We start from the raw sequence: 72,089 nt of genomic DNA, 5'->3' as shown, positions 1-72,089 counted from the left end.
GGTCATAGCCTTGGTTTCACAACCGAGGAGAGTATGGCGTCTAGCAAGGGAAATTACCACCGTAGAGGTCCTTTGATGGTACGAATTTTGCTAGTCGGAAGCATAAGATGAAAATGCATATTCTTGGACATAACCCCGCCGTTTGGGCTATTGTGTGTATTGGCTTGCAAGGTGAATTCTTTGATGGGAGAGAACCAAACCGCGAAGCTACCGCAGAAGAGTTGAAGATGCTGAAATACAATGCTCAAGCTTGTGATATTCTCTTCAATTGATTGTGCCCCGAAGAATTCAACAAAATCAGCCGTCTTGAGAATGCAAAGGAAATTTGGGATACTTTGATTGATATGCATGAAGGTACCGACTCCGTCAAGGAATCCAAATTGGATGTGCTTCAAAGTCAACTTGACAAGTTCAAAATGAAGGATGGTGAAGGCGTTGCTGAAATGTACTCTAGGCTTGCTCTCATCACAAATGAGAATGCCGGCTTAGGAAGTGAAGAGATGACCGATAGATTCATCATCAAGAAGATCCTAAGAGCCTTGGATGGAAAATATGATACCGTGTGCACATTGATCCAAATGATGCCCAATTACAAAGATCTCAAGCCAACGGGAGTCATTGGAAGATTTTTTGCTCATGAGATGTCACTCAAGGATAAGGAAGAGCTCCACAACAAGTCAAGTGGTGCTTACAAAGCCTCATGTGAAGCTCCCACATCATCAAGTGAGAAGCAAACCTTCAATGAAGAATTGAGTCTAATGGTGAAGAACTTCAACAAATTCTACAAGAGAAGGAGCAAGGAAAGAAGCTCCAAGTCAAGATCCTACAATGACAAGAGATCTTCAAGTCGCGAAAGAAATTGCTACAATTGTGGAAGACCCAGACACTACTCCAATGAGTGTACGGCTCCCTACAAAAGAAGAGAAGATTCTCCCAAAAGAAGGACTAGAAGAGAAGAATCACCACCAAGAGAAAGAAGGAGTAGGGATGATCGTTATAAACGAAGACCCTCTCGGAGAAGCAAGGATTCGGAAAGGAAGGATAAGTCATCAAGGAGCTACACAAAAGGAAGACATCATGCTCATGTTGGTGAATGGGTATCCGGTTCCGACTCCGATAATCACTCCGAAAGAAGTTATCACTCCGACTCCGAATATACTCGAGATGAAGGTGTTGCCGGACTAGCACTTGTGACATCCAACTCCTACGACATATTTGACTCACCAAATGAAGGAATTGGAAGATGTTTCATGGCTAAAGGTCCAAAGGTAACACACCCTGAGTATGTTGATTTCAATAGTGATGAAGATGATTTGCTAGGAGATGATAATTTACTTGTTGACAACTCTAGTTATGAAAACTATGATGAACTTGCTATTAATCATGCTAATCAAGATAAAACGAATGACGATGATAAGAAGGAGATTGAGCGTCTAACTAAAGAACTAAACACTCTTAAGTTAGCTCATGAAACTACCTTGGAAGATCATCGAGAACTTTTAAAGACTCATGAGAAGCTACGCTTTGAAAAGCTTAACCTTGAGCAAGAGCATGAGTTTTTAAAGGCAATCAATGATGATCTTCGCAAGAAAAGTTCTTCTTACATTGCCAAGCATTTACTCTTGTCTACTTACATGCCACTAGTTAAATCTAGCAACAAGAACAAGAAAGATTCTTCATCTAGTAGTTACAACAATCATGCTAAAACCAATGTTGTTGCTTCTAGTAGCTCTCTAGATTCCACTAATGATTCTCTTAGCCAAGTTACACTTGAGCAAGAAAATAGCTTATTGAAGGGAATTATAGAGAAAGGTGTTTACAAGAGCCTTGCCGGAAGTAAGCAATTTGAGGAAATTGTACGCAAGCAAGGAAGGCACCGGAAGAATCAAGGTGTTGGTTTTGAACGAAATTTCAATGCCAATGGAGTTGAGTGAGAAGAAGATCAATACCCCAAGACGAAGTTTGTTCCTCAACAAGAGAAGTATGATCCTACTTCTTTCCAAGGAACACAAGCTCAAGATGATCTTCCACCACAAGACCACAAGCAAAAAGGCAAGGACAAGCTTCAAGAGGAGAATGATGCATTTGAAGAAGCACCTAAGGCCTTTGTCAAGTGGGTTCACATGTTTTGAAGAACCACCTATCGGAACCACGGATAAACGTGGATGTACGATAGCACCACCTATCGGAACCACGGATAAAAAATCTCCGTGTCAACATTGCGTTTGCTCTCTCAAACTCCTCCCTTTACCTTCGTATGCAATTGTTTTACTTTCCGCTGCTATACTCTTAGAATTGCATGTGTAGGTTGATTGCTTGACTTGTGCAAAGTTGCTAAAATCTGCCAAGACCTAAAATTGGGAAAAGGCTAGATTTTTATTTGATCAAGTAGTTTAATCACCCCCCCCCTCTAGACATACTTTCGATCCTACAACGACAGGCGATGCTAATTGGGTAGGTGGGGTGTTGGTGTTTATACCTTGCTGAGGCTGCGTGGTCATGGGTGCGCTCCCGGCGGCCTCCAGACAAAGCAGACTCTTTGGCCACAACAGGACCCAACTCTTGCAATCACCAAGCCGCCGCGGGGTCTCATCGTCATCTCCCCCTAGTGCTGCCAGAGGAGCCAAATTCTCGTGGACCGGTTTGACACTGGCGGCGGAAACCTTGAAGACGTCAGGGGGGATCGGCCTGCTATGGAACAATTGTTCCTTCGGCTTCACTATCGTCGCCTTTCCCACGTCCACCTTCTGGCCGCTGATGGTGTACAGTTGTAACATCCCGAAATTCTAAATTTTGGCATGTTATAATAAATAAATAGTTTTGATTGTTTGTTTGATTGTAGTGTGGTTGCTTGTGTGAAATTGAGTGACTTTTGAAAGTTAAATGAGAGGGAATAAAAGGACTTTTCCAAAATTTCATTTTGCATTTATGATCTCCATGAATTCAAATCTGTTTCATCACAAAACCCTAGAGAGAAGATGACATGACTTCTTCGATTTAATTAAATGAAATAGGGTTTTTGAAAATATTTGAATTTTCATTTGGAAAATATTTCCAATTCAGAAACTTTAGGCAACTCAATGATTTTCACAAGAGAAGATAAAATGACTTCTTCAAAACATGTGAAATATGAGTTGGAAGTTTCAAAGAATCAAATTTAAAGTCCCTTTGAAATTTATTTTCAATTTGGAGTTAGTTGGTTTTTATTCAAGTTATTTTCCTTCAAAACTAAAATATATGGAAAATAGGGTAAAATGATTCCCTACATCAGATACTTGGATAGAAATAATTTTGAAGTCATTTTAGTATTTTTAAAATGATTTTTACTAGGTTTTATTGCACCAGTAGCACTCTTTGATTTATTTAAAATTTTGTGTGTTTTATTTGACGTTAGTAAAATGTTCAAGTTGTAGAAAATATTTTTCTGAAAATCTTGATATATTATATGCCTATATAATTTTTTTTATTTGTTGTTTTATTTTTTAGTTGTCTGAAAACAAATTGTTTAAAAAAAACTCTTCCGCTGACTGGACCGGCCCAGCCCCAGCAGGCCGCGGCCCAGCTCCTCGCCCGCGTCGCCCCCAACCGCGAGGCGGTCTCCTGCCACCGCCACACCGTGTCTGACCAGCACCGCGCCACCCCGCCGCCTTGCCCCCTCCTCCAAGGCCACCGCACCTCCCCTGGCCCCCTTAAATATTGCGCCCGACCTCTCTCTCCACCTTCGCATCGCATCGCCACCGCCGCTGCTTCTCCGCCGCCACCGACGCCGACCGCCGCCGCGCCTGGATAAAATATTTCCCAAACTAGGAGAGGGAATAAAAGGACTTTCCCAAACTTTCATTTTGCATTTATGATCTCCATGAATTCAAATATGTTGATTTGAATTTTCATTTGGAAAATATTTCCAATTCAGAAACTTTAAGCAACTCAATGATTTTCACGAGAGAAGATAAAATGACTTCTTCAAAACATGTGAAATATGAGTTGGAAGTTTCAAAGAATAAAATTTAAAGTCCCTTTGAAATTTATTTTCAATTTGGAGTTAGTTGGTTTTTATTCAAATTATTTTTCTTCAAAAATAAAATATATGGAAAATAGGGTAAAATGATTCCCTACATCAGATACTTGGAGAGAAATAATTTTGAAGTCATTTTAGTATTTTTAAAATGATTTTTACTAGGTTTTATTGCACCATTAGCACTCTTTGATTTATTTAAAATTTTGTGTATTTTATTTGACGCTAGTAAAATGTTCAAGTTGTAGAAACTCTTTTTCTGAAAATTTTGATATATTATATGCCTATATGATTTTTTATTTGTTGTTTTCTTATTTAGTTGTCTGGAAAAAAATTGTTTAAAACAACTCTTCCGCCGACTGGGTCGGCCCAGCCCCAGCAGGCCGCGGCCCAGCTTCGCGCCCGGCCTCTCTCTCCCCTTCGCATCGCATCACCGCCGCCGCTGCTTCTCTGCCGCCGCCAACGCCGACCGCCGCCGTGCCTGGATCCGCCGTTCGTCGCTGCTGCTGCTGCCTCACCTAGTGTCACGCCGCCGCCTTGCCCCACATCGCTCGAAGCATCCCGCAGCCGCACGATAGAGCCGCCCCCGTCTGCCGACTCGCCGGAGTATCGGTAAACGACGTTTACGCGTTCGCTGTTTTCCTAACCTAACGAACGTTCGTTCGTTAGTTCTGTTTAGCGAACTATTTGTTCGTTAGGGTTCCGTAGCGAAGCGTTCGCTCGTTAGACTTTTCGTTTTTATTTTAGTTTTCGGCCAGGGACCCATCCATGAATATTTTATTTACAGATTAGTCCCTGATCTTCAAACCTTCATTACTTTTTACTCGCTTGTCCAAATCCAACGAAACCAACGCCCACTTCTTCGTTATGATCCCCTCTATCCAGTAAAGCAACTTAAAGATATTTTCGAAAGTTTTAAAATTTGATTTCAAACAGTTTTGAATTCAAACTTCTTTTGTTCATAACTCGAGTTTTATAACTCCGTTTGAGTTGATTCTTTTTGCAAATCGAAGCTCTTGACCTAAACTTTCTGATAAGGCCAAATTCACTTAATTTTGGTACTGTTAGAAATTGTTTTCTGTTGCAAGAGTAATTGGTTGTTTTTGAAGTTTTCCGAGATCTTTTCTTCGATTCTTTTGCATGATTGCTTATGTGTGGGTACTATTGCTTGCTTACGATAGATTGACCGGAGTGTGACGAGTAGAACTATCAGGAGTTATGAGTGTGAATCATCTTCATCAACAGTACAAGGCAAGTTCACACTTTGATCATATCCCTTTATTACCCAGTTTTTATGGATTAGTTTCCACCCCTCAAACATTGCATGGTTAGGATTTGATAACATGAGGGTAATGGGAAGTAGTTGATGAGGTAGGAACCTATTGTCTTGCATTCAAACCCAGGGTGTTACTACGTTATGCTTATACGGCAATGCTATGCTCGTAGAGGTGTTTTGGTTTTGAGAGAATTCATGAAAGATGTGAGAGTTATTATATTAACTAAGGGAAACTTAAGGTGGCTACTTTAATACACATCTGGGTGGATTGGTTGGGGCACCCTGGAGCACCCAGTGGTTTTCCCGGGCACCTGGAGAACCCAGTGCTTGCCCAAGGGAATCCCGGAGTACCCGTGTGATCACCCTATGGAATGCCTGAAGGAAATATGCCCTAGAGGCAATAATAAAGTTATTATTTATTTCCTTATATCATGATAAATGTTTATTATTCATGCTAGAATTGTATTAACTGGAAACATAATACTTGTGTGAATACATAGACAAACAGAGTGTCACTAGTATGCCTCTACTTGACTAGCTCGTTGATCAAAGATGGTTATGTTTCCTAGCCATAGACATGAGTTGTCATTTGACTAATGGGATCACATCATTAGGAGAATGATGTGATTGACTTGACCCATTCCGTTAGCTTAGCACTCGATCATTTAGTATGTTGCTATTGCTTTCTTCATAACTTATACATGTTCCTATGACTATGAGATTATGCAACTCCCGTTTACCGGAGGAACACTTTGTGTGCTACCAAACGTCACAATGTAACTGGGTGATTATAAAGGTGCTCTACAGGTGTCTCCAAAGGTACTTGTTGGGTTGGCGTATTTCGAGATTAGGATTTGTCACTCCGATTGTCGGAGAGGTATCTCTGGGCCCACTCAGTAATACACATCACTATAAGCCTTGCAAGCATTGTAACTAATGAGTTAGTTACGGGATGATGTATTACGGAACGAGTAAAGAGACTTGCCGGTAACGAGATTGAACTAGGTATCGAGATACCGACGATCGAATCTCGGGCAAGTAACATACCGATGACAAAGGGAACAACGTATGTTGTTATGCGGTCTGACCGATAAAGATCTTCATAGAATATGTGGGAGCCAATATGAGCATCCAGGTTCCGCTATTGGTTATTGACCGGAGAGGTGTCTCGGTCATGTCTACATAGTTCTCGAACCCGTAGGGTCCGCACGCTTAACGTTACGATGACAGTTATATTATGAGTTTATATGTTTTGATGTACCGAAGGTTGTTCGGAGTCCCGGATGTGATCACGGACATGACGAGGAGTCTCGAAATAGTCGAGACATAAAGATTGATATATTGGAAGCCTATGTTTGGATATCGGAAGTGTTCCGGGTGAAATCGGGATTTTTCCGGAGTACCGGGAGGTTACCGGAACCCCCCGGTAACTTAATGGGCCTTAGTGGGCCTAGGTGGAAGAGAGGAGAGGAGGCCAGGGCAGGGCAGCATGCCCCTCCCCCGAGTCCGAATAGGACAAGGAGAGGGGGGCGGCGCCCCCCCCCTTTCCTTCCTCCCCTCCACCTCTTCCCCCTCTCTCTCCTAGTCCAACATGGAAAAGGGGGGAGTCCTACTCCCGGTAGGAGTAGGACTCCTCCTGGCGCGCCTCTCCCCTTGGCCAGCCGAACCCCCCTTGCTCCTTTATATACGGGGGCAGGGGGGCACCTCTAGACACACAATTGATCATTGATCTCTTAGCCGTGTGCGGTGCCCCCCTCCACCATATTACACCTCGATAATATCGTAACAGTGCTTAGGTGAAGCCCTGCGTCGGTAGAACATCATCATTGTCACCACGCCGTCGTGCTGACGGAACTCTCCCTCAACACTCGGCTGGATCGGAGTTCGAGGGACGTCATCGAGCTGAACGTGTGCTGAACTCGGAGGTGCCGTGCGTTTGGTACTTGATCGGTCGGATCGTGAAGACGTACGACTACATCAACCACGTTGTGTTAACACTTCCGCTTTCGGTCTACGAGGGTACGTGGACAACACTCTCCCCTCTCGTTGCTATGCATCACCATGTTCTTGCGTGTGCGTAGGAAATTTTTTGAAATTACTACGTTCCCCAACAGTGGCATCCGAGCCTGGTTTTATGCGTTGATGTTATATGCACGAGTAGAACACAAGTGAGTTGTGGGCGATATAAGTCATACTGCTTACCAGCATGTCATATTTTGGTTCAGCGGTATTGTGAGATGAAGCGGCCCGGACCGACATTACGCGTATGCTTACGCGAGACTGGTTTCAGCGTTGCGAGCACTCGTTGCTTAAAGGTGACTGGCGGGTGTCTGTCTCTCTCACTTTAGTTGAACCGAGTGTGGCTACGCCCGGTCCTTGCGAAGGTTAAAACAGCACCAACTTGACAAACTATCGTTGTGGTTTTGATGCGTAGGTAAGAACGGTTCTTGCTAAGCCCGTAGCAGCCACGTAAAACTTGCAACAACAAAGTAGAGGACGTCTAACTTGTTTTTGCAGAGCATGTTGTGATGTGATATGGTCAAGACATGATGCTATATTTTATTGTATGAGATGATCATGTTTTCTAACCGAGTTATCGGCAACTGGCAGGAGCCATATGGTTGTCGCTTTATTGTATGCAATGCAATCGCCATGTAATTGTTTTACTTTATCACTAAGCGGTAGCGATAGTCGTAAAAGCAATAGTTGGCGAGACGACAACGATGCTACGATGGAGATCAAGGTGTCGCGCCGGTGACGATGGTGATCATAACGGTGCTTCGGAGATGGAGATCACAAGCACAAGATGATGATGGCCATATCATATCACTTATATTGATTGCATGTGATGTTTATCTTTTATGCATCTTATCTTGCTTTGATTGACGGTAGCATTATAAGATGATCTCTCACTAAAATTTCAAGATAAAAGTGTTCTCCCTGAGTATGCACCGTTGCCAAAGTTCGTCGTGCCCAGACACCACGTGATGATCGGGTGTGATAAGCTCTACGTCCATCTACAACGGGTGCAAGCCAGTTTTGCACACGTAGAATACTCAGGTTAAACTTGACGAGCCTAGCATATGCAGATATGGCCTCGGAACACTGAGACCGAAAGGTCGAGCGTGAATCATATAGTAGATATGATCAACATAGTGATGTTCACCATTGAAAACTACTCCATTTCACGTGATGATCGGTTATGGTTTAGTTGATTTGGATCACGTGATCACTTAGATGATTAGAGGGATGTCTGTCTAAGTGGGAGTTCTTAAGTAATATGATTAATAGAACTTAAATTTATCATGAACTTAGTACCTGATAGTATCTTGCTTGTCTATGTTAATTGTAGATAGATGGCCCGTGCTGTTGTTTCGTTGAATTTTAATGCGTTCCTTGAGAAAGCAAAGTTGAAAGATGATGGTAGCAATTACACGGACTGGGTCCGTAACTTGAGGATTATCCTCATTGCTGCACAGAAGAATTACGTCCTGGAAGCACAGCTGGGTGCCAGGCCTGCTGCAAGAGCAACACCAGAAGTTGTGAACGTCTGGCAGAGCAAAGCTGATGACTACTCGATAGTTCAGTGTGCCATGCTTTACGGCTTAGAACCGGGTCTTCAACGACGTTTTGAACGTCATGGAGCATATGAGATGTTCCAGGAGTTGAAGTTAATATTTCAAGCAAATGCCCGGATTGAGAGATATGAAGTCTCCAATAAGTTCTATAGCTACAAGATGGAAGAGAATAGTTCTATCAGTGAGCATATACTCAAAATGTCTGGGTATAACAATCACTTGATTCAACTGGGAGTTAATCTTCCGGATGATAGCGTCATTGACAGAATTCTTCAATCACTGCCACCAAGCTACAAGAGCTTCGTGATGAACTATAACATGAAAGGGATGAATAAGACAATTCCCGAGCTCTTCTCAATGCTAAAGGCAGCGGAGGTAGAAATCAAAAAGGAGCATCAAGTGTTGATGGTCAGTAAGACCACTAGTTTCAAGAAAAAGGGCAAAGGGAAGAAGAAGGGGAACTTCAAGAAGAACAGCAAGCAAGTTGCTGTTCAGGAGAAGAACCCAAATCTGGACCTAAGCCTGAGACTGAGTGCTTCTACTGCAAGCAAACTGGTCAATGGAAGCGGAACTGCCCCAAGTATTTGGCGGATAAGAAGGATGGCAAGGTGAACAAAGGTATATGTGATATACATGTTATTGATGTGTACCTTACCAGAGCTCGCAGTAGCACCTGGGTATTTGATACTGGTTCTGTTCCTAATATTTGCAACTCGAAACAGGGACTACGGATTAAGCGAACACTGGCCAAGGATGAGGTGACGATGCGCGTGGGAAACGGTTCCAAAGTCGATGTGATCGCCGTCGGCACGCTACCTCTACATCTACCTTCAGGATTAGTATTAGACCTAAATAATTGTTATTTGGTGCCAGCGTTGAGCATGAACATTATATCTGGATCTTGTTTAATGCGAGACGGTTATTCATTTAAATCAGAGAATAATGGTTGCTCTATTTATATGAGTAATATCTTTGATGGTCATGCACCCTTGAAGAGTGGTCTATTTTTTAATGAATCTCGGTAGTAGTGAGACACATATTCATAATGTCGAAGCCAAAAGATGCAGAGTTGATAATGATAGTGCAACTTATTTGTGGCACTGCCGTTTAGGTCATATCGGTGTAAAGCGCATGAAGAAACTCCATAATGATGGACTTTTGGAATCACTTGATTATGAATCACTTGGTACTTGCGAACCGTGTCTCATGGGCAAGATGACTAAAACACCGTTCTCCGGAACTATGGAGAGAGCAACTAATTTGTTGGAAACCATACATACAGATGTATGTGGTCCGATGAATATTGAGGCTCGTGGCGGATATCGTTATTTTCTCACCTTCACAGATGATTTGAGCAGATATGGGTATATCTACTTAATGAAACATAAGTCTGAAACATTTGAAAAGTTCAAAGAATTTCAGAGCGAAGTTGAAAATCATCGTAACAAGAAAATAAAGTTTCTACGATCAGATCGTGGAGGAGAATATTTGAGTTACGAGTTTGGCCTACATTTGAAACAATGCGGAATAGTTTCGCAACTCACGCCACCCGGGACACCACAACGTAATGGTGTGTCCGAACGTCGTAATCGTACTTTACTAGATATGGTGCGATCTATGCTGTCTCTTACTGATTTACCGCTATCGTTTTGGGGTTATGCTTTAGAGACGGCTGCATTCACTCTAAATAGGGCACCATCGAAATCCGTTGAGATGACACCATATGAACTATGGTTTGGCAAGAAACCAAAGTTGTCGTTTCTTAAAGTTTGGGGTTGCGATGCTTATGTGAAGAAACTTCAACCTGATAAGCTCGAACCGAAATTGGAGAAATGTGTCTTCATAGGATACCCAAAGGAAACTGTTGGGTACACCTTCTATCACAGATCTGAAGGCAAGGCATTCGTTGCTAAGAATGGATCCTTTCTAGAGAAGGAGTTTCTCTCGAAAGAAGTGAGTGGGAGGAAAGTAGAACTTGATGAGGTAACTGTACCTGCTCCCTTATTGGAAAGTAGATCATCACAGAAACCAGTTTCTGCGACACCTACACCAATTAGTAAGGAAGTTAATGATAATGATCATGAAACTTCAGATCAAGTTATTACTGAACCTCGTAGGTCAACCAGATTAAGATCCGCACCAGAGTGGTACGGTAATCCTGTTCTGGAGGTTATGTTACTAGACCATGACGAACCTACGAACTATGAAGAAGCGATGGTGAGCCCAGATTCCGCAAAATGGCTTGAGGCCATGAAATCCGAGATGGGATCCATGTATGAGAACAAAGTATGGACTTTGGTTGACTTGCCCGATGATCGGCAAGCAATTGAAAATAAATGGATCTTCAAGAAGAAGACTGACGCTGACGGTAATATTACTGTCTATAAAGCTCGACTTGTTGCGAAAGGTTTTCGACAAGTTCAAGGGATTGACTACGATGAGAACTTCTCACCCGTAGCGATGCTTAAGTCTGTCCGAATCATGTTAGCAATTGCCGCATTTCATGATTATGAAATTTGGCAAATGGATGTCAAAACTGCATTCCTCAATGGATTTCTGGAAGAAGAGTTGTATATGATGCAACCGGAAGGTTTTGTCGATCCAAAGGGAGCTAACAAAGTGTGCAAGCTCCAGCGATCCATTTATGGACTGGTGCAAGCCTCTCGGAGTTGGAATAAACGCTTTGATAGTGTGATCAAAGCATTTGGTTTTATACAGACTTTTGGAGAAGCCTGTATTTACAAGAAAGTGAGTGGGAGCTCAGTAGCATTTCTGATATTATATGTGGATGACATATTGCTAATTGGAAATGATATAGAATTTCTGGATAGCATAAAGGGATACTTGAATAAGAGTTTTGCAATGAAAGACCTCGGTGAAGCTACATATATATTGGGCATCAAGATCTATAGAGATAGATCAAGACGCTTAATTGGACTTTCACAAAGCACATACCTTGACAAAGTTTTGAAGAAGTTCAAAATGGATCAAGCAAAGAAAGGGTTCTTGCCTGTATTACAAGGGGTGAGATTGAGTAAGACTCAATGCCCGACCACTGCAGAAGATAGAGAGAAGATGAAAGATGTTCCCTATGCTTCAGCCATAGGCTCTATCATGTATGCAATGATGTGTACCAGACCTGATGTGTGCCTTGCTATAAGTTTAGCAGGGAGGTACCAAAGTAATCCAGGAGTGGATCACTGGACAGCGGTCAAGAACATCCTGAAATACCTGAAAAGGACTAAGGATATGTTTCTCATTTATGGAGGTGACAAAGAGCTCATCGTAAATGGTTACGTTGATGCAAGCTTTGACACTAATCCGGACGATTCTAAATCGCAAACCGGATACGTGTTTACATTGAACGGTGGAGCTGTCAGTTGGTGCAGTTCTAAGCAAAGTGTCGTGGCAGGATCTACGTGTGAAGCGAAGTACATAGCTGCTTCCGAAGCAGCAAATGAAGGAGTCTGGATGAAGGAGTTCATATCCGATCTAGGTGTCATACCTAGTGCATCGGGTCCAATGAAAATCTTTTGTGACAATACTGGTGCAATTGCCTTAGCAAAGGAATCCAGATTTCACAAAAGAACCAAGCACATCAAAAGACGCTTCAATTCCATCCGGGATTTAGTCCAGGTGGGAGACATAGAAATTTGCAAGATACATACGGATCTGAATGTTGCAGACCCGTTGACTAAGCCTCTTCCACGAGCAAAACATGATCAGCACCAAGACTCCATGGGTGTAAGAATCATTACTGTGTAGTCTAGATTATTGACTCTAGTGCAAGTGGGAGACTGAAGGAAATATGCCCTAGAGGCAATAATAAAGTTCTTATTTATTTCCTTATATCATGATAAATGTTTATTATTCATGCTAGAATTGTATTAACTGGAAACATAATACTTGTGTGAATACATAGACAAACAGAGTGTCACTAGTATGCCTCTACTTGACTAGCTCGTTGATCAAAGATGGTTATGTTTCCTAGCCATAGACATGAGTTGTCATTTGATTAATGGGATCACATCATTAGGAGAATGATGTGATTGACTTGACCCATTCCGTTAGCTTAGCACTCGATCATTTAGTATGTTGCTATTGCTTTCTTCATAACTTATACATGTTCCTATGACTATGAGATTATGCAACTCCCGTTTACCGGAGGAACACTTTGTGTGCTACCAAACATCACAACGTAACTGGGTGATTATAAAGGTGCTCTACAGGTGTCTCCAAAGGTACTTGTTGGGTTGGCGTATTTCGAGATTAGGATTTGTCACTCCGATTGTCGGAGAGGTATCTCTGGGCCCACTCAGTAATACACATCACTATAAGCCTTGCAAGCATTGTAACTAATGAGTTAGTTACGGGATGATGTATTACGGAACGAGTAAAGAGACTTGCCGGTAACGAGATTGAACTAGGTATCGAGATACCGACGATCGAATCTCGGGCAAGTAACATACCGATGACAAAGGGAACAACGTATGTTGTTATGCGGTCTGACCGATAAAGATCTTCATAGAATATGTGGGAGCCAATATGAGCATCCAGGCTCCACTATTGGTTATTGACCGGAGAGGTGTCTCGGTCATGTCTACATAGTTCTCGAACCCGTAGGGTCCGCACGCTTAACGTTACGATGACAGTTATATTATGAGTTTATATGTTTTGATGTACCGAAGGTTGTTCGGAGTCCCGGATGTGATCACGGAGATGACGAGGAGTCTCTAAATAGTCGAGACATAAAGATTGATATATTGGAAGCCTATGTTTGGATATCAGAAGTGTTCCGGGTGAAATCGGGATTTTTCCGGAGTACCGGGAGGTTACCGGAACCCCCCGGTAACTTAATGGGCCTTAGTGGGCCTAGGTGGAAGACAGGAGAGGAGGCCAGGGCAGGGCCGCACGCCCCTCCCCCCCAGTCCAAATAGGACAAGGAGAGGGGGCGGCGCCCCCCCCCCCTTTCCTTCCTCCCCTCCACCTCTTCCCCCTCTCTCTCCTAGTCCAACATGGAAAAGGGGGGAGTCCTACTCCCGGTAGGAGTATGACTCCTCCTGGCGCGCCTCTCCCCTTGGCCGGCCGAACCCCCCCCCCCCCTTGCTCCTTTATATACGGGGGCAGGGGGCACCTCTAGACACACAATTGATCATTGATCTCTTAGCCGTGTGCGGTGCCCCCCTCCACCATATTACACCTCGATAATATCGTAACAGTGCTTAGGCGAAGCCCTGCGTCGGTAGAACATCATCATTGTCACCACGCCGTCGTGCTGAAGAAACTCTCCCTCAACACTCGGCTGGATCGGAGTTCGAGGGATGTCATCGAGCTGAACGTGTGCTGAACTCAGAGGTGCCGTGCGTTCGGTACTTGATCCGTCGGATCGTGAAGACGTACGACTACATCAACCGCGTTGTGTTAACGCTTCCGCTTTAGGTCTACGAGGGTACGTGGACAACACTCTCCCCTCTCGTTGCTATGCATCACCATGTTCTTGCGTGTGCGTAGGAATTTTTTTGAAATTACTACGTTCCCCAACAATGCCACCGAGGCTCAAAGCGGTCATAAGATTATTCATGCTAAAAACTTCCGTGTGCGGCCACAAGCCATTATGGGCTTTGGCATAGTTGAGTAAGTTGTGGGAATCCTTTCCATGATGGGCTAGCAGATGTAGGGGGATTGTAGGTATACCGGCCTATCTATCGGTTAAGGGGACCTCTTCGGAAAGACTATGTCTCGGTCATCCGTTTCTCAAACATCCTGCAGTGCGAGAAATACAACGGAGGAGATCGAGTCTTGTGGGGAAAAGTGCGCAAACCTCTGCAGAGTGTACAAACTAATCATGATTAGCCATGTCCCCGGTTATGGACGTCTTGAGTATCTGGTTCTTGAATTATCATGTTGATCTCATCACGTTATTTAATTAATTTGTTGGGTTGATAATTATTATTTTGGAATTGAGTTGGAGGAACCTTCTCAATGATTTCAATCAACTTTGTAGTTAAGTAAAATATATTCCTTTGTAGTAGGGAAAAATTGGCTTTATGCAAAAATAAACTTAGAGATTTCCACCAGCCAAATATGCATGTAATGATAGCTATTATTCATCATTGCTCTATGGTGTGAATTTTCCAGTACATTCAATGTACTGACCTACATGGCTGCAACGTCTCATGTTGCAGGATTCTTACGACGAGTAAGTGATACGTTAGGGTTACGATTTCTACACTCAACTTTGCCGTTGGTGTTGATGGGAATCCACAACCTTGTTGTTACTTTCGCTATTTGGATTGAGGTAATAGTATTTACGTTACTTTATACATGTGATTTACCTCTGTTATAAATCCTCGAGTACTGCGTGTGTCAGCATACCGATCCAGGGATGACACTTAAGCACAGAGACTTCAATCCATTCGGGCCGGGTCGCTACATGATGGTATCAGAGCACATGTTGACTGTAGGACATGACCCCTAGAACCTGGCAAGCCCATAGGAAAGATTTTTCTCTACAACTTTCTTTTCAAAAGGATCTTTTTCCTCTCTTCTTTTCTGAGCTTTATCAAATATTCCCTTTTAGTTAGACTACACCCCTTTCCCCTTTTGACCACACGAAGATTCGACTGATGAGACCGCTCCAAGAAGTACAAGATATCGGACAACTAAGACCACTTTGCAACGAAGAGGATTTTACCGAGCATTATAATAATGGAAACTACAATAGTTGAAGACTCCGAAGACTAGGAGAATTGAAGGCTCTGAAGAATTCCCAGATTTGTATGACCTAGGAAGGCTACCCTTATGGAACTTGTCAGACTATTAAAGTTGTCAATACCCGAGATCAAGGTGTATCGGAGAAAGACCGGAACATGGAGCATTAGAACTCAAAGTTTTGTCAAGAAAACCCTAAGGCAGGAGATATCAACTATGGAATGATAGCTCATGGAAATGACAAGAGCAGAAACACGGCTATCCATGATGTTATCGCTCGCTTATGCTATTGTCACCGTGCTGAGTTAAGCATGCATTTCTTCGGAAGGATTGGATGACAAAAGGGCTAATGGGGCATCTGTCAGCAAAGGATGTAGTTTTAACCTTAGCTGGTGTATCGCCAGGATCTTGAGTATGACCTCAAGAATTTTAACATGGACTTCGAGAAAGCCGTATTTGACAAGGAAGTAGTTCATGAAGAACACGGGACCCAGAAGCTAAAAGTAGCCAAGCTGGAGGAGCAAAACCTCGAGATACCGGAGATTCGTCAGAAACTGAAGGACATTAGGACCATGGTTTATGCCAAGGATGTTGAAACTCAGAAGTTTGGAACGCAACTCCGGAAATATTAAAGGACATCACGAGAGACCTCGCATCAGCAAAGATGGTCTGGCAAAAGAACTTGAGAAGGACAAGCATGATCCGAAGAAGCCATCGGAGACATGAACAAGACTTGAAGAGTTTGATGACTTTGAAGATTTATTGACCTTTAGAAGACGAAACCCCTATTATATACCTACGTTAGATGCGACGATTGTGAGGTGTCATTTGTTTGATGTTTTTCGATAGCCACAAAATAAAATCTGTCTTTTCAAAACTATTGTTTGCATTGTGTGTATCCCTCTCTATCTCTATTATCTCACCCCAAAACCCATGGACCCAATAGAGGATGAATGAAGATAGACCCATATTTTCTGGACCGATGACTCAATTGGAGACGGACCGATGGATTCATATCATGGAAGATCATATGGAGAATAACACTATAGCCAGAAAGGATATGACCCAGCATGCTCTTCAGTGCTTTGAAAGAGGTGCTGCTACTTGGTGGAGGATGTACCAAACCATCAATGGATGGCAAGGAGTAACCACTTGGGAAGAATTTAAGTTGACTTTGTTAAAGTCTCGACTTGTGTCCCTGGAATTGAAGCCTTATGGAAATGATATGAAGAAGCCTTGTGCATGCAAGCTCTGTGGAGAAATAGGACACAACCATAGGAACACAAGGATGAATGCCCTTATTGTGAAGAAAGTCACCCAGAGGAAGAATGCTCCACTAGGCAGGTAACTTGTTTCATGTGTGAAGGGACTACCCACTACCCTGCTCAGTGTCACATTTACCCCATGGTACAAAGAACCATCCAGCAGAAGAAAGAAGTAATGAAAGGAGCCCTCATGGAAATTTTAGAAGAACCTGTGATGAAGGAAGAGGTGGAGGACACACCCAAATAAGAACCAATTAAACCCTGCACCAAGTCATGTTATGCATGTGGAGAAGAAGGACACATCTCCCAGAATTGTGTGAATGGGGATCTAGTAGAATTCCCGACAGAGGAAGTAGAGTATGACCCACAGGAAATAGAAGCGCTGATTGGAACAGAAAAGTCCAGGAAGAGAAGTAGATTGGATTCCAGGAAGGACCTGAGTCATATCACCTGTTTCAGGTGCAAGGAGTCAGGGCACTACTTCAGCGGTTGCCCAAAAAGGAAGCCGAGGACCCAAGGAGGCTATATAATCACAAGGAAACCTCGAGACTTGTCAGAAGTAGTATGTTTTCGTTGTAATGAAGTAGGGCACTTTGCCAGAGACTGTCCCAATGAGGATATTCGTGTTAAATAGTGGAGTCGGTGAAAAATATAGTAGAAGTGGAAAAAATTCTTTTATACTGAGGTGTTAAGTTGATGCATGTAATGGAAATGCAGGAGATTATAATGATTGGAGAATCAATAAAGTTAGCATCGTTGGTACTGATTTGGATTTTTATGAGTTGTTACTCTATGAAGAAAGATGTTGACCATTTTCGAGGATATGAGAAATATGGTCTATGGAAGACTTTGTGCATTTCAAGGGTGGTAGTACCCTGTGAGGACCCTTGACCCCTGGAAAAGATAATGATATTCCATGAAGTGTACTACGGACAAAAAAATAAGCATGAGTTTTATCTCGATATGTGGGATACCCCAAGAGTATGAAAGGATGAAATACTATTGGATATAAAGGAGGTATAACATTGGTAATAAGGAGCAATTGTAACTCTATGACGAGTCGGAGTAATCACGTTTTAGTTTGGTAGCAACAGAAGGAAGGGAGACAGTACAATTGGATGGATTTAAGACTGCTAGGAAGCTGGATGTTGGAATAATGATCCGTTGCCCCGATGATGAGTTTAAGGTTTACAAGTGATGAGATGGGCCATAACCCACAGGCTCCAGGACCTGCCAAGAAGCAAGCACACTCTTGCTGAAGGAAAAACCTTGGAAGAGGATATGCCTTTATCAACAGATGATCTTATAGGAGTTTACGCAAAACCCGAGAGTTGTGAAGAAATGATAGATGTTTGGCTTGCAGAACCTATGGATTTATCTGAACTTGGTTCGTCGACAAGAGAAATTATGCAATGCTTGTGAGGATGACTGAGTGTTAGAATACGAGATTTGCTAAACCATATACAAGGTAATGATTTGGGTGCGGGATGGATTGATCACCATACCGACTTACTCTTATTATTCGCCTCTGCTATATGGGATGGAAAATCTGACTGACTTACCTATAGTAGAGAGATAACGATCAAAACCTTGTTTGAGCCTTAGAATGGTATGACAATTTTTCCTCTGTACAAGGCAGTAGTTGCCAATCGTAGGTTATACGGTGAGATTGAAGCCCAGACCCATTTCCTGCAGGAGAAACCATAAACTGTTGACCACCATGAGATATCGATAGTTGTTTAGTATTAGTGCCAGACCTGTCAGCTAAGAAGAACAAGCCATGGAATAACCTTGCCAAGAAGAAAGGACACAAGGATCGAGGAAAAGGTTATGCCACTACCGGAAGAGCCCAGAGAAGGAATTTTCCCGAGAATTTGAGAAGACCGACACTGTCAACAATAAGGATGGAGTATATGAGTTTTGATGGAACCGTATCAATGCTTCTAAGGGTGGTAGAACCCGAGACCCCGGAGACGATCGATGGATTTTGAGAAGACCCCCAAACCTAACCTATTTCTTTCTAGCCTCTCCGAATCTCGAGGACGAGATTCATTTTAAGGGTGGTAGGTTTGTAACATCCCAAAATTCTAAATTTTGGAATGTTATAATAAATAAATAGTTTTGATTGTTTGTTTGATTGTGGTCTGGTTGATTGTGTGAAATTGAGTGACTTTTGAAACTTTTTTTGAAAGTTAAATGAGAGGGAATAAAAGGACTTTCCCAAACTTTCATTTTGCATTTATGATCTCCATGAATTCAAATCTGTTGTTTTGAATTTTCATTTGGAAAATATTTCCAATTCAGAAACTTTAAGCAACTCAATGATTTTCATGAGAGAAGATAAAATGACTTCTTCAAAACATGTGAAATATGAGTTGGAAGTTTCAAAGAATAAAATTTAGAGTCCCTTTGAAATTTATTTTCAATTTGGAGTTAGTTGGTTTTTATTCAAATTATTTTTCTCCAAAAATAAAATATATGGAAAATAGGGTAAAATGATTCCCTACATCACATACTTGGAGAGAAATAATTTTGAAGTCATTTTAGTATTTTTAAAATGATTTTTACTAGGTTTTATTGCACCAGTAGCACTCTTTGATTTATTTAAAATTTTGTGTATTTTATTTGACGTTAGTAAAATGTTCAAGTTGTAGAAAATCTTTTTTCTGAAAATTTTGATATATTATATGCCTATATAATTTTTTATTTGTTGTTTTCTTATTTAGTTGTCTGAAAAACAATTGTTTAAAAAAAATCTTCCGCCGACTGGGCCGGCCCAGCCCCAGCAGGCCGCGGCCCAGCTTCTCGCCCACGTCGCCCCCGACCGCGAAGCGGTCTCCCGCCGCCGCCGCCGCCGTGTCCGACCGGGACACGTGCCAGCCCGCCGCCTTGCCCCCTCCTCCAAGGCCGCCGCACCTTCCCTGGCCCCCTTAAATATCGCGCCCGGCCTCTCTCTCCCCTTCGCATCGCATCGCCGCCGTGCCTGGATCCGCCGTTTGCCGCTGCTGCTGCCTCGCCTAGTGCCGCGCCGCCTAGCCGCCGCCTTGCCCCGCGCCGCACGCCGCATGCCAGAGCCGCCCCCGTCTGCCGACTCGCCGGAGTATCGGTAAACCCTAGCCCCGATCCCTTCCGTCGGATCGAGATCCGACGACGTTTACGCGTTCGCTGTTTTCCTAATCTAACGAACGTTCGTTCGTTAGTTCTGTTTAGCGAACTGTTCATTCGTTAGGGTTCCGTAGCGAGCGGTCGCTCGTTAGACTTTTCGTTTTTATTTTAGTTTTTGGCCAGGGACCCATCCGTGAATATTTTATTTACAGATTAGTCCCTGATCTTCAAACCTTCATTACTTTTTACTCGCTTGTCCAAATCCAACGAAACCAATGCCCACTTCTTCGTTATAATCCCCTCTATCCAGTAAAGCAACTTAAACATATTTTCGGAAGTTTTAAAATTTGATTTCAAACAGTTTTGAATTCAAACTTCTTTTGTTCATAACTCGAGTTTTATAACTCCGTTTGAGTTGATTCTTTTTGCAAATCGAAGCTCTTGACCTAAACTTTCTGATAAGGACAAATTCACTTAATTTTGGTACTGTTAGAAGTTGTTTTCTATTTCAAGAGTTAATTGGTTGTTTTCGAAGTTTTCCGAGATCTTTTCTTCGATTCTTTTGCATGATTGCTTATGTGTGGGTACTATTGCTTGCTTACGATAGATTGATCGGAGTGTGACGAGTAGAACTATCAGGAGTTATGAGTGTGAATCATCTTCATCAACAGTACAAGGCAAGTTCACACTTTGATCATATCCCTTTATTACCCAGTTTTTATGGATTAGTTTCAACCCCTCAAACATTGCATGGTTAGGATTTGATAACATGAGGGTATTGGGAAGTAGTTGCTGAGGTAGGAACCTATTGTCTTGCATTCAAACCTAGGGTGTTACTACGTTATGCTTATACGGAAATGTTATGCTCGTAGACATGGTTTGGTTTTGAGAGAATTCATGAAAGATGTGAGAGTTATTATAATAACTAAGGGAAACTTAAGGTGGCTACTTTAATACACATCTGGGTGGATTGGTTGGGGCACGCTGGAGCACCCAGCGGTTTGCCCGGGCACCTGGAGAACCCAGTGCTTGCCCAAGGGAATCCCGGAGTACCCGTGTGATCACCCTATGGAATGCCACCTAGGCTCAAAGGGATCATAAGATTATTCATGCTAGAAACTTCCGTGTGCAGCCACAAGCCATTATGGGCTCTAGCATAGTTGAGTAAGTTGTGGGAATCCTTTCCATGATGGGCTAGCAGATGTAGGGGGATTGTAGGTGTACCGGCCTATCTATCGGTTAAGGGGACCTCTTCGGAAAGACTATGTCTCGGTCATCCATTTCTCAAACATCCTGTAGTGCGAGAAATACAACGGAGGAGATCGAGTCTTGTGGGGAAAAGTGCGCAAACCTCTGCAGAGTGTACAAACTAATCATGATTAGCCGTGTCCCCGGTTATGGACGTCTTGAGTATCTGGTTCTTGAATTATCATGTTGATCTCATCACGTTATTTAATTAATTTGTTGGGTTGATAATTATTATTTTGGGATTGAGTTGGAGGAACCTTCTCAATGATTTCAATCAATTTTGTAGTTAAATAAAATATATTCCTTTGTAGTAGGGAAAAATTGGCTTTATGCAAAAATAAACTTAGAGCTTTCCACCAGCCAAATATGCATGTAGTGATAGCTATTATTCATCATTGCTCTATGGTGTGAATTTGCCAGTACATTCAATGTACTGACCTACATGGCTACAACGTCTCATGTTGCAGGATTCTTACGACGAGTAAGTGATACGTTAGGGTTACGATTTCTACGCTCAACTTTGCCGTTGGTGTTGATGGGAATCCACAACCTTGTTGTTACTTCCGCTATTTGGATTGAGGTAATAGTATTTATGTTACTTTATACATGTGATTTACCTCTGTTATAAATCCTCGAGTACTGTGTGTGTTAGCATACCGATCCAGGGATGACACTTAAGCACAGAGACTTCGATCCATTCGGGTCGGGTAGCTACAACAGTATGGTGCACGGGGTTACATCGGCCTACAAAGACATGTCTGCGACGTGAGACATCGGAAGGCAATGGAAACGGGAGATTATACATATATTGAAGAGGGCCGGTGTGACAGGTACCGTGAGGGTGTCGAGCTCAGCCAAAGACGTAGCCCCGCCGAGCACGCCAGAGATGGAGAACGGGCTGCTAGCGGGTGCGGGAGCAGGTGCGCTAAACGAGTTGCTCCCGAAGAAGTTGGAAAGGGGAAAGTCTGTTGCCTCTTTATCTGGATTTTGCTTGGTCCAACTGACGATAGCCGAAACCAAGACACTATACGAAGCTTCCATTTCCTCTCTTGCGGCAGCTACCGCTGCTTTGACCGTCTCAGCTGATTTCTTATCAACCGCAATCTCAATCTTCTTGTCGACGTTTTCTTCATTTAACCTCCGTCTTTCCTTTCTCTCCTCGGCGCTCTCATGGTAGTACTTCTTCCATGTGGCACCGTCTCCGACGCCGTGCACGCGTCCATAGGATGGGCGAGTGTCCATCGGGAGTCCTTTCAATATGTTCAAGGCCCGGTTGAATGGGGTGTCCCACTTGGGCCTCGCTAACGCCTCAGACAGTGAGTCGCTTTCAGCCGCAATCCTGTGCTGCTCTTTCTCCAAAAGGAACGTGGATTGTTTTCAAATGTGACTAAACGTGCAGTCAAATTGATCAGAAGCTAAAATTAGGGGGTAAAATAATAATTACCAGCAGTCTCATGAACTACTTCGTGACCGCGTAGTATCCAAAACCTTGTTGACTGGGTCCCTGATGACGTCACGCTCCTGCCGGATGGTGAACTCCGCCAAGGGGCCTGGGATCCTCAGACTTTCGCGTTCCGCGTCCTCCTTGGCCCATATGGGCCTCTTCCCTGCGTAACCACGGCTTCTGAGGTGGTGGCACCCCATGTTCCTCTCTTGAAGCTCCTTCATGTACTCCGACTTTTCTTTGGCAGCTTTGGCAACACAAGCCTTCTTGAATATTTCAAACTGCTCTACCGTAATTGTCGGATTATCTTTTACAATCTCGGAGTAGGGTTCCTTTTTGACGATGATCTGATGTTTCACCCTTACTTTCCAGGCGGACAACGCGCCGCTAAATTTGCCCATGGCACGTCTGTTTATCTTCTTCATTGCCGGGTCTTTATCTGGATGAGTATATTTGATTTCATCCGGGCCCCGGAACAAGAATACCTGGTGCAGCTTCCTTAGGAGGGAGTGCTCCATATTTTGTATCTTCTTTAATTTCTCATCGTTGATGGTGGCAGTTGCCCGTAGGATGCAGCCTATTTGATTGTCGTAGCACGCGCGCGCTTCCGCACGCTCTTTTGCTCAAAATTGTCGGAGTCCACCTCCGTGACCACCAGTCTAGTAGTGTTGAGCTAGTTTGGGCGCCGTATCCTCTTCGGTTTCTGTTCTATACCGGCTTTGCCAGTCTCGGTGTCGGTCTCGATGTCGGTCTCAGTCTTGGATGTGACAGGTGGGCCTTGCAACAACCGTTGCTCCTCGAGAAGGTTCAAATAGGCGTCTGCCGCCTCGTAGACGTCGCAATCACCAGAACCATGTCCTTCATCGTTGCTAGCCATGTTTCCTACGATTAAATCTAGTCAATTAATCTAGACCTAATAAAATGAATAATGACATAAAAGGCCTATGTTTTGCAGGAATGTTGATCCATTCCCGTTGCGGCAAATCCCGGGCACTCGATATGTCCTAGTTTGTAGCACAAGTCATGCCGAATTTCATGGAAAATTTCGGCATGACCTTTGCTACAAAGTGGACAAATCGAGCGCCTGAAATTTGCCGGAACGGAAATGAATCAATATTCCGGCAAAACATAGGCCACTCGGCTTCATTCCCTGCAAACAATAAAAGGCCACTTAGGCACAATCGAACCACTTCAATATTGAAATGAAAAAACCCTACTGCCCTACTGCCCTAATTAACATCTAAACTAAACCCTACTGCCCTAATTAACATCTAATTTAAAAACTAAGTTAGAAGAAAATTCATTTAGCTACTAATAGAACAAAATTCAGTTAACTTTGGTGCTCTATAATGATGAAATGAAAAAAAATCAGTTAACTACTAATTTCATTCATTTAGGTCATTCATTTAACTTCACCTAATTAACCTACTGTACCACTACTACTAGCAGCACTACTAACCTAATTAACCCAGTAAAACCCTACTGTCCTAACTAAAAAACATCTAATTAACATGTACTAGTACCAATACTGGCCTAACCTAATTAACATCTACTAGTACCACTATATATACTACTAGCAGCACTGCTGCAACATTTTCTTCATTTTGTTCTTTAAAAAAATCTATGAAAACAAAAACCAAAATTAAACCCTACCCCCCTAACTAAATTTTTGCTCTAAACCCTACTGCCCTAGTTAAACCCTACTGCCTTAACTAAATTTTTGCTCTAACCTAGCCAACCTAGTTTACCTAGCTAGTTAACCTAATGAACCAAATTAACCTAGCTAGTTCGCTTAGTTACTTAACCTACCTAGTTAACCTACTTAACCGAGCTAATTCCTAGGGTTAACTAAATTCACCTAAGTAAATTAACCTAGAGAGGAGGGGTGGGGGCTTACAAAGAGGAGGGCGTCGAGGGTGGCTCGGGGCAACGGTTGCGGGGAGGTGCTCAGGGGAGACGGTGGCGCGGAGGGCGTTGATGGTGGCTTCGGTGGCGTCTACGGCGGCTCCCGTGATGGCGAGGGAGGCAGGGCGGCGAGGAGCGAACGAGGGTGGCTCCGGGGGCGTAGAGGATGCGCGGCTCCGGTGGTGGCTCCGGTGACGGCGACGGAGGCAGGGGCGGCGAGGGAGAGGTTGGGAAGACACGAGAAGAATGGGGAATTGGGAAAAGGAGGGACGCCCGTGCAGGGCAAGTCAAACTTAGTAGTAGCACTTTTTCCCAACAAGCGCTATAGCTATTTTTGAAGGAACGCACTGCTGCTATAGATAAGTTAGCTATATCGCTTGTTCGTGAAAACGCGCTATAGGTAAAGTAGCTATAGCGCTTTCGTGAAAACGCGCTGCTGCTATTGCTTTTTTTTCTTTAATTTTCCTTCTTTTTTTCTTTCCTTTCTTTTCCTTTTCTTAGTTGCAACACTGTGGCCTTAAAACGCACTGCTACTATTTTGTTAGCAGTAGTGCTGTTTTTAGAAGGGCGCTACTACTATACCAAGCCTGACGGCAACGGTGTAACAGTTATAGTAGTAGCGCTTTTTATGAGGGACGCGCTACTGCTATTTATGTAGCAGCAGCGTGCTTCTTCATCCCGCGCCACTGTAGCAGTAGCGCTTTGTTTTAACAAGCGCTACTGATAAGTCTCTGTGTATAAGTTTTTCCTAGTAGTGCTTGGATGCTAGAACATTTGGTTACAAAGAAATGACAAAAAAAATGCAGCTCCAACCTTTCAAGCATGGAAGCACTCCCTTGAAGAAGATTTGATCCAGCTCAGTCACATAATTAGGAAGAAGCAACGATGCTTGCTTCCACGCCCTGGATAGCTTCTAAGTTCTGAATTGCCATGACAACACGTTGGCCACGACCAGTGGCAGAGTCAGGAACTAGAAAGGCCTCAAGCAAGCCCCACGGCAACTCTAGCTACAGTAATAAACAGTAGAAAACTAGCTACAACACACAAAGGAACACAACCTCACGCCCCAGGCCACCGCCAGGGCAGCCTGGGGCTTGTCTCCGCCACTACCCACAACTAGAATAAGATGATATCTTCTTTTTATTTGTAGCTAGACTATATAGCTTTTTTTTTCTTTTTTTTCTCCCTTGCTGTTGTAATGTACTCTTATATTACACCTATTGTTCTAGTGTAAGGCACTTAGGCTTTCGCCCCACGATGGCGAGCTGCTAGTGCTACAGCCATGGTGTCCATCTTGCCGTCAAGGAAAAAAAGGCACTTATGCGGATCGCCTGCTATCTTCACTCTTTTTCTCAAAGCAAGATTGACTTATTCATCAACAAAAATTACAAAATAGGAACGAACGGCTAGTGATTGTCGAATTTCTGTATTTCCCTCCCTCCATGGTTATTCTGCCAAATAGACACGACAACATCATGTCAAATCAGGGCTGGCATCAACCCCGGGTCGCCGATCAAAGTCAGAAAATCAAAATCCGAGGCCTAGAAGTTTCCATTGCCAGTAAACAACAGAGCCCCCTATAGGAGATATCAAAGAGATTCCCCGGGCGACCTATCATCTTCGGACACAAGATTCCGTCGGCCACCAAGCCACCAACGACTCACCACGCAGCGCCAGCCACCAGCTCTCTCTTTCTCTTTAGAATATGGCCTGGCTTTTCATGCTTGTCAACAGCAGCGATTCTCGAGAGACAGGGACACAAGGCCCATACCCCCACTTCTATAGTACTGTATCATAGTCTTATCCATGAATTGTGAATGGCTGGTCGTCATCAGCCACAGAGAGGGCGAAATGTTCTTGCCTGATGACACCATGCACTCGCCGATCGATATTCCCGTCCACATTTCGGTGTGGTGCGGATAAGTGCTTAACGTGTTCTGGAGGGTAGAACGCGCATAATTGGAGCAGTTCAACAGGGGAAAGCACTCTCCGCATGTTGGTTTGGGTTGTTTTCCTGACCCTGTGAGAGTTAACATCGGGATGTTTATCTCTAATATAGTAGAACTGGCGTGCCATCCATGTGTAGCGATGTGATGTATACCCATTCATAATTCATCTGCAGGTGTTTACCGTGGTTACGACTCTGCGTTTTGTTCAGCCTGCTGAGATTTTCAGCGGTGGAAAGTAACCAAGTTGGTATGTTCCTCCTGAGGCAAGAAGAAGCATTCAGAAGTAGTAGAAAACAAAGAAGCAGATTAGCTTGGTGACTATGGAATAGTACATGTCGCCTTTCTGACAAGCATGTTAATATGACTTTGCCAAATCAGTGCCTATGCACATTCAAAAAAATCAACATTAGTTCATCTAATGGTTGTCCAATTACACTGGAAATTACAGACGGATCACAGCCTTCAACACGCGAATCTTTTGTAATATAGTCCTACGAGTAGAGGATTTAAACTTCATTCTTGCACAGGATTTTGGTCAGTATACATGACATGTAAAAAATGGGACTAAATAACAAAATATATGCATAGGCACCAAGATTCCAGAGCACATAATATATGCATCATTTTCGTTGTTGAGCAAGTGTGTGCAGTTTTTTTCTCGTCGCTCTCTCGCTTGTGTTCTTGTCCATGTCGTCGACGTACGACTAGAAAGCGACGGCCAGGCAAACTTGGGCCCCTCGTCGTGCGAATAAGACAGTGCCTAATAATTTACACTCCGTTGATTTTTGGGTATGCGTCCCGTAATATTTAATTTGTGCCCGTGGATTCAATCGTGTGAGGTGTTAGCTGCTTGTGTGGTTTAAGTAGGCAAGAAGGTTCTCTGACGGACCAAGAGTGCAGCTTGTTGCCTTCGCTTGTCGTAACGACACTGGTGAACCAACAGCAACAGGCTGAGCCTCCCGACCTGGACGCTAAGATTCTTGTGGCGAGTGTTTTCTTAAACGACGACGTCTAGATTCATGCTTAGTGACCTTGATAAATTTAAAACAGTTCCACGCACGGTTGAATTTGGCTGTTGTATTGTGCTTATTTTTTCAGCAGTTGTCTGTTAGTGCCGACGAAGTGAATCAAACCACCTATATAGATTAACAGTACTACAAGCCCTCTCTAGATGGAAGTGCCGAGGAAGTTCGGGGCAGATAAAATCAAAAGGGGAACATTTCATCATCAGATTTTCCCAAATGTGTCTGACCATGGTACATGGAATTTGAACCTCAAAGTTATGCAAAATGTCAAACCAAAACTGCATGCCCGATGGGAACCTCCTGATCCTGATGTCCAAAAAATTAATGCAGATGTATTCTAGAAAGAAAAAAATGCGGATGGAGCTCTCCTGGCCTGTGCTCATGAAGGTGCATGTAACAATTACTTCCTCTGTAAAAAAATATAAAAGCGTTTAGATCAAAGGGGTACTATGGATTTATTTTTTAGGCTTTGTCAAAGTGGTATCCTGAAGCATCATCTGCCTTAATCATGGAGACGTCGGCTGCAAGGATGGAATCTGAAGGGCAAGTGAAGTTGGACTTCAAAATATTATGGTGAGGGTGACTCCCAGGTGATGACCAAACTGTGGCGGGACATATACTTTCACTGATCCTGAAATTTCGGACATCATGGGTGAAATTAAGGAGTCGAGTACGGGTTTCAATAGTTTGTCTCTTTTTTTTGTGCACAGGCCTTTGAATGCTGCAGCTCATTTATGTGCTGAAAATGCTACTAGTGTTGGGCATGGGAGCTTGTGGCTAAACTTTGCTCCAGATTTCATTTGTATATGTGCCTAAACTTCATGATTGTAATCCTACCGTCGACGAGGAACGAAATGACCCGTTGAATTTCAAAAAATAGAACCCTAATTCTAAGATCCAATGAACACATATATTAAAAATCCTTGAATTCTTCATTTTTTTCTTCTAAGAATTCAAATGTAGCATTGAAATTCACAATATCTGAAAATTAAGTTCATGGCTTCCCGCTTTCCCCGATCTAAAATAACAACTCTAGTAGAGTCGCCATATTTTGGATCGCCACCAGTGATATACAGACAATCGCCAAAACATACGAAGGCTGAAACGGACTTTGACAAAGCCATAACTGCCAAAAAGCAGCCTGCATATATTTCTTCCAGGTAGGACCCATCCGTCATTGGGTCATAGATTCTTCCCTAATAATCCTCGATTCAGAAGAACACCTTTGATTCATAGAACACATCCATAAGCATCAATTTCATTCCTCTAAAAATGGCGGAAAATTAGTCGTGTTGCGAATTACATTCATGTAACAACTACTTAATTAAACTAATAACTAGCCTAGAATTAACTACTTGTGGTCATGGCTGCATCGATGGCGGCTCGATTCCCTGGCGGGGGCGGCGAATGCGGCAATGCGAACCTGGATGGCCCGGATGTTGAGGAACGCAGTAATTTAAAAAAAATGCCTACGATCACGCAAGATCTATCTAGGAGATGCATAGCAACGAGAGGGGAGAGTGTGTCCACGTACCCTCGTAGACCGAAAGTGGAAGCGTTTTAGTAACGCGGTTGATTGTAGTCGAACTTCTTCGCGATCCAACCGATCCAAGTACCGAACGTGCGGCACCTCCGCGTTCAGCACACGTTCAGCTCGATGACGTCCCTCGTGCTCTTGATCCAGTTGAGGACGAGGGTAAGTTCTGTCAGCACGACGGCGTAGCGACGGTGATGATGATGTTACCGGCGCAGGGCTTCGCCTAAGCACTACGGTGATATGATCGAGGTGTGTAACTGTGGAGGGGGGCACTTCACACGGCTAAAAAATCAACTTGTGTGTTCTAGGGTGCCCCCCTGCCCCTGTATATAAAGGAGGGAGGGGGAGGCCGGCCGGCCAGGCTAGGGCGTGCTGGGAGAAGGGGAATCCTACTAGGACTACAAGTCCTAGTAGGTTTCCACCTAAAGGAGAAGAGGGAAGGAAGGGAGAGGGGGGCCGCGCCCCCAACCCCTTGTCCAATTCGGACTGGGCTTGGGGGCGCGCGCCACCTCCTGGTTGCCGCCTCTCCTTCCCACTAAGGCCCATCAACTCCCCGAGGGGTTCCGGTAACCTCCCAGTACTCCGGAAAAATACCCGAACTTCTCCGGAACCATTCCGATGTCCAAATATAGCCTTCCAATATATAAATATTTATGTCTCGATCATTTCAAGACTCCTCGTCATGTCCGTGATCTCATCCGGGACTCCAAACAAACTTCGGTTCATCAAATCACATAACTCATAATACAAATCGTCATCAAACATTAAGCGTGCGGACCCTACGGGTTCGAGAACTATGTGGACATGACCGAGACACATCTCCGGTCAATAACCAATAGCGGAACCTGGATGCTCATATTGGCTCCTACATATTCTAAGAAGATCTTTATCGGTCAAACCGCATAACAACATACGTTGTTCCCTTTGTCATCGATATGTTACTTGCCCGAGATTCGATCGTCGGTATCATCATACCTAGTTCAATCTCGTTACCAGCAAGTCTCTTTACTCGTCCCGTAATACTTCATCCCGCAACTAACTCATTAGTCACATTGCTTGTAAGGCTTATAGTGATGAGCATTACCGAGAGGGCCCAGAGATACCTCTCCGAAACACAGAGTGACAAATCCTAACCTTGATCTATGCCAACCCAACAAATACCTTCGGAGACACCTATAGAGCATCTTTATAATCACCCATTTACGTTGTGACGTTTGATAGCACACAAAGTGTTCCTCCGGTATTCGGGAGTTGCATAATCTCATAGTCTGAGGAACATGTATAAGTCATGAAGAAAGCAGTAGCAATGAAACTGTAACGATCATAATGCTAAGCTAACGAATGGGTCTTGTCCATCACATCATTCTCCTAATGATGTGATCCCGTTCATCAAATGACAACACATGTCTATGGTTAGGAAACATAACCATCTTTGATAAACGAGCTAGTCAAGTAGAGGCATACTAGGGACACTTATGTTTTGTCTATGTATTCACACATGTACTAAGTTTCCGGTTAATACAATTCTAGCATGAATAATAAACATTTATCATGAAATAAGGAAATAAATAATAACTTTATTATTGCCTCTAGGGCATATTTCCTTCAGTCTCCCACTTGCACTAGAGTCAATAATCTAGATTACAAAGTAATGATTCTAACACCCATGGAGTTTTGGTGCTGATCATGTTTTGCTCGTGGAAGAGGCTTAGTCAACGGGTCTGCAACATTCAGATCCGTATGTATCTTGCAAATCTCTATGTCCCCTTCCGACACTTGATGACGGATGGAATTGAAGCGTCTCTTGATGTGCTTGGTTCTCTTGTGAAATCTGGATTCCTTTGCCAAGGCAATTGCACCAGTATTGTCACAAAAGATTTTCATTGGACCCGATGCACTAGGTATGACACCTAGATCGGATATGAACTCCTTCATCCAGACTCCTTCATTTGCTGCTTCCGAAGCAGCTATGTACTCCGCTTCACACGTAGATCCCGCCACGACGCTTTGCTTGGAACTGCACCAACTGACAGCTCCACCATTCAATAAAAATACGTATCCGGATTGTGACTTAGAGTCATCCGGATCAGTGTCAAAGCTTGCATCGACGTAACCGTTTACGACGAGCTCTTTGTCACCTCCATAAACGAGAAACATATCCTTAGTCCTTTTCAGGTATTTCAGGATGTTCTTGACCGCTGTCCAGTGCTCCACTCCGGGATTACTTTGGTACCTCCCTGCTATACTTATAGCAAGGCACACATCAGGTCTGGTACACAGCATTGCATACATGATAGAACCTATGGCTGAAGCATAGGGAATGACTTTCATTTTCTCTCTATCTTCTGCAGTGGTCGGGCATTGAGTCTGACTCAATTTCACACCTTGTAACACAGGCAAGAACCCTTTCTTTGACTGATCCATTTTGAACTTCTTCAAAACTTTATCAAGGTATGTGCTTTGTGAAAGTCCAATTAAGCGTCTTGATCTATCTCTATAGATCTTGATGCCCAATATGTAAGCAGCTTCACCGAGGTCTTTCATAGAAAACAATTTATTCAAGTATCCCTTTATGCTATCCAGAATTTCTATATCATTTCCAATCAACAATATGTCATCCACATATAATATTAGAAATGCTACAGAGCTCCCACTCACTTTCTTGTAAATACAGGCTTCTCCAAAAGTCTGTATAAAACCATATGCTTTGATCACACTATCAAAACGTTTATTCCAACTCCGAGAGGCTTGCACCAGTCCATAAATGGATCGCTGGAGCTTGCACACTTTGTTAGCACCCTTTGGATTGACAAAACCTTCTGGTTGCATCATATACAACTCTTCTTCCAGAAATCCATTCAGGAATGCAGTTTTGACATCCATTTGCCAAATTTCATAATCATAAAATGCGGCAATTGCTAACATGATTCGGACAGACTTAAGCATCGCTACGGGTGAGAAAGTCTCATCGTAGTCAACTCCTTGAACTTGTCGAAAACCTTTTGCAACAAGTCGAGCTTTGTAGACAGTAACATTACCGTCAGCGTCAGTCTTCTTCTTGAAGATCCATTTATTTTCTATGGCTTGCCGATCATCGGGCAAATCCACCAAAGTCCACACTTTGTTCTCATACATGGATCCCATCTCAGATTTCATGGCCTCAAGCCATTTCGCGGAATCTGGGCTCATCATCGCTTCCTCATAGTTCGTAGGTTCACCATGGTCTAGTAACATGACTTCCAGAACAGGATTACCGTACCACTCTGGTGCGGACCGTACTCTGGAAGACCTACGAGGTTCTGTAGTAACTTGATCTGAAGTTTCATGATCATCATCATTAGCTTCCTCACTAATTGGTGTAGGAATCACTGGAACTGATTTCTGTGATAAACTACTTTCCAATTCGGGAGAAGGTACAATTACCTCATCAAGTTCTACTTTCCTCCCACTCACTTCTTTCGAGAGAAACTCCTTCTCTAGAAAGGATCCATTCTTAGCAACGAATATTTTGCCTTCGGATCTGTGATAGAAGGTGTACCCAACAGTTTCCTTTGGGTATCTATGAAGACGCACTTCTCCGATTTGGGTTCGAGCTTATCAGGTTGAAGCTTTTCACATAAGCATCGCAGCCCCAAACTTTAAGAAACGACAACTTTGGTTTCTTGCCAAACCACAGTTCATAAGGCGTCGTCTCAACGGATTTTGATGGTGCCCTATTTAAAGTGAATGCAGCCGTCTCTAAAGCATAACCCCAAAATTATAGCGGTAAATCAGTAAGAGACATCATAGATCGCACCATATCCAATAAAGTACGGTTACGACGTTCGGACACACCATTTCGCTGTGGTGTTCCAGGTGGCGTAAGTTGTGAAACTATTCCACATTGTTTCAAATGAAGACCAAACTCGTAACTAAAATATTCACCTTCATGATCAGATCATAGAAACTTTATTTTCTTGTTACGATGATTTTCCACTTCACTCTGAAATTCTTTGAACTTTTCAAATGTTTCAGACTTATGTTTCATTAAGTAGATATAACCATATATGCTCAAATCATCTGTGAAGGAAAGAAAATAACGATACCCGCCACGAGCCTCAACACTCATTGGACCACATACATCGGTATGTATTATTTCCAATAAGTCAGTAGCTCGTTCCATTGTTTCGGTGAACGGAGTTTTAGTCATCCTGCCCATGAGGCACGGTTCGCAAGCACCAAGTGATTCATAATCAAGTGATTCCAAAAGCCCATCAGCATGGAGTTTCTTCATGCGCTTTATACCGATATGACCTAAACGGCAGTGCCACAAATAAGTTGCACTATCATTATCAACTTTGCATCTTTTGGCTTCAATATTATGAACATGTGTATCATCACAATCGAGATTCAAAAAAGAATAGACCACTCAGCAAGGGTGCATGACCATAAAAGATATTACTCATACAAATAGAACAACCATTATTCTCTGATTTAAATGAATAACCGTCTCGCATCAAACAAGATCCAGATATAATGTTCATGCTCAACGCTGGCACCAAATAACAATTATTTAGGTCTAAAACTAATCCCGAAGGTAGATGTAGAAGTAGCGTGCCGACGGCGATCACATCGACCTTGGAACCATTTCCCACGCGCATCGTAGCCTCGTCCTTATCTAATCTTCGTTTAATCTGTAGCCCCTGTTTCGAGTTGCAAATATGAGCAACAGAACCAGTATCAAATACCCAAGCGCTACTACGAGCATTAGTAAGGTACACATCAATAACATGTATATCAAATATACCTTTCTTTGCCATCCTTCTTATCCGCCAAATACTTGGGGCAGTTCCGCTTCCAGTGACCTATCCCTTTGTAGTAGAAGCACTCAGTTTTAGGCTTAGGTCCAAACTTGGGTTTCTTCTCCTGAGCAGCAACTTTCTTGCCGTTCTTCTTGAAGTTTCCCTTCTTCCCTTTGCCCTTTTTCTTGAAACTAGTGGTCTTGTTGACCATCAACACTTGATGCTCCTTTTTGATTTCTACCTCCGCAGCCTTTAGCATTGCGAAGAGCTCGGGAATTGTCTTGTTCATCCCTTGCATATTATAGTTCATCACGAAGCCTTTATAGCTTGGTGGCAGTGATTGAATAACTCTGTCAATGACACTATCATCAGGAAGATTAACTCCCAGCTGAGTCAAGTGGTTATGGTACCCAGACAATCTGAGTATGTGTTCACTGACAGAACTATTCTCCTCCATTTTGCAGCTATAGAACTTGTTGGAGACTTCATATCTCTCAACTCGGGCATTTGCTTGAAATATTAACTTCAAATCTTGGAATATCTCATATGCTCCATGATGTTCAAAACGTCTTTGAAGTCCCGATTCTAAGCCGTAAAGCATGGCACACTGAACTATCGAGTAGTCATCAACACGCGTCTGCCAGGCATTCACAATGTCTGCAGTTGTTGGCGCGGGTGGTACACCTAACGGTGCTTCCAGGACGTAATTCTTCTGTGCAGCAATAAGGATAATCCTCAAGTTACGGACCCAGTCCGTGTAGTTGCTGCCATCATCTTTCAACTTAGCTTTCTCTAGGAACGCATTAAAATTCAAAGGAACGGTAGCACGGGCCATTGATCTACAATAACATAGACATGCAAAATAACTATCAGGACTAAGTTCATGATAAATTAAAGTTCAATTAATCATATTACTTGAGAACTCCCACTTAGATAGACATCCCTCTAGTCATCTAAATGATCACGTGATCCAAATTAACTAAACCATGTCCAATCATCACGTGAGATGGAGTAGTTTTCAATGGTGAGCATCACTATGTTGATCATATCTACCACTCCGTGTTCCGAGGCCATATCTGCATATGCTAGGCTCGTCAAGTTTAACCCGAGTATTCTGTGTGTGCAAAACTGGCTTGCACCTTTTGTATGTGAACGTAGAGCTTATCACACCCGAGCATCACGTGGTGTCTCGGCACGACGAACTGTAGCAACGGTGCATACTCAGGGAGAACACTTATACCTTGAAATTTAGTAAGGGATCGTCTTATAATGCTACCACCTTACTAAGCAAAATAAGATGCATAAAAGATAAACATCACATGCAATAAAAATATGTGACATGATATGGCCATCATCATCTTGTGCTCATGATCTCCATCACCGAAGCATCGTCATGATCTCCATCGTCACCGGCGCGACACCTTGATCTCCATCGTCTCGCCAACTATTGCTTCTACGACTATCGCTATCGCTTAGTGACAAAGTAAAACAATTACATGGCGATTGCATTGCATACAATAAAGCGACAACCATATGGCTCCTGCCAGTTGCCGATAACTCTGTTACAAAACATGATCATCTCATACAACAATTTATATCACATCATGTCTTGACCATATCACATCACAGCAAACCCTGCAAAAACAAGTTAGACGTCCTCTACTTTGTTGTTGCAAGTTTTACGTGGTTGCTACGGGCTTCTAGCAAGAACCGTTCTTACCTAGGCATCAAAACCACAACGATTTTTCGTCAAGTGTGCTGACCTTCAACAAGGACCGGACGTAGTCAAATTCGATTCAACTAAAGTTGGAGAAACAGACACCCGCTAGCCACCTGTGTGCGAAGCACGTCGGTAGAACCAGTCTCATGAACGCGGTCATGTAATGTCGGTCCGGGCCGCTTCATCCAACAATGCCGCCGAATCAAAATAAGACGTTGCTAGTAATCAGTATGACTATTATCGCCCACAACTCTTTGTGTTCTACTCGTGCATATAACATCTACGCATAGACCTGGCTCAGATGCCACTGTTGGGGAACGCAGTAATTTCAAAAAAATTCCTACGATCACGCAAGATCTATCTAGGAGATGCATAGCAACGAGAGGGGAGAGTGTGTCCACGTACCCTCATAGACCGAAGGCGGAAGCGTTTTAGTAACGCGGTTGATTCTAGTCGAACTTTATCGCGATCCAACCGATCCAAGTACCGAACGTACGGCACCTCCGCGTTCAGCTCGATGACGTCCCTCGTGTTCTTCATCTAGTTGAGGACAAGGGTGAGTTCCGTCAGCACGACGGCGTAGCGACGGTGATGATGATGTTACCGGCGCAGGGCCTCGCCTAAGCACTACATCGATATGATCGAGGTGTGTAACTGTGGAGGGGGGCACTTCACACGGCTAAAAGATCAACTTGTGTGTTCTAGGGTGCCCCTGCCCCCGTATATAAAGGAGGGAGGGGGAGGCCGGCCGGCCAGGCTAGGGCGCGCCGGGAGAAGGGGAATCCTACTAGGACTCCAAGTGCTAGTAGGTTTCCACCTAAAGGAGAAGAGGGGAGGAAGGGAGAGGGGGGCCGCGCCCCCAACCCCTTGTCCAATTCGGACTGGGTTTGTGGGGCGTGCGCCACCTCCTGGCTGCCGCCTCTCCTTCCCACTAAGGCCCATCAACTCCCCGAGGGGTTCCGGTAACCTCCCGGTACTCTGGAAAATACCCGAACTTCTCCGGAACCATTCCGATGTCCAAATATAGCCTTCCAATATATAAATCTTTATGTCTTGACCATTTCAAGACTCCTCGTCATGTCCGTGATCTTATCCGGGACTCCGAACAAACTTCGGTTCATCAAATCACATAACTCATAATACAAATCCTCATCAAACGTTAAGCGTGCGGACCCTACGGGTTCGAGAACTATGTAAACATGACCGAGACACATCTCCGGTCAATAACCAATAGCGGAACCTGGATGCTCATATTGGCTCCTACATATTCTATGAAGATCTTTATCGGTCAAACCGCATAACAACATACGTTGTTCCCTTTGTCATCGGTATGTTACTTGCCCGAGATTCGATCGTCGGTATCATCATACCTAGTTCAATCTCGTTACCGGCAAGTCTCTTTACTCGTTCCGTAATACTTCATCCCGCAACTAACTCATTAGTCACATTGCTTGCAAGCCTTATAGTGATGAGCATTACCGAGAGGGCCCAGAGATACCTCTCCGAAACACGGAGTGACAAATCCTAATCTCAATCTATGCCAACCCAACAAATACCTTCGGAGACACCTGTAGAGCATCTTTATAATCACCCATTTACATTGTGATGTTTGATAGCACACAAAGTGTTCCTCCGGTATTCGGGAGTTGCATAATCTCATAGTCTGAGGAACATGTATAAGTCATGAAGAAAGCAGTAGTAATGAAACTGTAACGATCATAATGCTAAACTAACAAATGGGTCTTGTCCATCACATCATTCTCCTAATGATGTGATCCCGTTCATCAAATGACAACACATGTCTATGGTTAGGAAACATAATCATCTTTGATAAACGAGCTAGTCAAGTAGAGGCATACTAGGGACATTTATGTTTTGTCTATGTATTCACACATGTACTAAGTTTCCGGTTAATACAATTCTAGCATGAATAATAAACATTTATCATGAAATAAGGAAATAAATAATAACTTTATTATTGCCTCTAGGGCATATTTCCTTCACCGGAAACTCGCTTCGACGGCCTGTCCTAGGCCGTCCATGTGTTAGCGGCAGCGACAGCATTGCAGGCCCAATGGCCTGGAAAAGGGCCTTGGTGCGCTCGTCCCATGATGGTGGCGGTGGGGGCAGGTGCGCGGTCCCAAATCTGCCGCTTTCTTTCAACGTCCTTCTTCCGACCCTTGTCCATGGCCACATCATATAAGTCAGAAAAAGGGGGCAGGGAATCCGGCTGCTTATGCTCACCCTTAACCCCAAAACAGATGTTGAATGTGTGCTCCTTCCGCTGCTGTATTGGCGAGGAAGTGATGGATTGGAGGCGTGCGAGAGGGGGTTGGGAGGCATCGGAGAGGAGAATGGATAAGGAAGAAATGGGAGTGTGCCGATCTTTTATAGGTCATCACAGGTGTCATTAAGGGGGTAGCTGGGGAGGCGGGAGCCTGCTCACACACCTCCTAACCTCACAAGCAAGCCAGGAGATGATGTCGCATGACGACCATCCAACGGACCGCCACGGGAATCCGAGGGAGCGCCCTCACCATTTAATGCCCAGGTGATTAACTCTCACACCTCCACGGTGGTGCATGTGTGGGAGGTCCCGCTACTTCAAACCCCGCATGAGCGGCAAGTGGAAGGAGAGGGGACCAGCGTGCTCGCTGGTGGAGATCAGGGATGGGAGTTGGTCGCTGCCTGTCACCCGAGAGAGGAGACAGGGCGAAAACGATTTCTAACGCTTCTTTATGCTTGGCATCAAAGTTGCTTAACATACTTGAACTACCCTGTGGTTGGATGATTAGGAGGACAGTGATATCTCCAACCCAGTAAAGTCCAAGTCCTAGTCTTGACACTGGTACTCGCATTTTTCTGGATTTATTTCAGACCTTCCAGCGATGTGCGTTTAGTGAAGTTCCCGTTGACTACGAAGCCGTCTGTGGTGACTTTATCTCTACTCCTAATGTCTCAGTTGGTAGTCTGCGTTCCGGGTTTATTTTCGTCCCACCTATCATGGTTTTTTTTCGTCCCGGTTTTTTTCGCTGGTTTTATTTCATCCCACCTTGCACCCCGCTCCCCCTGGTTTATTTTCCACCGGTTTTCTGCTCTCCCTCCCGAAACCCCCCCGAGCCGCTCCCGTCTCTCCCATCGCGCAAACAACTCTAGGGTTCCTTGAGCCGCCGCCGCACCGGAGCTCCTCGACCAGCCCCACCTCATGCCGCTCCACCCACTGCTTCTCCCTCCGCCCGCGCCGCTCTCTTCCCCGCCGGCGCTGCCCACCACGAGTGGGGAGGCCCCAGATCGTCTCGAGCAAGTCAGCGGGGCGGTGGCCAGATCCACCACGGCAACATCTCGTCCAGATGGGCCGCGCCGGGAGAGGTAGATCGAGGCGGCGGGCACCGTGTGCGTCTTGTCTCTTGGGACGCCGCTCCGACCCGATCCGGCGAGGAGGCAGCCTCCGTCTGCGGCAACGAGGGCGGCGGCCGGCTGCGCGAGAGGTCGATCTGATTGTGCCTCCATGACGGCATCATGATGCCCACCGCCGACGGCGCTGCGTCGCGACCAAAGGGGCACCCGGCCATGGCCGGGGACTCACTGCAGTTGAAGCACGCCATCTCGCCACCATGTATGTTGTGTGTTCTTGTGCTGCAGGTCCTTGGGGTTGGGTGTTCTTGTCGCCACCATGTTCATGCAGGCACGAATTGGACTGAGAAATGCTAACAGAGGAGGAGAAGACCATGCAAGTACGTATGTGCCAAAATTGATAGATTTAACTCTAGGTATTGCATTATTTTGCTGCAGTGTAGTAGTACTCTTTAAAGAATTTGTAGGAGATAGCAAAAGGACTAGATGAAGGATCCATTGATTTAAAAACACGTGGAAAGCATTCAGTTTAGTAAATATTGTATATACCCTTCCCCTGAAAAGTTTGACGTTGTTACTTGGGAAAAAGGAAAATGCCCACAGATTACTTTTTAGTTATGCAAAGTTTAAACTTCAGTCATGCTTTATTGGTCGTTTTCCCCAATAAATATCTACCAACTGCAGGTCCTTGGGGTTGGGTGCGGCAACTCGCGGCTCGAAGACAATCTTTTGTGGTGGGGCGTCGCTGCCGCCGGCGGCACCTGCATAGACCGTCTCGCTGGGAACGAAGAGATGCTCCCCTGATTTGGAGCTGTAGAAAGGAGGTGGTTGCAGACACAAAGTGGGGACACACAACTCCCAGTCATAATATTCTTTATCTTGGCTCGTTGTTTGGGGATGGACGCATCAATCTGATCGCGCTCTCCTCCATGCCAAACGGATCCTTGGTTCGGAGGTGCGCGGCGCCGACGATGACAACCTTTCTATCGACGCAAGGGCAGCAGGAGCTCATGACGCTGTTGATGCCACCACCATGCACAGGGTTGATGCAAGGTGGGACAAGTATGTATACCAGGCAAAGTACTCAATCGGTTTGGCATTTAGCTTTTTGATTCTGTTTTTAGTGAGCTTTTTGATTCAGATAATTTGTTTACCTGATGCCTTCACTCCAGGTAATCTGTCTGTCTGACATTTTGCTTTTTGATTCAGTGCGATCACTAATGGGGAGAACATAAAACTTCAATTGAGGGCACTGTGATTCTCTAGCTACATGTATCATGTAAGTGACGTCTTTCCATGAATCTTCTATTCATTATATAACCTCTCAGGCCCTTAGAAAAGTATCTCTGTTAACTCGATTTCTTTCTGCTGATTCTTATAGAGCTTCTGCAGGAGGGCGTCACCTGCGGCATCACTTGCATCGACCTCTCACCGATCACCGTCCCGAGGATGCACGACAGACTGGCGGAGCAGGGCACCAGTGATTGTTTCACCAATTTGCTCGACTCATTGTTCCCTTCCTCTGTCCACGCAACGTTGCCCATTGTTGCTAAGTTGTTAATTCATCAGGCCCATTATTGCGGCTACATAGTCTGTTCATCTTGCCTGCCTTCTTAGGAGAAACCAATTTACTGAAGGTAACTATTCTTTATTTACATTTTATTTGTTTCTTCCTGCTACTTGTACAATTTGCGTCGGAAATATTCTGACTACTTGCATGAATTTAGACCCTACTTGCACAGTTGCTTGCATTTTGTGTTGAGAAACATCTGCTACTTAAATGTACATAATACTTGCAAGTTTTATTTGTTGACTATGCCATGATAGCTTTAGGCCTTTAGTTGTACAAAACTGCCAAAGTAGGTGACAACCACCTGCAGCTCAATCCTTGTTTAACTCGACAGACAAGCTAAAGTAAATGCGGAGCCAAGATAAATTGTTGTAAGCCTTTTACTGACTAGGAACGAGGGGTTGTAGGAAGGAACACTGCACTATGAGTATGCCCTTTGTTAGCTCTTTACCCTTTTCTGTAACACTAGCCTATAGAAGGATGAATGGTGTCAAGCTCCGGGCAACAAGTAGGATTATCTCAGTAGTACAGTCAGCACCACTATCTGAGATTGCACATTTACGACCATGGTGGCACACAGAAAAGGAAGCTTGGTCTGAAACAAATTGCCAAATGCTAGGATCAACATTTCTTTTCTAGAGCATCTCCTTTTCGGGAAAGTTGTTGTCGAGAACTCAGTTGCGTGTTCCTTTATTTTCAAGAAACTCTATATAGACCTTGATAGCTTGAATATAATGTTTTAGTATGGTGTATTTGTAAGGTACAATCCATTCATAATTATTGGTAGTAACATGTGTGTATGTGTATATTTAAACGTACTGTCGCTAGATCAAAATTTGGACATACATAGATAGCTCCAGATGTAGCCTAAATGTTTTTTTACTCCCCATATAATCACTGTTGTGAATCCTTGTGCGGTTGTGCCTAGATATATCTAAATGCATCTGCTGCTATATCTCTCAATACTCAGGGCCTGTTCTGATCTCCTCCAGCTTCTATCTTCTCAAAATTCTCGAGTGAAGCAGTCCCGAACGATTTAGCTCGTAGAAGCTGGAAACGAGAAGCTGAGCGATCCCATAGTGCAAAAAAGAGAAGCAACGAAAGCCCAGCTCCACAATACGAAGAAGTGAGGAGTTCCTACTAATTACAAGAGGATGCCACCGCGAAGTGCAAAAAACGATTCGCGAAACAGCTCCCAGCCGCTGGTGGGATGCTCGCCTCGCTCGTATCCTGTGCGAGCGCACGTGGCCAGTACTCCTCCACACAACGATACAAGGTGGGCTGCCTCCATCCGGCCCAAACTGGCACCCAACAGAGCAATAGGCTCTCAGCTGGGCCAAATTGTGGAGAGAAGCTACGAGCACTGCCGAACGAATGGAATCGCCAGGTGAAGTTCGAAGCAAGCTCCAGAAGCTATTTTGTAGAGTTTGAGAAGCTCAGAGAGGTTCAGAGCAGGCCCTCAATAGCACGGTTTCATGGCGAATCAGTGCCACTGTTATGTGTGTTGATGTTTGAACCGAACCAGCGATTTGTTAGAACTTATATTGTTTCTTGTATAGGATGTCAGCTTTCCAAATCATAAGAATATTTGCTTTGCTTTGTTTTTTATATTTGCAGGGTGGCAATTCCGAAGTTATTGCCTTTCTACTTCAAACTGAAATAATTCCTCTTTGTCTTTAATATGGAGATGGGCACTGAACTTTAAAAAACAGTATGAACTCAACCCCTTCTGTAAATCAAATATTTCATTTGCGGGGACGACGTGGGGCTCATGTCGAGCACTTCACCTGCAATGGGTGTGGCCTTCTCCGTCTGCCAAACATGCTACAAGTACGAGCACCATGAGGGAACTGCCTGGAGTGCAAGACCCGCCACAAGCTCCTCAAGGGTCAGTCAGCCTCCACCCACGGCCGAAGGCACTTGCAGATGTGAAGAATATCCATGTCCGATTACATCGCCAGAAAGCAAAAACCATGAGAGCCCACACTAATCATCAAGGTAAAAATTGTCCTGTAGACTTTTCTAATATTTCATTTGTATGTTGGTTTGGTAAACTTAGCATGCTGCGAGCTATTTTTAAGAAAGTTCAGTCATACCTGATGCTGCTATGAAAAATACATGTTAGGACTATTTACATGCCTATAATTAGGCCCACCAGTTTGGATGGCAAACAATTGCAGCTGCGAAGAATAGGATATCTTCTCGATCTCAGGGATCAGCCCATCTGATCTTTTGTTTGATTGGGGTTGCGGTTTTGTTGGGCATATAAGTTTGTGCTGGGTATATGATCATATTTTTGCTGGCACTGATGTATGGCCTTCCTTATGGTTATTTTTTATAAAAATAAATTGTGTCAGTTTTGCCGTCGATGATAGTAATAGTATCAAGTTCATATTGTAAAATAACTGATATGAAATACTACCCTCGGTTTAGATCTATTTCATGAAGGTCTCATATTAACACCTATGAGTGGGAGTTTCATAATATAGAGTTACTTATAAGATTGGATACTATTCTTTGATCTGAAAATATCTATTGCCGATAAGAACGTATTTCACATAATAAATTGCTGGTTCATGCTGGAGCTTGAAATGTATTCCTTTTTTTCTGTAGGGATTTTTGAAACGAGCAGAAGATTAGTAACTTCTACGACATCAAAGATCTGACCTTTTAGAGTATGCACCATATTGATTTACTTATTGATTTATTCACACTATATCAGATTTGTCTTGAACGTGATACTTTATTGACTGTACTGGACACGGGAAGTTAACTGTTTTAATTATATAGGATTAGTCTGCACCAATTGCTGCATAAGTTCTCCTTGATACCAATTTACATACTTGTGCTACTAGGCCTTTGGTCAGTTTGCAACTGGTATTTTAGACATGTACGAGTATTCTCATGGTATTTCTATATGTTTTAATTAGTACCAGATGGAATTTGCGAATTAGTCTTACAAAGAGAAGAGAAAAGGAAACATTATTCACGAGTTTGCAGGAATATGGAAACTCAAGGTAGTCTGTTAGCATAAGTAAAAAATGTTTTTCATTTTATTTCTTGGTTCGACCAAATTATATTTTATCCGAACGTATGGATGATCGACACAATGGACGTACGTAGTTTCTGGTTAGCACTACTCGGATAACAATTATGCCTACTATTACCATTTTTGTGCATTGTTTGGTCTTATGCATTTTAGTTAAATACATCCTTTGTGACGAATAATGATTTTTGAGCATACTATCTTCTTTTCATGTGGGGAGATCGCTGATAGAAAAGAAAATTGTGTTTCTGATATGTTATGCTTATTTCTAAGTGCTTCCAATTTCGAACTACTAGGTATGCAGCCTTAGATGAACAACTACCTCTTTATTTGCTTGAGGATGATTTGATTGTGCAATTAAGACTACATAATTTCACTTTTCATTTATATTTATTGGTGAGGGCGAGCTGGCGGCGGCATGGCGCGCTGGTGCGCGTGACCGCGGGTTCGGCCAGGGTGCGAGCCGATCTGGCATGTGCGCTGGCGAAGTAAGGCGTAGAGGTGCTCCGGCCGGCTGGGTGCGTTGGTCCGTGGCGGAGGTGCGAGGTGGGCGTGGATCTGGCGCCTAGCATGCGCGAGGGAGGACATATGGGCGTTGTGCGTTTCTTCGCGGCGGGAGGTGTGACTGTGCTGCTCTGCAGATTGATGACGTTGTTCTCCTGGTTTCGTGGATCTGCAGCGGGGTAGCCGGTGGTTGCGGCGCCAGAGAATGCTGGGGCAGCGGCCTCGGGCTGATGGCTGCTATGGCAGGGGCTGCTGCACCGGCTCAGGATGGTGGATTTGGAGCGATGCACTCAGATCTGACCCTGGCAACCGCGTTGTTTCTATGTCGCATGAGTTGCTGCAGCTGGTCGTCGCGTGAGGGCTATGCCGGCTGACGGCAGGGGGGTGCCCTACACAATGTGCTTGGCTCTGATGGTCTGGGTATCGTTGCGTGACCAGATTTGCAAGCAAGCTCACTGATAGGAGATCAGGGACTCGGGCGAAAGCTCCGTGACCTTCTTAGAGGCATAGTCGTAGACATCTTCCTATCCTTTCATGTGCTTGGGTTCTCCGGGTGAGAACCTAAACTCCAGTTTTCTGGAGTGGGTGGCGGCGGCGTTTACGTCGTAACCATCTTCAGAGGCGTTGCCTTGGAGGGCCAGCCTTTGGATGTCGTGTGGGGCTCTTTCGTTTTCAAGGGCGGTGTATGTCGGGGCTGCGGCTCCGGGATCTTCTATTAAGTGTCGAGGCTGCGGCCTCGGGCAGTACTGCGACGACAGCTCCAAGAGGTAGGGCTGCTTGTCGGCATGGCTTGGGTGAGGACCTTGAAGTGCGGAAGCAGCAAGGTTGTCAGCTCCGTCAATGCGCCCCAGTCGGGACTGTTGGACGACATGTTGGGGCAGCGGCCCAGGATGTGGTGCAGCGTTCGTGGTCTATGTGCGGTTGGCCTGAGCAGCGTGAGCTGCGGGTAGCTGTATCGTTCGGCGTAGTGCCGGCCAGGTTGTCGCTCATCCAGGTTGCCGACCGGGAAGAGGTGTAGTGCCGGCCAAGACGAGAACAAGGGGAAGCTGCTTGGTTGTCTGTGTTCATCAAAGGTGCTCTCTCTTTTCCATCTTTCTTTTTATTTACTTAATCCTAGATGGGTGACTACTAATTTCCATGTCTACTGGGAGGAAGAAGGTTGGCGGACGTATCTTTGTGACTATGTCATTCACGTGCTTTGTTTCAACTCATAAAGTGGATCCTTTTTAAGCTATATCAAATCATAAGACATAATTTTCAGTTGATTTTTTTCTTCTAATTCCCAGTTTATTGCTTCACATAGACTATTACATATTTATGCTAGCCAATTCGAAGCTTTGTCCCAAGGGCAAGCATACCGTTGAAAAAATAAATACATGTACGACAGATCAGCCAGCAACTTGTTGATCTGTGATTCTTTGAAATTTGATGCTTATAACTGTTTATAAGTCAGTATTGTTCAGAGCCAAAGATAAGTAACAATCTATTTGGTTAAGTTGAACACTTTCAGATCAGGAGTAGTAGAAATTCTTAAGGGCATTGGGATATTGAACTGCAGGTACTAATGCGTGTGTAGTTCATGTCAATCCATCCTATTATTTCATCCTTGTAGGCATACTGCTCATCTCCTTTTAATACTAATTCTCTTAATTCTTTTCTGATTTTTGTGGAGTTGTGCAGATAGCTTCGGCAGGTTTGTTAGGCTAATATAAAGTAGGGACCTTTGCTACATAATGATACAAAGATGATACCGAAGGTTGTTTTGCAACTAGCAAGGTATTTTGTTTACAAGCTGATTGTCAACTTTCTTAGAAAGATACATGGCTGTTGTGTCCTATCAGACAATATTAAACTTTTGCTATGATATTTCCTTATGCAGTTTCAAGGTCACATGGATGCTGACAGCTCTCAGGTGTATGGCCTATTTGTTGCTGGGTATTGTTGCCTTTCTTCCTGGTATGCCAATGTATATTGCTTCAGTTTTCATATTGAGATTGATACAAAATCTAGGCTCCGAAGTGCAGATTGAGAAGAGGTATGCTTATTGTTGCCTTTCTTCGTGATACCAGGTTTATACAGCGGAGGATCCTGAGTTGATGCATATATTGGCTCAAAAAGTAACTAGGCTCTGAAGTGCAGATTGACAAGAGGTATGCTTACTGTTGTCTGTGTCAGTCTATCTACTCGATCACCTTCATATCAACAAGTACATTGGAGTTGTTTATCTCAGTGCATCAGAATTGTTTCTTTCATGCAGAGTTTCTGCTGCTATTTGTTAAATCTTAAAGAAACGTCTGTTCCTGAGGTTTACAAGTCCCCTTGTTCAAATATGAAAATGATTTATTTGCAAACTTCAATGCAAAATGGTTAGTCAGTCTCGAACAACTGCATCTATATATACTTTCTAGCTATGCTATTGATGCCACATCCAGATTACACTTTTCTTCTCTTTTTCTTTTCTTGGGAGTAGAAAGGTCTCACTCAAGGATCGAGCAAATGCAGTTCTAATGCTTGTGTCGTCTAATTCAAAGCATGATGACTTTAAATGTTCATGAAATATTTCTCCTCTTAAATCTAAAAAACTAATATACATAGAAGCATGAAAATTAGATTTACTGGATTTATTGGATTCTATTTGTTGCATAATTTATTGCATATTAGACATAACGATGCCAATCTATTATATACAGTATCTTTGAACTAGGTTAGAAGTTGGCATTTCTATCATGCGAGCTTCAGAGAAGGATTAATCTGATTGTCCTTTGATGTTCTAGAGTTTAGTTTGTTGGTTGCTTCAGTTACGGTGGTGTTATTTGGAATAATAATGTCTTCAGGTGCTTGTAACATCGGTAGAATGGTGGAATTCTAGCAGTCATTAGTTTCAGTTTGTGTATAAGAAATACCATCAACCTATTATTAGTGAGCTTTGTATTGTTTTTCTCCGTGTTTACACCTCTCTTGCTCCAAGCCTGGTGATTCAATTCTAACAGAGGAGCTTGCTACAGCCATCCAGGGGGCCAGGGCGATTAGATGCCCATCACTCACGGCGGCAAGAAGTTCCGTGTCGAGTTGATGAACCAGCACCAGCTGGGAGCCCGGATGAAGAAGGTTGTCCCCGCGGAGAAAAAGGAGAAGTGATGAGATGTTTTTGACAGCTAATGGATGATGTTATCTTAGTCTGTGAATTTTTGTTTTGGTCGATTTAGAAACCTTGTTTGATGTCTGAAGATCCCTTTTTGCCCACTGTTCAAACCATCTCTTCATTTTTGTGTAAATGGTAACAATACACTTCAAACAATTAAGTTGTCATCCCAAAAAATATTTTGTAAAAGGATGTACTTATCGCCTCAATAATCCTTAATCGTCACGTAGATTTCATTTTCATTTAATTATTTTTGAGAATAGCGTAGATAGTTTTCTTTAAAATTACAAATATTTGATATAGTGTATGTTAATTGAGACATGCGTTGCACGTGTTCCTTAATGCATCAATCATTTTCAATTAGGACGGGAGTCTGAAAAATGTTGTAAGGTTATCGCCATTTTTTTTAACTACAGAAGTCTGAAGATTAGAAGCATGATCTTTTGTTTTTCATGTTGCTCTACCTCTGTAGTGTCAAATCGTAGGAACTTTTATCACATATGCTAATTTATCCTTGATGGCAAATAATCCGAACAAAATATTTGGAAGTAATGGAGGCCTAGCCAGAGTAAGGGGGAAAATTGTGGGAGTGGACGCACATCATGTAGGCGAGACGGCAGAGTTTGTGGTCGTACTGGCCATGAGTGGGCATAAACGAGTTTACACTAATTACTTTACATTAATGTTGTTGTTTGCAGACTTGAAAGGAGAAAATATTGGCAAAAAGTCCCTCAAAATTCATAGTGTGGGTGTAGAAGGTTTGGGGATTTTGAGCCGGATGGGCCATTGATGGTTGCGGTTAGCTTGGATAGGAAAGGTAGAGATAGTAAGTGAAGAGGAGCAGGAGAACGAAGACGAAGAAGAATAGTGGTTTATAGGCAGAAAAAAATTAAGAATGTTGCTTAATGTGCATGAGGATCCAAACAATGTAAATTTGACACGATTAAAGTTGACTCATGTCGAGCCTCAGGGTGGTGGTGGAGCGGAGCAGTCATGGTGGATGGTTGGCTGCGGCCGCCGTGTAGTTGTGGAGCAGGTCCTGGGAGAGAGGTGGTCGGTGAGCCCGTGCCGGAAGAAAAGTGCCGCCGGTAGGCAAGGTAGGGTGGATGGTGACCATCACGCTGTTTTCGAGTGAGCAAGGCGTCCGCCATCGCGTAGGCAAAGAAGTCGAAGCCTGGGTCAAGGTTGGCCACTGTGGTTGGCGTGAAAGTTGACGGACTCGAAGGCCGGTGAGGAAGACATTTTTATTATAATTGCTCAAATATCGTGCGAATGAAACTAAAGACAACATTTCTGATATTGTGCAAGAATTTGTTGAACGCATCAAATAGATATTAATTTATAACAAATTTTTAGTTCGATCATCGCTCTATATGTATGCATTGTCAAATTGCCTTTTGTTAACAATTTACAATGTAAGTAAAGTGGACTTAAATTATTACTCGATTATACCTGTGCTATCAATATAACATGCATTATGTTTACATAATTTCAGCAAAATATTTCAAAAGCCCGTGGCAACGCACGGGCATTATACTAGTCAATCTTAATTAAGGTGGTGTGCTAGCTCAGTCTTTTAGAGGTGCTTGTAGAGGTAGGGTATACGTGCGTGTGTAATAGGATAAGTGTATGTACGAGCGTCTATACGGGACCTCCTATGTGCTGCTTGCAGGTGCGCACAGGAGACGGGTCACCTGGGCCGGCCCATTCGCTGCCCTTGGCGGAATGAAAAATCGCAAAAAGGGGCGCGCTATGTAGGAATCGAAGTCGCCACACTTCTATAGATGCCTGCGATGCGCAAGCCACTACGACGCGCGTGCTACTACGTAAGAATTGCAGCGCGACACTTAAAGAACAATAGGCAGCCATGAAAATAAAACAAGTTCGCCAAATTCTATAAAAATGAAATTTGTGGGCAACAGATCGAACTCTTCTCCTCACGCCAGGGAAGCCAGTCCATAGCCACTATGGTAATTCCCATACATTTTTTAATTTATGACAAAATTTAAACATGTGAATTTTTTTTAAAATTTCTGATTTTCTTTTAAATGTGAACTTTTTCCGAAACAAATAGTTTTTGGTGTGTGAGCATAATTTAAAAAGGTGAACATTTTTTGGATTATCAAACATTTTTTGAAACGAGCGAACAAATTTTGAAATTTATGAACAAAATTTGAAAACAGAAACATTTTTTGAAACGAGAGAACATTTTTTGAAAATTCTGGACACTTTTTGAAAAGGAAAATAAATTTTCAAAAAAGAAAAAGAAAAAGAAAAAGAAAAAGAAACAGAAACAAAAAAACGAAAAATAAAAAATAAAAAAATAATAGAAAGCCAGGAAAACCAGAAAGAATCAAAACAAGAAAAATCCCGGTTTAGGGAACCTTCTAGAAGGTTCCAAAACCGTTTGGACGGATTGTGTATATCTGGAGTGGGCCGGCCCATGTTTTGTCGCTGGCTTGGCTGCTCTGTGCGATCGCCCGACACTTGTCGCAGCGAGCGTCCAATAGGGTTTTCCCGTCTATACTGGTTAAAAAGGTTATTTTTTTTAGAAAAAAAGTTGCTTTTAACACGGTGAAACGCGAGGCCCAGGTCATTTGACCAGTCAACCCACGATCAAGTGGGCCGCACACCGCCACTCGACTCCTCGTTCTCGGTTTCACTTCCCGCCTACTCATCTTCCCTCCTTTCCAAACCCACATCCCCTCCAGTCCAATCCCTAACCATGGAGCCGCCGCCGGAGCCATCCACCCCTCGCCGGCTCGCCGTCGCCGACCTCCTCCGCCTCCGCCGCCCCACCACTGGTGCATCCTCCCTCATTTCCCCCTCCCCCTCTCATTCCCCCGCCGCCTCCACCTCACAGCCCCGCAAAAAGCCTAAGCTCTCCGCCGCGAATCCTGGCCCTACCACCGCCCCCTTCGCGCCAATCCCACACCCCGTCCTCCTTGCCGGCACCCTCTCCCTCCCTTCCTCCGCCGCGGACTGCCGCAACCACTGCCTGTCCCTCTCCGACCCTTCATCCGCCGCCTCTGTCTGCTGCTACCTCCTCGATTTCGACCCCGCCGCCATCGGTCGCGAGATCCTCGTTCTCGCCTGGAACTACCTTCCCTCCGTCCGCCAGCACGAAGCCGCCGTGCTCGAGGCAGTCCGATGGCGCCTGGCAGAGGCGCCCGGTCCGGTCCATGCCCCTGGCTTCCTGGCAGCGATCCCGCTTAATTCCGTGGACGCGGAGCCTGCTTTACCCACCCGCGGCCGCGTTTTTGGGATGGTGAGGTCGGTGAGCGTGGTATTCAGTGTGCCGCATGCCACACAGAAGAGTGACTTGGTCGGGTTTATAGCGGAGATGATGTGCTGTGGGTGCCGGCAGTGCAAGCTCTCACAGCCAGAATCTGACCGCGGTCACAAGTTTGAGATGGAGAAGTTTGTATACTTTGTGGATTTGGCAAGCAGGTGGCGGCCCGTGCTGGCGCGACTGATTGGCAGGCCGGTTTCTGTCACGGGCCTGAAGAAAAAAATGGTCTCCGTTGGGAAGAAGGGCTCGTACACCATGTTGGTGTCATCAACGGCAACAATGGTGTCATGGTGCCCATCCTATGTGGGCGTTCCACCATTGGATGAGTTGCCAGGGAAGTGCAGTGGAGTGTACACTGGGGTAGTCTCTGGAATCCACATGCAGGGTATGTTGGTTGAGCTGGATGAGACAGTGTGGCTGCTAATTGATGATAACCGGCTTGTGCCGTCACATTCTCTTCGAGTTGGTGCTGTTGTATGTTGCTAATTTGCAGTTTTGAACTTTCGTTTGCAATTTCTTCATTTTCTTTATTAAATAACTTTAAATGCCAGTGTGTGTGACTGTTCTGGTTCTTTTGTAGATTTCTGTGAAGAAATTCCGAGTGGTTCGTCTAAATTTTGCTTGGACGACAGTTGTTCTACTTGAAACATGCAGTAAAACTAGCATTACTATAAATGCTTTCTCTGTGGTGGACTCGAAGTAAGATGCAACTTTTGTCATATCAGTATCTTATGTTACTGGCATCACTCAACAGTTTTTGCTGTTGGTGCAGATGTCATACAAGGTCAGAGAATAATGGTCTTTTGTGCAAGTCTGTTAACTTTTTGGAGCTGCCCGGTAAATTTTGGTATGAATTTATGATAGTTCTACTTCTGCATGATATGTTTACCATGATTGAGAAGGGGCATATTTGTTCTTATGGTATGGTCATCTTTTGTTCCATCATTTTCCAGGATGTTACTTCTGACATCATGCTTTAGACAGAAATTCAAGTTAGATTCCAAGAAAGAGATCTGGGGGTCAAAAAATGTAACTTTGCTAACTGGAGTAAATAGCATATTGCCCCATTGCATTTCCTGCTAATTTATTTAACTTAATCTCTTGAACTGGAAGGTACCAACAGAAGCAAGGATTGGTTCACACCTATGCTGCTAAAGTTCCCTCTTCAAAGGATTTCAAACCTCAGGCAAGCTCATTAGTAGTACATGTGTTTCAAACAACGAGTAAATAAATGTAGTATTGCTCTGTTTTGCATGTACATAACAGCTGTTTGGTTCACAGTGTAAAGTAAACTAGTCCACCTTTCTTATTGCCTTTCAAAAGACACAATATATATTTGCTCTGCTAGCCTTTCAGTCTCATCATAATATTTCCCCCTGAAACATATATAAAGGATGTTTGTAGACTAAACGGTCTTTCGGGAACCCTTTCTCATTGTTTAAAATCTATTTTCCGTGTGGATTGCTTACCTGAATCTGGTTGTGCAGCATGATTTCCTTATGAAATTCTGCAATCATGATTGTGGCGGTTCAAGCACAGGATCAAAATTGGAAGCTTGTAAATTGGTAATAGTATCTCCTTTTATTGTACACAGTATGCACGAAACTAAAATTTGTTTTGGTTTTGTTTATTCACTTACCAATTATTTTTGGTTAGGCAATACCCTTTGCCAATTTTATCTGCAAGGTGGAATCATTGTGGATATCAATGATGCTCAGATTTTGGAATGACACGGAAGAGCTGGGCAAGAACCTGAGATCTAACCAGTTTCTATGTGGTGGGGTTTCCCATCCTGGTACCAGCAGAAGGATAATTTCAACTGGCGATCTGGGCCTTGTATTAGTGGGATGCATGAAGGTCACTTTTAAGAATTTATGGCATCTTCTTAAAAAATAATCATATCGTTTTTTATTCAGTCCATCTGTCATTGTAACGTACCAGAATTAAAATTCATGTCACCAATTGGAGGTGAAAACTCGCTTAATCAATTTATTTAGATAGATGAACACTCATATTTTGCATTTGTTGTGGCATCCTGGACTGTCCATGTATTATTGTTGGCAGATGGTTTTACTTTTGCCGGCTTATTATTGAATGTAATTTGCAGCAGACAAGTTTATAAACATATTATGTCAATTGATTTGAGGATACCATGTTGCCAAGTATCATTTTGTTTTTAGACTTTTGAAAGTATAAGGCTGGGAGATAGTAAATGTCTTTCAGTTTCAACTTCCCACAAGGCTTTCTGAAATAAAGATGTGGCTTTTAGATGGACTTTCTAGGTCTACAGTTTCGTCGTTTCTGCTTTCCTTTGCCCTAGGTTTGTTTTTGTTGCTGTTTTCCCTTTCCTTTTCTTTCTTTGGTTGCGTTGTAAGACCCACGTCATCTTGATGCTTTCTTCTAATACAAAATGACATGCACTTGGGGTCTTCTTTGAGGAAAAAAAAAGCTATTTATATTAATTGTACAAACTGCAGAAGTTAGTTGTGTAGATTACTTGGTTTCATGACCTAATGTTAAGATCTTGGATTTTGATGCACTTGCTGACCGTGTCTTTGATGCATACAGATGTCCTCACTGCCATTGAGGCTGCAGCTGGTTGATGACACAGGATGTATAGATGTTATTATACCTGATCTTCCGCCAAATGTTTACATGAATGGCATCTATGAGGTGATTGTCATAATTTACTGTATGACATTTCACAAAAAAGTGATGCATGCCGTGATTTAAGTCAGTTATCGATTGGCTTCATCAAATCAACATTTATTGGTACTAACTTGAATGTCAGAACTAAGACCTCAGTACCTTACTGTTAAGAAATAGTACGACACATGTTATAGTATGAATAAAACTCTGTTCTGTTCAATTTTTTTATAATTCTTTTCTGTAATAGAATAACTCATATAAATACAACTTATGGGATTTTGCCTAGAAATCATGAAGCATCAACCTGCCTAATCAAGGTCAAGGGCTCAAGTCATTCAAGCTCTAGGAGTTTTTTTGGCACATATTTGTTGGTTTAACTTTCTGTACAGTGTCGCCAGTAAACTGAGATGAATAGTATGTACAGTTTGATGGGAAACTCATGTTCACAAGATTATATAATTTTATAAATTAGAAGTCTTGCATAGTATGGCAGAATAACTCATACTAAATTTCTCAGCAACTCATAGCATTTACAGTTGTTTGCTGTACTAACGTTTTTCACATTTATGTAAACTGAAATGAAAAAGTATAGTGGAAATGGTGCTACTGGTCTTCCTCCACAATTAGCATTTTGAGCTTGTTAGGCTTTTTTATATGTTCTGCTTTGTGCTAAATAAACTACATAGCTAATTTAACATTGTTCTCAACCATTTTATTGTGCTATATGTTCAGCATCTGATTATCCTATTGCCACCCAGATAAATGATTGCAAATTAGTCCTTGAAGGCCCAGTGGCATACCTAGATCATTATGGTGTCGCTGATCCACTATCCTGTAAGGCTGTGTTTCAGCAGCTCTCATACCGAAAAAGAGTGCATCATCTCAAGATCTACCTTATAGTCCACTGGAGTGAATTAAACCACATTGGCCCTCCCTCCCGAATTCCTTTGCAAACTAATAACTCCGCCAGGCTGTTCCACCTTCTGAAAGTGTCGCACATTTTCCCCTCAGTCAATAATGTGAGTAAACTTTTTTTGCATTCTGCTGATAATCTTGGCGTTTTTAGCATCATCATGCCCACAATTAGTGACTAACTGACTCTGTTCTCATTATGTCATTTTGCTATTGCAGTTTCAGCATAAGAACATGCCAGGGTCTGGCCTGTATGCTGAGGGTGTGATAGTGCCATACAATTTAAAATTTGCTGATCAAGATGCCGAGAGCTTTAAAATCGCAAGCACTCGTTCATGTTCTGATTCGAAAGTGTCTATGGAGAAACCATGTCACATTCCATGCTCCCTAAGCTTCAGAACTACCAGTCTTTCTGGCAATCTTGTGTCTAGCTATCCCTGTGGGTCAGATGGTACTGTTCTAATTGATACCGTTGGTGAAGAACGAGGTTGCCCATCAAGGATCTTATTGGAGTTCAAGGAGGGATGTTCGTTTAAGTACCAGGTATAGTTTTTATGATGAAGCTTGCTTTCAACATTTAACCTTAATATATAGCTCCAATTACTAAATTACCTGATGAAACAACAGTTTCTGCGGATTGGTGGCTACTATCTTCTCGAATGCCCCACTGATAGTTTAAGGTTTGCCATGAAAGGCTGTGGATGTTTCCAAGGTGGTAAAATTTCACTGGATTCTCAAGATAAAATTTGGAGCCTTGCCATTACCTTTAATGGCAATATAAACGTCAAGCAGGGTATCGTAGATCAGTCTATCGGGGTTTCTTCATTGCGGGTGGATGAGCCATTATCCAAAAATACCTTCCACAATGAGATAAAATTACTACAGTCGTGGTGGAATGACTTTTGTCAATATTCGGATTTTCATTTGAATTTTTATTGTGAAGCAGTGAGTGAAAAGATGAAAGTATATGACATCATGTGTTATGTATTGAATGGATTGGGCTCTTACTCAATTGAAGTTATTAGTGTCTCTTCATGCATTGAGATTATGATGCATAAAAAGTCTTTTGGTTCTTCTAACTTGCAAAGTCAAAAACTTGTTCAAGGAGATCTAATATCATTACATGGGAAAGTGGAAAATATCCATTCGCATGACTCTAAGGAGCGAAGACTTGTGCCTGGTAACGACAAGCGAAGTATATGTATCCATGTTGCTGATGATAATCAAATGGTAATTGACTAGGTTATAATTTTCAATTAGTGCTTAGTTTGGCATTCAATTTAATGGCATTCATTGCAGGTGCGTCTCTCTGGATACTTAAGCAAACATTGTTATCCCATTGGCATAGGACCAGGGGCAGCAGTGACATTCCACCGCGTCCTCTTGACACAGTGTGTTGTGCTCCTTTCATTACTGGTTTACCATTAAATTTTATATTTCATTATCATGTTGATAGTACTGATGGTTTGTACACATAATGTTAAATTGTCACTGGATCGTAAGAAATGCTGCAACATGCCTTGTGTCCTGCAAATTTGAAATGACATATTTTGAGCTTTCTAAATCTTACTCCCTCCGTTCCTAAATATAAGTCTTTGTGGAGATTCCACTATGGACTACATACGGAGCAAAATGAATGAATTTACACTCTAAAATGCATCTATATACATCCGTACGTGATTCATAGTGGAATCTCTACAAAGACTTATATTTAGGAACGGAGGGAGTATATATCATTTTCATGTTAAGTTAACTGTAAACAAAACGTCTTACGTAGAGTTATATCCATTGCTTGTATATTTGACGTTGGGACTTGGATGACAAAAAAGGGTCTCTGCATTTGCATGATTTCTACTAGAGGTTAAGCTGAGGATGTCCTTGATAGAGTGGTGTTGTGCTCTATTACCAGTAGAAAAGGATGCATCTTTTATTTGGTTTTTGGGAGGGTGGTCTTTAGGTAACCAATAATTTTACTTTTCATTATTTGTAAGGGAAGTAATCTGTGTAGAATGGGAAATGCTATACGCAGGAACTTGATATGCAGCTAATGTGAGGCCTGACCTCAATTTTAGTGTAAAAGACCTACTTAACGACAACTGCTAAAGTAATTTGGTACACTATTCTTCCAAACACATCAAGTTAATTTGTCAAGTCTCTTGTTAAATGTGATGAATTATAATTATAATTGTTAATTCATCTTGCTATTCCTGATAATAGATATGATGGCCTGTCCACATTGCGCTAAGTTGAAACCGAATCTTAAGAAATGTCGCAACCTACTTTGTGTCCTGCAAATTTAAAAAGACATCTTTTTGGCTGTCTAAATTTTTGTTTTCTGGCTACAGCCGTGAAGTACTTTTAACCCCAGTAACATACATTGAAGTTACATCCATTGGTCACATTGAAGTGAATAGAGAACGAGCCACTTCCCCACTCATGCCTGGTGGCTTAAAGGATGATTCACTGAGCACAGTTTCATTTTGTCTGCTCTCACACCACAAGCATTTTAAAGACTGTACGCCCATGCGATTCCACTGCAGGGTAGGTTATATTCTGCTTTTGTTTTGCCCATGTATAGGTCTCAGTTGCACCACCTCTTAACCGTTGTTGGGCGCATTGACGCTTGACAAACACTGAATGATTATAGTTCAGATATTGTTTGTGACATTCATGCTCAATCATTCTCGCACTTGACGTCTCATTTTTGTTAATACAGGTAGTTACTGTCCATTTCTTGGTGTTGGACAGTTGTTTAAATGATTCTCAAATTTCGGAATCAGTTAACCAGGGTAAAATACCAAAAGCAAAAGTTCCACTAGCTGGGTTTATTGTTGGTAAGAGGAGCAGGCCAACTCTAGTATTTCTGCAACAATATCATAAATTCAAATTTGTTATTTTATCCAAAGGGATGTTTTGCTTTTCTTTTATACATGAAGCATCATCTATATAACATGTCCTGCTTTTTAACAGATAATGGAACATCTTTGTGCTGTTGCTGGGCCGATGATGCAAGGGCTGAACTTTTGCTTAGGCTGCAGGAAATTGCCATTCTGGATGCTTCTGTTAATTTGAAGCGATCAAAAGATAGAAACAATGCAAAGATACAACGGACTCTTGGTTCTTGCCTAGAAAAAATGTTGAAGAAGCACAAAAAAGTTATTGTGAAGAACTATGGAGTTCCTCCCGACATCTCTTGTCGAGACTTGGAATTATTATCTGATGTTGGTAATGTCTTAAGTAGCCTGGAAGAGGAACTTTTGAAATTTATCGTCCTCAATGCCTGTCGGAATGGAACTCTGGTGAGTTCATGTTTCTTTTATCAAGTGAACATTAGAACTTTGGTTAAGCTTTCATCAGTTGCATATGTTATCTAGCAAACAAACTATATTATATATAGGCATAATGACATTGTACTTCTAGAATTGTTGTGCGCTATTATACTCTAGGAAGTGTGTATCCAGTCTGTTGGTTGTGACTTCTATATGCATCAATTAGTTCAGTCACGCCAGATGCTATTTGTTGCTCGGGTTGGTGTTGAACGAGGGAATCTATCATGACTCTTCTAGGATTGCTGGAATGAATGCCGTTTAATGAGTTTTAACACCTTTGCAGAATGTTATCGCATCAGCCCTTGATGCAAGTGCAATAAATGGATCAAATGTGGAGCTTCCTGATGTATATCCAGCGCACAACATGCAGAATTTCTGGGTTAATGAAATAGTTCAAGTGGATCCTTTGGAAGAGGCCCGGAGACTGTATGCCAGTTTGGAAAACAGATGAAGCACAAGTGAATCTTTGAGATACTCGGAGTCAACATAATAATTTGTGAAGAACGCATGAGCGGCGAGCAGTCCACTGGGTCAATACCCAGTTATATCTCCTGTATTTTGCCCATCAGGGTGGTGGCATCCAGTCTGGCGGTACATGTTATGGGCTGCATACTCCGTCTGCAGGTATACATAGCCACAGGTCATGCAAATTATAGACGATTCTTTCTGGTGGGAGGGCGACATATGACTGAACTGACAGATGGGTGGGTTATGTAAAGCTGATTCCATTCTTCAGGCTTGTGCATATATGTGGATCCCATGGGTAGGGTTTCTTTTTGCTGGTAGTCAAGTGTTTTGTATAGTCGGGATGGCAATTGCCAAATTATTATGGCAAATGAAGTGTTGTATTGTGGTGGCCTTTCAGCGAATTTCCTCGAGCTCGCCCCCCCGCGTCGCCCTCCCCGAGCAAGGCGACTGGGCCGGCTCCCCTCTCCTCCCCCTTCCCGCGAGTCGCCGCCCCCCCTCCCCCTCGCTGTTGCTGTCAGCAGGCGCGGCCGGGCGTTGCCCGTGCGGCGCCCCGCAGTTCGGCGGTGGCGGCCCCCCTTCTTCCCCCGTCGCTGGACCCCGGCTTGGGCGTGCGGTCCTGGCGGCGGAGCCCTTCGGCCGGCGGCGTTCCGGCGCGGATCTGGACGGCGGTGGTGCGGTGGCGTTGCCCCTTGGCGGCCGTGACAGCCCATGGCGGCGGCCAGCGGCGCCTGATCTGGGTCAGGGCGGGCCTGCTGGGGGGCTGCGATGGGTTGTTCTCCGGTGGTGCTGGCGAGCTCCTCGCAACAGGGACGGCGGCTGCTGTGCCGCGACTGCTGCAGCATGGCGGCGGAGCTTCACGGGCCCGTTCAGGGCTTGACCGGACATTTGGTCTGGTGTGCCTCTGCTGCTATGCCCGGTCTGCTACCGCCTAAGCCGGTGGAGGTTGTTCCCTCCCTTGTGGCTGCGGTGCTGCCGGTCCTTATCTACGGGTGTCTCGTTTGGGATCCGGACGGCCTCGCTTTGTTGGCCGTGGTGAGACGACGGCGGTGTCCTTGTGACTATGTTGGCGCATGTTGGTGGGTGGCGGGTGTGGTGGAGCCGAAGGCTGGTCCTGGGTGGTGGGCGCGAGGGGTCGGGAGAAATCCATCTCGGGTCTTGCCGGCACCAACGCGGTGACGCCTGCGGGCGCCGCCATCCTTCTTGAAGGGCGTCGGGTGACCCTCTACCCCCACCACCCTCCGTGTACCGGGACAAATCCTAGGATTCGTCCGGGCAGCAGCGTCGTCATCGTCGCATCCCTTCGTGAAAGTGGTGCTTGGTACACGGCAACTCGGTGGCTTTGGAGCGTGGTGGTTATCTTCGGTGGGCGCAGCCGTCGCGGGGTGCCGTAGCTTTTGTTGATCCGGCGTTGTTGGCATTTTTTCTCTTATTTTCTCTTGTATTTTTTTTGGGCGTGCTTGTGCTGTTAGCTCCAGCGTTGATCGGAATGTTGTATCGGGTGGTTGCTATATCTATATAGCGGGGCAAAAACCTATTTCTTCAAATGAAGTGTTGTATAGTTGGATATTTGTTATGCTCATTGTTACCGTAACCTACACCCTTGCTCCGCACTGAAAAACTTAGCAAAAGTAGATGAAGCGTAGATGTGGTCTGCACCTTTTTAAGTTGAGGTGGGTGTACCATTTGGATGACGAAGCGCGACTGAAGGACTGTCTGTATTTTAATTCCTGTTTAACGGTGAATGCATTTCTTCCATTTTGCTGATATAACTGATACCAATGCATTGTTCATCATTATCTCCAATTTACTCATCAGCTCATTCCTAAGGGCTGGGTGCACCAAAGGAATTCCCACCGATGGCAAATCTAGTGACAATTTCCGTTGCACACCACCATGGTGAACAGAAAGAACACAGCAATGTCATCCCATCGTGTTCAGCTGCGGTGCATGAGGAAAATATTTGTGCGTGTCATCCTTGCATAGGGGACATGCTAATCTTATATCATTCCAGTTTTATCAGATGTCCCCTGAGGATCAAGAGAAAAACGCCTGACTGCAGAACACAACAAGTAACACACAACTGGGGCGGAGTCAACGAAGAAAAATATTTATTCTTAAGCCTGGAGATTGAGCCAAAATTACTTCTAGTTAGAAACCACATGCCAAGCGTGAATGACAATAGTTAATCCCCAGGACCGGGAGGCGATCGAACAGCAGAGCCCCAGGTGAAACTTAAGTACATAAGATATGCCATTCCGTACTCCACAACCACTATCCAGTCAAGTTCATGGGCTAGACCCTTTCTTGAACAGCTTGATTTGGTCACCATAGTAGTACGCGCTGCCGACCATCAGAGCAACCGTAACGCCTTGAGCAACCACACGGGCCCTCATCAGCTTCTGACCCAGCCGAGAATTCCCGTACCGGAAGCTGACCAGGCCAGCTGTCAGGACACCCGCAGTGACCAATGCACCTGAAATAAAAAGGCAGGGTCACACATCGAAGAACAAAAACAATGTGAGACTATCCATAGATGCATCAACACCCCTAGTAGTCTATCCCCACCCAAGTTTCCATTTGCTTTGGCATAAGTAGCACACATCAAAGGGCAAAAACAATGTTATACTCCCTCTGTTCCTACATATAAGACGATTTGGCACTTCAATTTAAACTGCCAAAACGTCTTACATTTAGAAACAGAGGCAGTACTTATTACTTAATGTTCAATAAAAAAAATCAACACTATGCACTCAGCACATACAGACAAACAATAAACATGATTGCAGGATCCAGAATATGCAGCTTCACATGAGTTTTTGAAATTTTGAATTAGATTTGAACAAAGCAAGACATGAAAAGATCAGAAGTGTTTCGGAAGCTATTAGGACTTGCTACTAATCATTTACAACAATACAGTTACACCTAGCTGACATATAATTACTACTCTATAATTTTGAGGTAAAGTAAAGCTTTATAACTTAACGGTGCCCGGGTAAATCACCCAAAACAAAAACAGCCACTTGTATATAATTAACAACCCCTTGAAGAAGCTTCAAGCTTCACATATAAGCCAAAGTAATCCTTAGACTGTCAGGCAGTTAGGCTCGTTAAATTTATAAGGACATCTCAGCTTCAAAGTGAATGACTGAGATGATGCTTAAGGAGTGTGATTTACAGGGTAATGCACATCCTCCTTTCTAATGCATAAGATACATTAGCACCCCTAGTAGTCTATCCCCACCCAAGTTTCCATTTGCTTTGGCATAAGTAGCACACATCAAAGGGCAAACATAAAGCAATGTTATACTTAATGTTCAATCGGAAAATCGACACCATTATGCACTCAGCATGTACATGCAAACAATAAACATGATTGCAGGATCCAGAATATGCAGCTTCACATAAGATTTTGAAATTTTGAATTAGATTTGAGCAAAGCAAGATATGAGAAGATCAGAAGTGTTTTGGAAGATATTACGGCTTGCTGCTAATCATTTACAACAATGCAGCTGACATATAATTATTATTCTATAATTAACAACCCCTTGAAGAAGCTTCAAGCTTCATATATAAGCCAAAGTAATCCTTATGACTGTCAGGCAGTTAGGCTTTGTTAAATTTATAAGGGCATCTCAGCTTCAAAGTGAATGCAGGATATGATGCTTAAGAGGAGTGTTGATTCACAGGGTAATGCATATCCTCCTTTCTAATGCATGATACCCCTTAAACATCTATTCTTTATTCCATAAGCACAGCATATCAACTGCATCTGTCCTACATTGACTGAAGTTCACATAGTCTATCTTTGGCACAGTGAGCTTGATTTTCCTTGACTATCCCACCTATCTCATTTCATTTCCACCAAATAGTTCAATGGTCACACCATTGCCTCTTTTTTGATACACCCTAGCAACAGTAGTAAGTGACGATATACTTCCACAGCTGCACATATTAAGAACATTAAATGTAGAAGCCAAGTTGCTTCTCCCCTGGCTCAGAAAAAAGAGGAACTTGAGAAGCCAACTTTAAAAGATCACAAACATATGAACCGTCCAAAAATCAAGGTCATGAGTCTCTTGGACATGTGCTGTGCTGATTTCTCAGCATTCTTGACGCACATCTGAAGTGAGCTAGTTCAGCTGAGCTGAACTCTCTGGGCTCAGCATATCTAGACTACTGCCTCACTGAGATAAGGGTAAACTACCCATGAGCCGTGCACAGCAATATGCTAGCACATTCGACCACAAAGTTCTGTACTAGAGAATGCAGTTCTGGTGTGTTGGTTGATTCAGTTCCTCCCTGCGTGTTGGAGCTGACCAAAAACGATTGTAATGCTGCGACTTAATCTATATAAGTGTCGTGTTCTAAAAAAAATATACAACACAAAGCAGCTGATACACACAATGCACATCTAGAATGACAAACTATGATTATCCTACTCTGTACATATACAACACTCCCATTAGCAGTCGGTGATTCATAGACAGCCACCAAGAACAAATTGTTATTTTTAAGTTAATCTGCTACACCAATACCGAAGTTACTCTAATACTCTAGTCTATATCTAATCCACCATAAATCTGAAGTGTGTGTGTTGCCCATGGAATGGGAAATGTGATAATTGCCCACGAATTCAAGTCAAACTCTTAAACATCACGGGATATTGCCCTCATGTTAATGAAATCCAAAGCTCCAACGGGTCACGAAAATAAAGGTTTCGACAGATAGCTACTGAAGCAGGATGTTGAGAGTATCATCCCAACTAGTTTCTATTTTCACCATCTCTTCACAGTTTCATAGAGCAGTTCACAGTTAATAACAAAAAACTGACCAGATATCATGATTTACAGAAGTCCTGTATATTACCAGCGCAGTTTAGCAAGACAGTCATCATTCAGTCTTACACGACATGGCACCATTTAACTCTTCTTCACAGCTATTTTTTTATGAACCCCAAACTAGATTCTTCTTGACCCCAGTACCACTAAAATAGCACGCACGATCTTTGATAACACCAGCCATAGATTCGTCACTATCCATCCACGCGCAAAGATCCCAACAATCACTGTCCTAACATCGTAAAACAGGAACTCGAAATCTGGCCCGTGACTCCGCACCCAGAAAGTGACCCTGCCGAACCTACGACGAGGCGATCGATCGATCCACGATCCTGCCACTCTATAACATAGCGAGGGACGCGCGCGGGGCGTACCGATGGGGACGAAGGGGTTCTTGACGGGCTTCTTCCCCTCGAACGGGAACTCGTCCAGCTGCGGCATCGGCGGTGGCCGCGCGCTGCTTCCTGCGGCGGCGCCGGAGCCCTTCTCCATTCGCGTCGCCTGGGAGGAAAAGGGGGGAGGGGGGACGCTTTTCCGAACAGCGGTTTTGCAGGGAGGAGGAGGAGGCCGCCGGTGGGTTCCGCCGCTCTTTGGATGGTCAGGGGCGGTTGTAGGGCCGTCCGATTGGGATCCGAGGGTGCGGGTTCATTGGGGTTAGTCGGGGAAAGGGAAACGTGTATGTGGTGTCAGACGTGCCAACCGAGCTGGTGGAGCCCGGAGGGATTTGACCTTTCTCTTTTCTTTTCAGTTTTGGCTAATTCTCGTTTATCTCAGCTCTAGAAAAACTCAACCGTGGGGCTCCTTTTTTTTTAGATTGGATTCTTGGTCATTTTTCCTAAGTTGGTCATTTGTTTCGCATGATTCCCTTTGAAAATTTTCCTTAGGATTTTTTTTGCGGGAAAAGAATTGTATTACTCAATGATCAAGTTCTTACAATCATCATGAACAATTCTCAACACTTCCTCCGGGCCCGATCCAACCCAAGTAATAGTTGGGCCCTCAGTTCTAGCGAAACTAGCAAGTTTATCACTAGCTTTATTTTGACTACGAGGTACATGAGTAATACAAAACTTTCTAATACTCAACAGGTGCTTGATCTCACCCACCAAAGGGGCGTAAACTGAGCGGTCCATCTCCTCACAAGAAATCATTGACACAACATTGCTCGAATCCATCTCAACTTCAATTGGTAGGTCCGACCGCTGAATTGCAAAGGACAATCCTTCAATGCATGCACATAGCTCTGCTTCCAATGCATCTCTACAAGAAAACAAGGTTCTGCATGATGAGAAAATGATCGCCCCAGCGCTATCCCGCAGGATCATCCCGGCTCCCGCTCCATCTGATTCAGCAAAGGAACCATATGTGTTTAGTTTGACCCAGCCCCGCTTGGGAGGCTTCCACGGTGTATCTTGTACCGGATGCTTCACATGCTGCTCTGCACTACCATAGTTTATGCTTGCTTCCCCTTTTGCTGGATCCCAACAGTCACCAACCTGGATCCCAATCAATTCATCCAGGTACCTTTGGAGGAAACACACCGACACAGACATGGGAGGGGCCGGTTTGGCATGTGTTACCTCATTGCGTATGTACCAGCATCTCCAAAAGATTAGCAAAATCATGCATCGCTGAGTATCACTCAGTTGGGCAAGCGCATTGAGGAGCCACTCCTTCCCCGAGTTTTGAAATGATAACAGCTCGGGAATCTGCCATATGGTGGACATCTGCTCATATAAGTCCTGACCAAACTGACACCTAATAAAAGGATGGAAATTATCTTCCTCCTCCATGCCACAGAGAGGACATGCACTACTCAACTCCAAACCAATCATGTGTTTATTCTTCCAAGTGGGTAGTGAATCAACTGACAATCTCCATGCAAAGTTACGTACTGTAGGGGGGACGTTGCACTTCCATATATATTGCCAGCACGAACGATTACCGTCCGGCGACGAACTAGACGCCACAACAGTGGCCCTGTTAGCCTCCTCAAACGCTAGATTATACGCCGACTTAACCGTAAACCTGCCAAGCTTCTCTGGACCCCATGCAATAACGTCGTCCCCAAGCCTAGGGGATGCTCTGATTTTCAATATTTCCTTCACATTCGCTGGTACAAAGAATCGTTGCAGTACCTCCAAGTTCCAAGATCCGTTATCATTTAGTAGTCCAGCCACAAACCGAATACGACACCGACCCCGTTGCGATACTGGTTTGTAAGAGAATGGTCTCGGGATCCAGTTATCTCTCCACACCCTAATATTGCGCCCATTCCCAACTCTCCATATCAAACCTTTCTTCAAAAGATCAAGACCATGAGATATCGCAAGCCATGAAGAAGAAGCATTGCCTAAGAATACTGTGTCCTCCAAATTGCCACTGGGGTAATATCTCGCCTTCAGAACTTGCGCGCACAAGCTTTCAGGTTTCGTCAACAAACGCCACGCCTGCCGGGCTAGCAATGCTTGATTGAACATCCGGAAGTCCCGGAAACCAGCACCCCCTTTGTTCTTTAGCTGTAGCAGGTGATCCCAGCCTCTCCAATGTACTTTCCTCTTTCCTTTACTAGAATCCCAATAGAAGTTCCTTACCATTCGTGTCAAATCATCACACACAGAGAAAGGTAGCTTGAAAACCCCCATGATGTATGTTGGCAATGCTTAAGCTACTGCTTTAATCAAGACCTCTCTTCCTGGTTGCACCAATAGGCCGTCACCCCATTGGATCAGTCGCTTGGTTAGACTAGTTTGAATATTCTGAAATTTCCCCTTGAACATGCGTCCCTCGGGGGTTGGGAGGCCCAAATATTTTTCTTCAAACACCGTCGAAGTAACACCCAGAACATCTCGCACTTGCTCTTGTATCGCCCCTGGACATGCAACACCAAAAAATATTGAGCATTTGTTGAAGTTCAAACTTTGCCCCGTAGCACTCTCATACATGAGCAAAGCTGCCTTAACATTCTCTGCTTGTTCACTAGTAGCCTCAAAGAACAGCAAGGTATCATCAGCAAATAACAGATGTGATGATATACCCGAAGCTCTTCTGCAAACTCTCACTGGTGTTATACTACCAGCTGAAACCTTACTCTTTAAGATCGCTGATAACCCATCCGCAATAAACAAAAATAGGAATGGAGATAGAGGGTCGCCTTGCCGAAGCCCACGCGATGGTGCAGATGAATCCAAGAGGGTCCCGTTTAATTTAACACGATATCTCACCGATGTGACACAAGTCATAATACAGTCAATCCATCGCTGAGTGAAACCCCGCTTTTGCATCACCTGCTCCAAGAAAACCCAATACACTCTGTCATAAGCTTTTGATAAGTCCAGCTTGTATGCACAAAAACTCTTCGTAGGATCCTTCTCCTGTTTGATGTAATGTAAACATTCGAAGGCCACAAGAGCATTATCTGTGATCATCCTGCCTGGCATAAAGGCACTTTGTTCCGGAGAAACCAGAGTGTCTAGGAGTGGCCTAAGACGATTCACCAAGCACTTCGAAATCACCTTATAAATTACATTACAGAGACTAATGGGCCTATAGTCAGAAATCTTTGCAGGGTTAGAATTTTTAGGAATCAGAACAATGGATGTAGAGTTTACCCCTTCCGGCATAATTCCAGTGACAAAAAGGTCCTTAACCGCTGCAATCACGTCGTCTCTGACAGTGCTCCAATTCCGCTGAAAAAACCTCGCTGGGAAGCCATCTGGCCCCGACGCCTTAAGTGGCCCAATTTGGAACATTGAGTCCGCTATCTCCTTATCAGAAAAGGCCGCACACAATTTAGCATTATCCTCCTCCGTCAGCATTGGCTCCGATTTTATCTACAATCTAATTTGAAAGAAAATTTCAATCCTCTTGGGAGAATTATGTTGTTTCGTTTGTGTTGTCAAACATCCTTTGATCCAAATTCATGTAGTGTTCTAATCTATAGGATCAAGTGGACACGCCACTTGAATCACGCGCTTCTTTCTTTCTTGCAATTCCTGCGAACAACGAGGCTTAAAATTCATATCATCGTCAAAAAAGAAAGAAAGATAAGATTTGCATCTTTAAAGGCGTGCGACTTGTAAACATGTTACCTGAAAGTGCAAATGATTGAAAGTTGATGAGAAAATTCAAAAGTTAAAGTATAATTGATATTAAACAAAATTTAGACCAACATACTAATAGGCAACCCTATTATTTTAGGATGTCGATATTCACCACACGTGTGGCACAATGAACACCAGACCACACGACTCGTTCGGTCGTACCCAGGAGCCAGCCCACACGATCCTGTGTGGGCAAACATTAAAACTACCCACACGTTCGGGCGCAGCTACGACGGTCCACACGATCATGTGTGGCAACTGCTCATCCCCACCCAGTGAGCGCGAACGCGTGTGTAATTAACTTTAGTTGCCATGTGTAATTAACTGTAGTTGCCATATCTAATTACTGTAATTGCCATGCATGATTACCTTTAATTGCCATGTATCATTAAATATAGTTGCTATGTGTAACTAATTAGAGTTGCCACGTGTGGTAAAACCATAGTTGCCATGTATGGTTAACCATAGTTGTTGTGTATGATTAACTAGTTGCCACATATGCACAACTATACTTGCCATCTATCACCATGCGAGCGTCGTGCGGGCGAAGAGCAGTTTCACCCACACGTTCGGGCGAGCATCGTGTGTCCGTTCGGGTGAGGAGCGCCCACACGTGTGGCACTAAATGATAACACCCACACGACGCTCGGTGCTTACGTGGCTCTTGACCCAGATGACAATTGCCGCAATATTCATGCAAATGAATCGAACGGCATCGACTGCATTTGCGCCATGTTGATAAGTGCCACGCGCGTGGGTGTTATCATTTAGGTTATTTTAAATGATAACTATAAGTTGTGGATCATCTCATCTCATAAATATTTTTTTCCTCAAAGGTTGAGCAAGATCCAATTTTAGTTCATGACCTCAAAAACAAAAGAAATTTGCTCCTAATGTCAACACTAGTCCATTCCCAAAAACCCATTCCAAAATTTAATTGTCAAAAAATTCTGGATTTGGGAGGGTGTCATAAAACCCATCCCAACACTTAATTCCCCCAAAGTTTTCCTTTGCTATTTCTTATCCTTTGGCAAACACAAACCCCATTTCAACTACTTTTCCATAAAGTTAAAACCTTGATATTTATATGATGCAAACATTTCAATAAAATTTCAAACTCAATATAAAAAGACAAATTCAGACACAACATGTGGTCCAAATGAAGCAGATATTCCAAATAAACAAATGAAACTGATGGGGGAACGAATCATGAAAATAAAAAAAATTCCTACGAACACCCAAGATCTAATCTAGGAGATGCAAAGCAACGAGAGGGGAGTGTGTCTACATACCCTTGTAGACCGAAAGCCAGGACTGGTGCCCCTGGCCCAATAAGGCCAGGGCGCACCCCCTACATCCCATGCACGCCCTAGGGGCTAGTCGAATCCTTCCGTGGACTTTCGGACCCCTCCGGAACCCTCTGGAATCTTCCGGTGACTTCCCGGTACAATATCGAAAAAACCCGACTTTTCCCGAAACCTCGACAACAACTTTCCATATATAAATCTTTACCCCGGAACTCCTCGTGATGCCTAGGGTCTCATCTGGGACTCCGAACAACATTCGATCACCAATAAAAATATCCCAATACCACTCTAGCGTCAACGAACGTTAAGCGTGCGACCCTGCGGGTTCGAGAACCATGCAGACATGACCGGTACACCTCTCCAGTCAATAACTCATAGCGAGACCTGGGTGCCCATATTGGTTCCTACATATTCCATGAAGATCTTCATCGGTTGAACCACGATGTCGAGGATTCAGTTAATCCCGTATGCAATTCCCTTTGTCCGAGGATATGTTACTTTCCCGAGATTCGATCATCGGTATCTCCATACCTAGTTCAATCTCGTTACCGGTAAGTCTCTTCACTCGTTTCATAATACAAGATCCCATGAATAAACTCATTAGTCACATGAAGCTTCTTGTGATGTTGTATTATTGAGAGGGCCCAAAGATATCTCTCCGTCATATGGAGTGACAAATCCCAGTCTCGATCCATGCAACTCAATAGACACCTTCGGAGATACCTGTAGAGCACCTTTATGATCACCTAGTTACGAAGTGACGTACGATAGCACACAAGGTATTCCTCTGGTGTCCGGGAGTGACATGATCTCATGGTCCAAGGAACAGATACTTGACATGAAGAAAGCTGTAGCAAATAACTAAGTGATATGATCTAATGCTAAGCTTACGGTTGGGTCTGTCCATCACATCATTCTCCTAATGATGTGGTCCCATTATCAAATGAAACTCATGTCTATGGTTAGGAAACCTTAACCATCTTTGATCAACGAGCTAGTCTAGTAGAGGCCTACTAGGGACACAGTGTTGTTTATGTATTCACACATGTATTTAAGTTTCCGGTCAATAAATTCTAGCATGAATAATAAACATTTATCATGAACAAGGAAATAGGATAATAACCAATTTATTATTGCCTCTAGGGCATATTTTCAACAGTCTCCCACTTGCACTAGAGTCAATAATCTAGTTTACATCGTAATGAATCTAACACCCATGGAGTCTTGGTGCCGATCATGTTTCGCTTGTGGAAGAGGTTTAGTCAGCGGGTCTGCCACATTCAGATCTGTATGTACTTTGTAAAGTTTTGTGTCTCCATCCTTAATGTAATTATGAATGGAGTTGAAGCAACATTTGATGTGCTTGGTCTTCTTGTGAAACCCGGGCTCCTTGGCAATAGCAATGGCACTAGTGTTGGCACAATAGATAGTCATTAGATTCGATGCACTAGGTATCACCCCTAGGTCGGATATGAACTCCTTCATCCAGACTCCTTGCACTGCTTTTGAAGTAGCTATATATTCCACTTCACCTGTAGATCTCGCAACGGCGCTCTGCTTGTAACCGCACCAACCGACTGCTCCACCATTTAAAATAAATATGTATCCGATTTGTGACTTTGAGTCATCCGGATTACTGTCAAAGCTAGCATCGGATTAACCCTTTACGACGAGCTCTTCATCACCTCCATAAACGAGAAACATGTCCTTAGTCCTCTTTAGGAACTTAAGGATATTTTGACTGCTGTCCAGTGATCTACTCCTGGATCACTCTGGTACCTACCTACCAGACTTATGATTTCAGCTACGATTGGATCGAAGGTTGCATCAAGAGCACCCAGTAGCTTGTTGACCACATCCCTATCGGTGATATCTGTTACTCCTCGTTGATGAATTCTTTCAACAATATTGGTCAACCGATCAGTGAGTTCCATAGCACTTTCCTTATGAAGACTTCTGAAACCAGCAAACATGGCACGAAGCATTTCAGAGTGAGGATCTGTTCTAGTAATGAATTCTTTATGAGCATTTTTATGGCATCTTGATAACCCACAAGTATAGGGGACCGCAACAGTTTTCGAGGGTAGAGTATTCAACCCAGATTTATTGATTCGACACAAGGGAACCAAAGAATATTTGCAAGTATTAGCAGCTGAGTTGTCAATTCAACCACACCTGGAGATTAATTATCTGGGGCTAAGTGATCAGTACCAAGTAGTATGATAGTTTTGATAGTAGTAGCAACAACAATAGTAACGGTAACAGTGATAGCAATGATTTTGTAGCAAGTGCAATAGTAACAGTAGCAGTAGTAGCTTAGCAGAAACAATATAAGAGAAATTCGCAGGCATTGGATCGGTGAGTTCGTTGGATGATGTTCATCATATAACAGTCATAACCTAGGGTGATACGGCACTAGCTCTAGTTCATAAATATAATGTAGGCATGTATTCTGTAAATAGTCATACGTGCTTATGGAAAGAACTTGCATGACATCTTTTGTCCTACCCTCCCGTGGCAGCGGGGTCCTATTGGAAACTCAGGGATATTAAGATCTCCTGTTAATAGAGAACCGGAACAAAGCATTAACACACAGTGAATACATGAACTCCTCAAACTACGGTCATCATCGGGAAGTGTCCCGATTTCTGTCACTCTGGGGTTGCCGGCTCATAACACGTAGTAGGTGACTATAACTTGCAAGATTGGATCTAGAACATAGATATAATGGTGATAACATAAATGGTTCAGATATGAAATCATGGCACCCGGGCCCAAAGTGACAAGCATTAAGCATGGCAAAGTCATAGCAACATCAATCTCAGAACATAATGGATACTAGGGATCAAGCCCTAATAAAACTAACTCAATTACATGATGAATCTCATCCAACTCCTTACCGACCAACAAGCCTACAAAGGAATTACTCACTCCCGGTGAGGAGCATCATGGAATTGGTGATGGAGAAGAATTGGTGATGACGAAGATCGAAGATCCCCCCTCTCCGGAGCCCCAAACGGACTCCAGATCCGACCTCCCGATGAAGAACAGGAGGTGGCGGCGGCTCCGTCTCGTGAAACACGATAATTCTTCCTCCCTCATTTTTTCTCCGAAAATGTGGTTTTATAGTATCAGGGTTGAGGTCTGCGGGGCCACCAGGTGGGGATAACCCACCTAGGCGTGCCTGGAGGGGGGGGGCGCCCTGGTGGGTTGTGCCCACCCAGGTGCCCCCCTCCGGTGGTTCTTGGCTCCAGAAATTATCTTTTATTGTATAAAAAGTTTCGTTCCAATCTGAGAACTTTTATTTCTGCAAAAAAACAACACCATGGTAGTTCTGCTGAAAACAGCGTCAGTCCGGGTTAGTTTCATTCAAATCATGCAAATTAGAGTCCAAAACAAGAGGAAAATCGTTAGGAAAAATAGATACGACGGAGATGTATCACATCCCAGAGTTGCTTTGCAGTGTCAAGCTTTTGGAACCGAATGAAAATGTCTTTCGAGATACTTTCACAGTTAATATCTTTTGCTTGTGCATTCAATCGCAGTATAGCTTTGTCATCAGAATTTGGAGCATCAGGGTGCTGAATGGTGTATCCATTTTCCACAATCTGCCAAAGTTCTATGTTGATGGCTTGAAGTCTGATTCTCATTCTCTCTTTCTAGTAGACATAGTCATTTCCATCAAACATAGGAAACCTTTCAGACTGCGAGGATCTACCTGCATATGACGTACTCAAAACTTCAAGGTTGTTAGACCTTTAATAAAGAGAGATAGAGAGAACCTGCTCTGATACCAATTGTTAGGACCGAGAGTATGTCGACCAGGGGGGAGTGAATGGGAGATTAAAACATTCTTGCGAATGTTATGAACTAATCCCAAACACAGCAGCGGAAATAAGGTTCGGTAGAAATGAACTTAAACAAGCACGTTATTGAGAAACATATCTCTCGAAGTAGGAAGCAGTAATGGTTCGAGCATAGGATATCATAGGTTTGACAATAATGATGGTAATGCA

The 72,089-nt window shown here is 43.6% G+C and overlaps 2 protein-coding genes, 1 long non-coding RNA gene and 1 pseudogene across 16 annotated transcripts; 2 read left to right on the top strand and 2 right to left on the bottom strand.

Annotated features, from left to right (window-relative positions):
* Window positions 1–38,650: 38,650 nt before the first annotated feature.
* On the top strand, window positions 38,651–47,387 carry LOC123121409 (uncharacterized). Of its 13 annotated transcripts, none has more exons than XR_006459706.1 (11): window positions 38,651–39,293; window positions 39,598–39,975; window positions 40,123–40,192; window positions 40,306–40,550; window positions 41,476–41,870; window positions 42,101–42,481; window positions 43,097–45,591; window positions 45,714–45,809; window positions 45,913–45,989; window positions 46,103–46,183; window positions 47,039–47,387. It is a non-coding gene; the product is annotated as an uncharacterized lncRNA (long non-coding RNA). The 13 variants fall into 13 exon arrangements; XR_006459705.1 differs by having other exon boundaries at window positions 41,454–41,870; XR_006459699.1 differs by lacking the exon at window positions 41,476–41,870 and adding an exon at window positions 46,291–46,399 and having other exon boundaries at window positions 40,295–40,550; window positions 46,113–46,183.
* A 2,462-nt stretch (window positions 47,388–49,849) lies between these two features.
* LOC123121408 (CST complex subunit CTC1) lies at window positions 49,850–58,207 on the top strand. 2 transcript variants are annotated; one of them, XM_044541369.1, is made up of 16 exons: window positions 49,850–50,941; window positions 51,048–51,166; window positions 51,240–51,314; window positions 51,421–51,496; window positions 51,591–51,653; window positions 51,955–52,032; window positions 52,124–52,324; window positions 53,036–53,140; window positions 53,875–54,135; window positions 54,254–54,571; window positions 54,656–55,258; window positions 55,328–55,419; window positions 56,374–56,569; window positions 56,745–56,862; window positions 56,999–57,327; window positions 57,641–58,207. In XM_044541369.1, the coding sequence occupies exons 1-16, from the start codon at window positions 49,901–49,903 to the stop codon at window positions 57,806–57,808; spliced, it is 3,843 nt and encodes a 1,280-aa protein (XP_044397304.1). In that variant the 5' UTR covers window positions 49,850–49,900; the 3' UTR covers window positions 57,809–58,207. The 2 variants fall into 2 exon arrangements, with proteins under 2 accessions (XP_044397304.1, XP_044397303.1); XM_044541368.1 differs by having other exon boundaries at window positions 54,248–54,571.
* Window positions 58,208–59,778: 1,571 nt separating this feature from the next.
* Window positions 59,779–59,861, bottom strand: LOC123126904 (uncharacterized; annotated as a pseudogene).
* Window positions 59,862–59,913: 52 nt separating this feature from the next.
* LOC123121407 (RING-H2 finger protein ATL48) lies at window positions 59,914–63,297 on the bottom strand. Its single transcript, XM_044541367.1, has 2 exons — window positions 63,038–63,297; window positions 59,914–60,298 (listed from the first exon to the last, which is right to left on the bottom strand). Exons 1-2 carry the CDS (start codon window positions 63,153–63,155, stop codon window positions 60,111–60,113), a joined length of 306 nt encoding a protein of 101 aa, XP_044397302.1. The 5' UTR covers window positions 63,156–63,297; the 3' UTR covers window positions 59,914–60,110.
* Between the last annotated feature and the right edge of the window lie 8,792 nt (window positions 63,298–72,089).

The sequence above is a fragment of the Triticum aestivum genome, chromosome 5D (assembly GCF_018294505.1).
Source record: "Triticum aestivum cultivar Chinese Spring chromosome 5D, IWGSC CS RefSeq v2.1, whole genome shotgun sequence".
In the NCBI taxonomy this organism is placed as follows: Eukaryota; Viridiplantae; Streptophyta; class Magnoliopsida; order Poales; family Poaceae; genus Triticum; species Triticum aestivum.
The sequence above is the reverse complement of the archived record's forward strand: the minus strand, read 5'-3'. Positions and strand labels throughout refer to the sequence as shown.

Excerpts from the sequence above, each read along its gene's own strand:
- LOC123121408 (XM_044541368.1), top strand. The coding sequence starts at position 49,901 with ATGGAGCCGCCGCCGGAGCCATCCACCCCTCGCCGGCTCGCCGTCGCC. Across the intron at positions 54,136-54,247 it reads TTTTCCCCTCAGTCAATAAT|TTTCAGCATAAGAACATGCC; the intron begins GTGAGTAAACTT and ends TTGCTATTGCAG. Across the intron at positions 55,420-56,373 it reads CACCGCGTCCTCTTGACACA|CCGTGAAGTACTTTTAACCC; the intron begins GTGTGTTGTGCT and ends TTCTGGCTACAG.
- LOC123121407 (XM_044541367.1), bottom strand. The coding sequence starts at position 63,155 with ATGGAGAAGGGCTCCGGCGCCGCCGCAGGAAGCAGCGCGCGGCCACCG. Across the intron at positions 60,299-63,037 it reads GAACCCCTTCGTCCCCATCG|GTGCATTGGTCACTGCGGGT; the intron begins GTACGCCCCGCG and ends TTTTTATTTCAG.